This window comes from Nicotiana tabacum, chromosome 16 (genome assembly GCF_000715075.1).
Source record: "Nicotiana tabacum cultivar K326 chromosome 16, ASM71507v2, whole genome shotgun sequence".
Classification (NCBI taxonomy): domain Eukaryota; kingdom Viridiplantae; phylum Streptophyta; class Magnoliopsida; order Solanales; family Solanaceae; genus Nicotiana; species Nicotiana tabacum.
The window spans coordinates 56388716-56460804 of NC_134095.1; the positions used below are offsets into that span (position 1 = coordinate 56388716).

Below are 72089 nucleotides of genomic sequence, written 5' to 3' on the forward strand. Positions count from 1 at the left end.
TTCAAGGGTTTTCGCGTTCACCCCTTCCGGTGTATTTGTTGAAGGCTGAGGAACAATCTTAACCTCCGGGGACATTGGGGCTTTGCCCGAATCTTTCTTTGGGCTTCCCTCGCTGCGGGATGAGTTCTCTAGTTCGGAGGGCTTGGAGTCCTTGATTGGTTTCCTGGTTCGAGGCACCAACGCTGACTCTTCACCATCATTTTCTTCGTGATCCCAAGAATCGTGGGCCGAATCTGCGTCTACATGAGCAAATCTCTTCCGTAGCCTTTGAGCAGGGGTTTTCTTGTCTTGAGGGTATTCAGGCTTCGAAACCCTCTTTCTTTTGTTGTCCTTCCCTGATTTTGGAATCGAAGACTTGGTACCTTTCCCCAGGTGGGGCTGGCCTCATTTTGGAGACATCTCTGATGCTTGCACAAGTAAATGTGAATAAGTTAACACCACCAACAAATGAAAAATATCTGAAACTTGGGAAGTGAATTTATCATGATGTTTGGACTCCCACTTGCCCCTTGATAATTCACGCCATTTGCGCTCGTCATAGGATGAGGTAGCAGCTAACTTTCGAACCCAGCCCTCGAGGTCGGGGACCGCGTGAGATGCCCAAGCAGTAGCTGCAGAAAGAGTAAAGGCATTATGAGGCATGAAAACTAAGAATGAATAGATACTGGGAAGAAGAACTCCACTTATGATTAAAGTTCCATCTCTCCGGAACGACACTTTATCCCTGGGGATGACGTCCGAACTTTTCACTCTGATGAATCGGCTCATCCAGCCTCAATATTTGGCTTCGTTGTTACTAGAAAAGAAGGCTTTCTTTGTTCGACGTGGAAACTTGATAAGCCCTCGAAACAGCTGAGGCCGATAGAATCGAATCAAATGGTTGAAGGTGAATTCCAACCCCTCGGCCTTTTCAGAAAAGTAGCGCAGCATGATCACGATGTGCCAAAATAAGGGGTGAATCTGGCCGAGGGTGACTTCGTATGTTTTGCAAAAGTTGATCACCACCGGATCGAGGGGACCCAGTATAAAGGGGTAAGTGTAAACACTTAAAAAACCCTCAACGTAGGTAGTAATGCTTTCTTCGAGGTTCGGGATCTGAACCACGACCTCATCTCCCCAGTCGCAGTCCTTCTTCATATCTTTGAGGTGTTTCTCCGATATCAAACTAAGATATCGAGATACATGCTCGCACTGGCCAGGGACATCGGGGGATTTTCAATTTTAAAGTCCTTCTTAATCACACAAGGACCGGGGGTGATTTCTTCAAGAGTCGGCGGCGCCACTGGTTTAGCCGGCTGGGAGGTAGAAGAAGACGATGCTTTATCTTTTTTGGGGACCGTTTTGAAAGTTTTAGCCATGATTTTAAGCTAAAGAATACATACTGTATCGGAATGTGGTGTTTTTGCAAGAACTTGACGTTTTCCGGTGCTTAAAGAGACGGTGGAAATAAATGATTAGAGAAAGAGATGAAGGAGGGAAAGATGTAATTAAAGAGTAAAGTTCTTTATTCAAAGGAATAGCCTCATATTTATAGAAGGGAAACGACGGTTCGGCGACACTAGTGGCTGACCAGTACTGACGTGCATTTAATGTTTTGGGGAAGTGAACTGTCGGGACGATTCAGTCACTTCAAGCGGCTGCTTCACAGAGATGACATCATCGTTACGGACTCCGAAATCGAGGTTTCAATCGTTTCTTATCATCTTATTCTAAGAAATGTGGGGACTATCTCTATACGGTCAAAATCTTATGCCTCCGATTTATAGGCTCGAGGGTCCATCCTAGGCCCGAGTCCGGGCGAGGTCGAGTTCGAAGACCGGTGGACTAGGTTCGAGCCCAAAGACAGAGTGCAATGCCCGGAGATAGGGGTACGAGCAATACCGGGGCCAAGTATGCTCGACCCCGAAATAGTACCGTTACATATTTGTAACAGAACAAGCTAGATTCCTGCCACATCCCCAAGATCATGGAGCAAATCCCGGAATTAGATTGTACGATTCCTTACTAGGCGGTTAGATAGCTGTACCAAGAATATTCCTTACTGTATATGGAAATATAACTTATTTAGGGTTCCCCTATTATATAAAGGGGACCCCAATCATTTGTAACATCATCTAATCATTGAACAACAAATATATTCTCTACTTTTTCGCTTACTGTTCATCAGAATTATCCTTAGCTTTACTGTTCTTACTCTACTTTTCTTGCTTAATTGTTCTTATTGTTCTAAGCCCACCTCAAAGTCATTAAGCTCGAGGTCACCGCTGTTGGGTAACACTGGTTTGATTCACTTGTCTTGTTCATTTCTACTTCATATTTCTTGATTATTAATTGGTATTGAACTAAATCACATATCTTTAAAACTACAAATCAAATTTAATTGTTACTCGTATTTTCGAGGTAAACAAGTTATTAACCTAATATTTAGGAATTTGAAATCTACTAAACTTTTGATTATTAAATTCTTTCCTTATTTGAAGTCATAATTATTTTCAAGTCTTTGCCTTTTATTTTGTTAGAAATGATTTAATCATTATCAGACTTCAACTTAAATAAAATAAAACTCTAGCTTTGTCCAAATCCAAATAAAACGTAAATTTTACTTCTTTTTTAGTCTAATTCTACCCAACATATTGGCTATTCTGGTAAGCAAAAGCGAAAAGAAGTTTTAAACACGTTAGGAATCTTGGAAAAGTTTTTATTTTCAAGTTTTTCCTTTCTTTATTTTGTTATAAGCGATTTAATCATTATTTGACTCGAACTCAAGTAAACGTAAGCTTCGAACTCCTTTTAGTTCTTCCGAATTTTAAACAATTACTTTTTTTAAATTTTGGTTTCTAATCACATTGGACAAAATTTTCATTTTTATTTTTTAATATACTAGTTTTAGGTTACGCGCGTTGCGCGTGTACTCTATATCAATGAGTATAAAATTTTAAAAATCACATAAATATTATTAAACTATGTGATTGAATTATAAAATAAAATTTTAGAAAAAGTGCAAGCTCAATATTGTCATATTTAGCCAACTTAAAATGAAAAAAGCATGTCACATAAGAATATTTTAATGTCGTATCATAACTTTAATATATATGAGTTGTGCATTTGCTTTAGTAGTTGAATAATATGTCTGACTTGTATTCAAATATCATGCAATAATACTATATTCACCATGCTCTTAAAAATTAATTATGTTAGTTTTCATCTTATTTTATTGAAACTCAAATTAAAAAATACGGAAAACAAAGAGAGACTCTATATTATTAGGTTTAGTTATCGTACGAAAAATTCAATTGGATGGGTATTGTTCAAATCTATCTAAATTCATTTCTTGAAAGGAAACAATGATTGTCAAAAAAGATTAAGGTAGAGAATTAATGCTAATTACTATTTTTATCCAACATGAAGTATTTCGTAATGTAACATAATTCACAAAAGGTATAAAAATCTATGAATATTTCATGGAGATTTTGATGTTTCATATAAATCATTACAATGGTGTTTAAAATATTTATTTTTATCTACATACATATTTGAAGATATTTTACTGAGTTACGACATACAATTACATTTAACTAAATGAAGTTATTTGTTGATAATATTATAATGATACAGTACTTGAGTTTAATTGATTGAATCTTACTTAATTAAAAAGAAGATTGATTTTCTCTTTTATCACTTGAATTAGCTTTGTCACAATCATAATCGTGATACCGATATTTTGTCACGAATTTATAATTATAACTTAAATAAAATAATTTAGTATGTTAAACTTTTAATTGAGTTTGAAATTTAAATATTTTAATATCGTACATAGTTCAAGTAAGAAAATATATAATAAATAAAATTTTATTGATTTGGAAGTTATAGATATTAGGGGGAAAAAAAGGACCCCAATTATTCTGATGTTTTAGCACATTCGAATATTTGGTATCAAAATGCTAAACTTCTTCTTCTTAAATTATTTTCTTAATTTTAAATTAACAGATAAGTAAGAAAATAGTTAAATACGAATTTCAGCGTGCACGTCTTCAAATTGTGGTAATATCTTGATTGACTTTGTATAATCATTAACAAATTAAAAATAATATACCTTCTGTTTGCATTTAATAAATAAGAATGTTGCTTGATTATTATATTGAAAAAAATAAACGTAAACTTTCATACTATTATGGAGTAAAATGTGTTCCTTCCCGTTACAAAGTAATGTCTACCTTTCTTTTATTGGTTATTAAATCAATTCTTTAATTTAAATTATCTTTTAATTTATTTTAGTCCAAGAATTTCAAATGGAAACGGCCTTCAAGAAGAAAGAGTAATAGTTTTCTACTATTTGGTATGAGAATATTTAAGGCAAAGCGTGTTTGGAATTTTTAAATTTTAGAAGAATATAAGTTTGTAGATAGTTGGAATAAGTAAAGATTTAATAAAGAAAATTTTAGTTGATTTCGATTTCCTAAATATTAGGAATTGTTACATAATTTAAAGAAGGAAATAATTTAATAGCAAATATTTTAGTTGATTTAAAGTCCTAAATATTTGAAAGTAATTAAAAGACTATTTTGTCTAATGTACAACTCTATTTTAAAGGGTAAATAAGGCGAACGACATTTCGCTACGGGTTTTCATGCTTTTAATATAGCATAGATAGATATAGATATAGATATAGATTATCTAAACATCTCCAAATACCATACCATCTAAAAAGAAGCAAGATAAACCTAGGGGAGACTTACCTCTAATATTTTTCCCCAATTAAAAGAGAAACGCAAAAAGAAAAAAAGCCTTTGAAATCTAAATAACACTGCCATATTCAGAGTTGCCACATTGGTCTAAGGAAAATTTGTATATTTATTACACTAAATATCACAATTGTAGTCAAATAACAATTTTTAGTAGATTATTAGTGGAACTAAAAGTCCTAAGTATTGAGTAAAATCTGAATTATTACATTTTTATTCAACACGAAATTGCATATTTAATTAAATAAAACTCTATTATAAATTCCAGTATAAATTTTGAAAAAGTTTGTTATTAGTTAACTTTAGAGCTTTAAATATTATAATTTTACCCTACATGGAGTTATTTATACATATAAGAAAACACTTTAGCTTTCGAAGATTATAAAATTAGTTGGTTACAATTTTTGACTTGACATGAATAATAACTTGTTTTGCTTTACGATATTTTCGTTGATCATTTTATTATTTTAGTTATCAGATTAATTTTTGCTCTGTCAAAAGTAAAATTAAATAAACGAAAACCTAAAATAACACTAAAAAGTACGTGAAAGACCCAACGCATGACTAACCTAGTTTTGAATAAAAAGTCTATTTCATCTGAAAGTACTAAATTCTGTTAGAATTGGATTTATATTCTTTTGACAAAAGTAATTTACAAATATATTGTTAAGAATAATGTCAAACGAAATATTTTTGTCCATCAATTCGCTATGATGGAGAATATGAAATAGTGTCTTCTTTTATAAAAGTATTTGACTCCTCCTTTTGCTAAATGGATTCGAGTTAAATTAGTAATAAAATAATATATTGCGTTTCAAATTAAATTAGTAATAATTTTTTTAAGAAGTAGTATATCCTAAGAGATACGATCTCTGTCCCAAAAATAATTATAATAATAAAAAACCTAAGTGTTCCTAGAGGTATTAAGTTTAGGTAAAAGGTTTATATGCTAATGTGTAATATTATATATGTCCTAATGCTATTAGAATTCCGGTTATGTCCTTTCATTGTGAGTTATTATGCATAATATTATAAGGTTATTTTTGTAAACCAACATTGTATTTATTCTTTTATAATAATACTAATTATTATGTATGTGTGTTGCACGTTAATAATGACACGTGATGGTTTAGTCAATTCTTTATATGAAGGGACACCAAATTAAATGAATAAGATAAATATGAGTAATAAAACAACCCTTAAAATATATGTATATGAAAAGCCGCTATAATTTAAATGAGAAGAAATATTATTACATATATTAGCGTAATATGGGAACTCAAACTGATTGGATATCATAGCCCGAACCTGCAAAAATGATCAATTAAGTCATGTCAGTTATGACATAATACTATGCACAAATAGTTTATGAATATGCAATGTGATGATATCTTACCTGAGACTTTTTTGTAGACGATATTCTTTGTGTATGTACCATTTCGACACTTTGGTTGCTCCGTCATGATAAGAACTATCGTTGTGGACATCGATATTCCTCTTGAAAGTGCAACATATAGTTGCCCATGTGAGAAAACATGTTGCGGTAGATACAATCCAACATTCGAAATTATTTGTCCTTGTGCATTATTTATTGTCATTGCAAAACACAAGCATACTGGAAATTGTTTACGGACAAATTTAAAAGGATATCCTTCATTTTCCGGAGGTGAAAGCTGAATTCTGGGGATGAACACATGCTTGGAAGTGCATTGACCTATCATAATTTCTACATGTATGACGTTGTTGTCAAAACCTCTGCATACCATCCTTGTACCATTGCATAGGCCATTTGACGGATCTAAATTTCTCAATAACATAATGGGCGCATTTTTCTTCAAAATCAACGTGTATGCAAGAGAAAATCAATTTTCAATTATAAGATTATCATCAACTCTTCCGTTAAAGAAACAAAGAACTGGAGGAAAAAAATAATGTGCACGAAGTAAAAGAAAACTAAAGGGATTTAGCTGTCAAAATAAATTAAAATCTTCATAAAGCATGTTATTTTAATTATTATCTTTTAAAGAATTACGAACTATGACTGAGTGAAAGAGGAAGAAGGCATACAGTGATATTTATAAAAATAAAAATATGTAATGGTTCCTAATTCAATGGGAACTCTTTAAGCATTTAGAGAGTTAGAATCTAACCCATTTCAAATTTGATATAATAACGTTGTGAGAATTTTTGTGTCTGTTATATACAAACATGATAGTAATATATATATAAGGAATACTGAACTTGACAACGAACCTGTGCGGTGGAAGGCCGTTTGGTGTTAATGTATTTAAGTATTCTTCCTGATAGTAGTTGTTGGTATCATCTTCTGCTGAGTTGAAACTGTGAAATATTTTGCTCTCACCAGGGAACTTGTCAATCAACATCTCATTTAGTTGATCAACATATTCATTTTGTCATGTACTTTGCACAACTTCGATTTTCGTTTAATGATGGAAATATTTCTGTTATTAAGCGATCTTCACCACTAATATTACCGTTGGGTTTGACAACTAATTGCTCAAGGAGGAGAATCATATCATCTTTTATTGTATGCTCTTCCCCATTGCCGATGCGAAGCAAAAAATCACTTAATATTGGATCTGTTCTTGCTCTCATATTTCTTGTTAACTGATTTTTTTTCATTTTAGGCCATAAGTATAATTTTACCAAGCTAGCATTTACCGTCTCAGCTCTCGTCGCTTTTGGAACTACTGGTAGTACTTGACGAAAATCACCACCAAAAACCATTACTTTTCCACCAAATGGTTCATCGATATCCTTTATATATCTGAAGCTGCTGTCAACTGTTTCGATAGTCTGACACCTTGCCATAGGTGCTTCATCCCATATTATCAACTTTGCTTTTCTTATTAATTTTGCACCGCCACTTTGCTTAGACATATTCGTAATGGTAGTTTCATTTGTTTGCAGAGGTATGTCAAATCTAGAGTGAGTTGTATGACCCCTTGGTAAAATTGCTGTTGCTACACCACTTGTTGCTGTTGCTAATGCTATCATACCTTGTGATCTGACATTTGCAAGCAATGCACGATAAAGTAATGTTTTTCCGGTTCCTCCGGGCCCATCTACAAAGAACAATCTTGTTCTACCTGAATCTACTCTTTGCAATATAGTCTTGAAAGCTTGTTTTTGCTCAGGATTTAGCTTTGATTGTGTATTGAAGTTGTCACGACCCGGATTTTCCACCCTCGGGAGTCGTGATGGCACCTACTAATGAGATCTAGGCAAGCCAATCCTTAACTGCTTACTTCTTTAACAATTATCAGTAATATCATGAAAATAACGGAATTAAATAAATATGCGGAAAACTTAAATTAAAGAAACGGAACAGTAGTACAGAAATCAACATATGCCTCTACCCAAGAACTGGTGTCACATTACTCACGAACTTCTAAGAGTACTAAATACAACCGTCTGAAAGAAAATATAAATTGTTTGTCTCGAATACGTGAGATAACAGGCTGAAATAAAAGATAGAGGAGATGTCGGGCCTGCGGACGCCTGCAAGGCTACCTCGGTGTCTCGCTAGTTTGAGTGCTAACTCCCGCTCTACTGGTGTTGTCCGAAACCTGGATCTATGCAAAAGAGCACAGAGTGTAGTATCAGCACAACCGACCTCATGTGCTGGTAAGTGCCTAGCCTAACCTTGGCGAAGTAGTGACGAGGCTAGGACCAGACTACCAAATAACCTGTGCAGTTGAAATATATATACATGTACAGTGGAAAAGAAATACAGGAATTAACCAGTCAATGTGGGAAGGGGAAACATATTGTGGGGAGGCAACAGTTGCAATTAGAAATCCTCAATAAAAGAAGAAAACATCGAAGTCTGAATATCAACAAGTATCAAAAGTCAACAGTTTGCACGGCATCACCTTTCGTGCTTTTACTCTCGTTCTTACCAAATCAATCATATCATAATCATGTGCACGACATCACCCTTCGTGCTTTTACTCTCTTTCCTCACAATAAAATCAATGAATATCGGTACGAAATGGTACATCGTACAGCACGACATCACCTTTCGTGCTTTACTCTCTTTCCTCACAATAGCAAACAATGCACGGCATCACCCTTTGTGCTTTATCACTCTTCCTCACCCAAACAACAATCACAAATAAGGGGCAAGGAAGTAAACAGAATAATAATAGAGATCCCGACAAGGGAGATAATCAATAAAGCAATAATTACCCGGCCAGGGTACATTTTAATAATCCTTTCTCTTTCTTTCACTTTCAATTCATCACTTACTCCACCACTTGAGCCATTGCTCCAAAGGGTTCAATTATCTCGTATACTTTCTCAATTCGTATTATAACTTGAGCCAATGCTCCTCGAAATTTTAATATCGCAATTTCTTTCACATGCTCCTTACAACATATAGAAATCATCATTAAGCATGTAAGATACGACAAAATTAGAATATTCGCAATATAAAGACTCACGGTCATGCTAGATACCAACGTATAGATACTCGTCACCATGCCTATACGTCGTACTCGACAAATAGCAAGTAGAAAATAAGACTCAACTCCTATTCCATCAAGCTAAGGTTACACCAAACACTTACCTCGCTTTGCAATCAATTCAAAATTCCAACAAGCCTTTGCCTTGCGAATTCATCTGAAGCTTCAAATCTAGTCATAGTAATTCAATATACTCAATATAATTCGTACGAATTAATTCCATATGAATTGTCACATTTTCCAAATTAAAATATGAAATTTAGCTCAAAATTTCCCGTGGGACCCACATCTCGGAATCCGAAGAAACTCATAAAATACGACAACCCATTCCGATACGAGTTCAACCATACAAAAATTATCGAATTCCGATAACAAATGGACCTTCAAATCCTAAATTTTCATTTTTATGAAAATTTTACAAACAAACTTCAATTTCTTTCATCCAAATCCGAAATAAACGATGAATAAATAGATTTATGAAATGTAATCACTTCCGGATATAGAACACTTACCCAAGTCGAAATCGTGAAAACCCCCTTTGGAATCGCCCAAATCCGTGCTTGAATGACCAAAAATGGAAGAATTTTTGGACCCCCCCGGTTTATACATTGTCCAGGGTATTATAGCAAGCTTTACTAGCGCGGTCGCGCATCTGGCCACGCTACGGCCACACTCACAGGCAGAAACATTTCAAATATGCGCGGTCGCGCATCTGGCCGCGCACCTGAGCGCGCATATGACACATGTCCGGTAAAATGATCATAACTTTCTGTATACACCTCCAAATGACAAACGGTTTGATGTTCTGGAAACTAGACTCATAGAGATTTAATTTGATAGGTTGTGCCTCACACATATCCTTATATATATGTATATATTCTCGTCCAAATTGAGGTCTTGTGCGTACTCATTTGCAACTTTAGTCTATTATGAAATTTTCCAACTTGGCTTAGACTTAGGACTTTCCTTAGACCCCATATCTCTTCTAATATGCCTCGTACACCTATTATCATATCTAATTGGTATCCATCATATTAATAGTCCTCGAATGAGAAGTAGAGTCGACCCCCAAACACTTAGCATAACTTATCGCTTTTCTCACACATCTCTAACTCCCAAATTTTGACTAACTCCCAAGTTTTCCAAAATTTTTGCCAGAGTTTCCTTTGTAACTAGGCCTATCCACCTGTCAGAGAATCCCAAGAACCAATCCTAACAACACATACACAATCCAATCAACGTAACACCACATGAAAAATAATTCTGATAGTGACCTCATAAGCAATCTATTGCTAGAAAAGAAACGCCATATACATCAACTATTTAAGTGATACTCAACTCATAGCAGGTAAGTTCTCAACATTTTCACGAAACATATAAATAAATATTTAAATTAAAGATGACATTATTGGGTCATCACAGAAGTCTTCTTCATCCACTTGTATTGCCTTTTCTTCAGTAATCTCTCTGTATTCTGAAGTAACATTATCATCTCGACTCCGATTAAGTTTTGGCGAATCATATCTTTCAACACTCTCGCCCATGTTTTCTAGGAAATAATTAATGCTCTTCAATGTGCACTACAATTGAGTATCAGATGAACTCTCATGTATCCTTCTGAAGTCCTCTGACATATCCTCGTAATATGTGTCCCATAGTTTTCTAGTGTCTGTTGGATTACAATGTACCAATATAGTTGCAAACAAATTTCTTAGAGCTGATGGCATTTTGAAGAGAACTGCCTCACGTAAGCATTTAGAAATGCTGTTATCTGATTCTAGTAACCCTCTTTCTCTTGCAGATTCCTTGAATGTTTGGCAATCTCTTCCATTAACCTTGAGTAAGTCTTCAAATGAAAATGGTCCTCTAACATGATTCAACAATAATCTCAAATAGTATCTTTCACCTTCTTTAGGATTAGCTGCTTTATTCAAGGAAAGAAGATATATAGATGAAATTTAAAGAAAGGTATAAAAACTTCATTGAGTGAAATATTCAGTTCGTTACCTATAGCAATTCGGCCAGTTACAAATCTTTTTTTCCTTTTTGCCCATTTCTTTGATTGAGAGTTCCATACATAATACTCTGGAAAATCTTTGTATAGGTACATTCGTGTCTCATCGTCTGTTAAGCATGTCTTGAAATACTCAGTGAGCATGGTTTTATTGACATTGTCTGATGCTATAACAATTTGCAAATTTTGCCTTTTCCAGTAGTACACTAATATGTATAAATATTACGTTAGAAATTATATATTGGATAATTTAATACACATCTAAACACAATATCTTATCTAATCGATCAATGACAAAGAGAAATAGACTAAAGAATTGGTATTTAATAGTCAATGTAGCGTAAAAGTAATATCCTAAAATTAAATTCCAATATTTACCAGCGAGGGAACAGTTGATATGAATGCATCAAAAACAAAGAAGATATTTGCACTATTTATACAGATTTCTTTTTTTGACGATACAAGATAGAGAATTAATCTTTATAATCTAAAGTCGTAAACACTGGTTGGAGGTTTTCCAGTTGTATTGGCTGAGAGAGAACCGTAAATTTTCTAATACTTTGCCTGTTTTGACACCAAATCAGCTTCCCAAATGCTTATGATTTGCCTTACGAATCAAAGTTTGTATTGGATAATGCCAATAAAGCATTGTAACAATAAAAATCTATGTTTTCATATCTTATTAAGAATGAGAGTTAAAAATTCATGGCAGTAGTATGTGATTGAATATATATAAGTAATTAACAATGAATGTAAAATTAGATAACCTCCTTCCAGGTCACTATAAGGTTGATCAATAAGAGATTAAAGTTCATTGTTGGATATAAGAATTTACCTGCTTGTTTATCTCGGAGAATATAGCTGAAGGTTAATGACTGGAGGTTGCATCTCACTAAGATTGAATTCATAAATTCTCCAAAGTGCTTCCAGCGGAGATACCCAACGCGCATCTTGGAAGTTTTTAATTTCATCAATTATTTTTTCCCCATCATCCGACTCAATATAAACAGCGCACCTATCGTGACCTTTATATATATACTTGTACAAATACTTTATAGCCTTCACTCTGCAGCAAGCCTCAACATTGATATGACAGTTGTATCTAGTTAGTAAATAAGGATTATAAGGTACAACCCACTGATTATTCATCACCATGCCTCGAGCTTTTGCGCTCTTCCCATCATTTCTTCTCCTATAAATAGGATATCCATCCTTTCCTTGTATTGACTTATTACAAAATGGTCGAGGATAGCGATTTTTGCACTGACCATCCTTCATGCAGGGGTTTGATGGATGATAATTTCCACACGGACCATGCTGTTGAAGTTTGGCAAAATGCCAAAGTCCCACATTGGTTGGGAGTTAAGTTTGGGGGGGATTTTTCCCCTATAAAAGAAGGCCTAATGTTTAGGATTGATACACACCTCTCATTTGCCTTCTCATCTGTTTAAGGCATTTGTATCTTCTCTCTTTAGTATTATTTCACTTGTATTTTTGGAGTGGAATAAAATATTGGTTGTGTCCGAGGAGTAGGCAAAATTAGCCGAACCTCGTAAATTCTGGTGTTCCCTTTATTATTGCTTTATTGTCTTATTTATTATTTGGTGGCTGTCATAATTTTTGGTATAGTAGTTGTGACTTATTCACACTCTATACATTTGGCTTCCGCAACAATTGGTATCAGAGCCAAGGTACTGTCTAAGTATGCTCTGTGGTTGCAGCATAGTCTGATCTTCCACATCAGAAAAGATTTATCTTGGTAACTGAGTCAAGGTTCTGTCTGAGTATGCTCTGTGGTTGCAGCTTAGTCTGATCTTCCACACCAGAAAGGAAATAATCTTGATTTGTGTCGTCAGCTATTAAAAGGAGTAAAGGCTTGCAACTTGGAGTTTTGTGAGCATTGTGTCAAAGGGAAACAGACAAGGGTTAAATTTGGTACAGCGATCCATAATACTAAAGGCATTTTGGATTATGTACACTCTGATGTTTGGGGTCCTTCCAAAACACCTTCATTGGGTGGGAAGCACTATTTTGTAACCTTTGTTGATGATTTTTCTCGAAGAGTGTGGGTGTATACAATGAAAAATAAAGATGAAGTGCTGGGAATTTTTCTCAAATGGAAGACGATGGTGGAGAATCAAACAGGCAGGAGGATCAAGTGTATTCGCACAGACAATGGAGGTGAATACAAAAATGATCAATTCAATAAGGTCTGTGAAAATGATGGCATCGTCCGACACTTCACTGTTAGACATACACCACAACAGAATGGAGTGGCAGAACGTATGAACCGGACCTTGCTGGAGAAGGTACGGTGTATGTTGTCCAATGCTGGCTTGGACAAAGAATTTTGGGCTGAGGCAATTACATATGCATGTCACCTCATTAATCGTCTACCATCTGCTGCTATTGATGGCAAAACACCATTTGAAAAATGGTACGGAAAACCTGCTGTAGATTATAACTCTTTGCACGTGTTTGGCTCAACTGCATATTATCATGTGACGGAGTCAAAATTGGATCCAAGGGCAAAGAAGGCTATTTTTATGGGAATTACTTCTGGAGTCAAAGGATATCGCTTATGGTGCCCTATGACAAAGAAAGTAATATTCAGCAGAGATGTTACCTTTGATGAATTTGCTATGGTAAATAAGGTAACAGAAGATACCAAACAAAATGAAGGTGCTTCTAAGCAGGTGGAGTTTGAGGGAAAATTTATTTTTCCTACACAAGAAGCAGAGGAGGAAACAAATGAAGATTACCCTCTGGAAGGAGAGCCAGTAGAGGAGATTCCAACTCAGGAATCTCAACAACAACTTGAATCAATAGCAACCAGCAGGCCAAAAAGAACAATAACGAAACCTGTTCGTCTCATAGAGACGGTTGCTTGTGCAACCTCAATTGTAGCTGATGATGTTCCTACTACTTATAAAGACGCTGTCCAAAGTTCAGAAGAAGATAAGTGGAGGATTGCCATGAATGATGAAATACAGTCCCTTCATCAGAATCATACATGGAGATTGGCCAATCTCCCGAAGGGAAAGAAAGCAATTGGGTGCAAATGGGTATTTGCAAAGAAGGAAGGATTTCCTAACCAAGTAGATGTTCGCTACAAAGCAAGATTGGTGGCCAAAGGATATGCTCAAAAGGAGGGAATTGATTACAATGAAGTGTTTTCTCCAGTTGTAAAACATTCCTCCATTAGAATTATGTTGGCTTTGGTAGCACAATTGGATTTGGAACTAGTTCAGATGGATGTAAAAACTGCGTTTTTACATGGAAACTTGGAGGAGAAAATCTACATGACTCAGCCAGAAGGATTCAAAGTTGCTGGAAAAGAAAATATGGTGTGCAAACTTGAAAAATCGTTGTACGGATTGAAACAATCTTCTAGACAATGGTACAAGCGATTTGACGAGTTTATGTTGCGGCAAGGGTACAAGAGAAGCAAATACGATCATTGTGTGTATTTGCACAAGCTTAAAGATGGTTCCTTTGTATATCTTCTCCTATATGTTGATGATATGTTGATAGCTTCCAAGAATTCGGAAGAAATTGATAAGTTGAAGATTCAACTGAAGAAGGAGTTCGAGATGAAGGATTTGGGTGAGGCAAAGAAAATTCTTGGCATGGAGATAATTAGAGATAGACGTTCAAAGAAACTCTGTTTATCTCAAAAGGAATATTTGAAGAGAGTACTTCAACGTTTTGGCATAGATGACAAGACTAAGCCAGTTAGTACTCCACTTGCTTCCCATTTTAAGCTAAGTACTACTATGTCGCCAATGGATGAAGCTGAACGAGAGTATATGTCAAAGGTACCATACGCAAATGCTGTTGGTAGCTTGATGTATGCAATGGTTTGCACAAGGCCTGACATTTCACAAGCTGTTGGAGTTATTAGCAGATATATGCACAATCCAGGAAAGGAGCATTGGCAAGCTGTGAAGTGGATTCTACGGTATATTCATAATACTGTAGATGTCGGGTTAGTTTTTGAGCAGGAAGACAATCAGTTTGTAGTTGGATATTGTGACTCAGATTTTGCGGGTGATATGGACAAACGAAGATCAACTACTGGTTATGTGTTTACTTTTGCAAAGGCACCAGTTAGTTGGAAGTCTACTTTGCAGTCAACAGTTGCTTTGTCTACAACAGAGGCAGAGTACATGGCTATTACAGATGCTGTGAAAGAGGCAATTTGGCTTCAAGGATTGCTAAAGGAGCTTGGTGTTGAACAAAAAGGTATCACAATTTTTTGTGATAGTCAAAGTGCTATTCAATTAGCGAAGAACCAAGTTTATCATGCAAGGACGAAGCACATTGATGTTCGGTATCATTTCGTACGAGAAATCATAGAAGAAGGTGGAGTCACGGTGAAGAAAATTCATACTACAGAGAATCCTGCTGATATGCTGACAAAGGTGGTGACTGCGGTCAAGTTTCAACATTGTTTGGATTTGATCAACATTGTTGAACACTGAAGATTGAAGATGAAGACACAACCAAAATTTGTTATTGAGAGAGAATTGAAAATGTGGAATTTTGCCAAGGTGGAGATTTGTTGAAGTTTGGCAAAATGCCAAAGTCCCACATTGGTTGGGAGTTAAGTTTGGGGGGATTTTTCCCCTATAAAAGAAGGCCTAATGTTTAGGATTGATACACACCTCTCATTTGCCTTCTCATCTGTTTAAGGCATTTGTATCTTCTCTCTTTAGTATTATTTCACTTGTATTTTTGGAGTGGAATAAAATATTGGTTGTGTCCGAGGAGTAGGCAAAATTAGCCGAACCTCGTAAATTCTGGTGTTCCCTTTATTATTGCTTTATTGTCTTATTTATTATTTGGTGGCTGTCATAATTTTTGGTATAGTAGTTGTGACTTATTCACACTCTATACATTTGGCTTCCGCAACACATGCATCATATTCTTGACAACCAATTCATGTAATATTGGATATTCATCTTTGTCTGGTAGTTCTGCTGTAATATATTTGTCATACTGATCTGGTGATGTTATCTTGTGTCCTTCTTTAAGTATTAATAAAAGGTGTATGTGGGGTAGACCTCTTTTTGGAATTCAACCACAAATACATGTGCTGCTACTGCCCCAAATATTTGTTTCTTGAATATTTGATTCTTTAAGTCTTGTAATTTTGCTCTAAAAACTCTGGTCACCAAGTCGGGCCTATCTCGAGGAAGTTGGCCTTCACATAAATTTTCTTGAATCTCTACCCAATCAGCATTACATGTCATTGTGATGAATAGGTCTGGTTTACCAAAACGTTGAACCAGCGCCATAGCATCCATATACCGACGAGCATATCCCTAGGACCTCCGATAAATGATGCCGGGAGTATTACTCTCTGGCCAACTTTATCGCCTCTACATTCTCCAACCATGATACTGTCAACTATACCTTGCAATATTTTCCTTCTAAAATTTGATTGGTCAAATCGAAAATACTCAAGTCTAGTTGTTTCTAGTTTGATGTATATGTCAACCACAAATTGTTGCAATAATCGTCCACATAATAGCAACATGGATTTTTCTCCTCTTCGAACTTGTAGTTTATAGCAGTTGTACTCTCTACATGACACACATAATTTAGATTCACGTTGTACACCTACAAAAGAGTTATGTTTCAAGATTATTTCATGGGAAAAATATCAAATGTTCTATCGTCTTCATATTGAGAGCGATGAAACTATACAATAAAAAAAGTACTAAATCATTAAAGGATAGTTTTTTTTTTTTTGGAATACTTTACCTTGTTGCTCTCTGCTAATCACCTCTTCAGCAGAGGTAAAGGTTGAGGTGCTTTGATTGATGCTTGCAATATCACTTGTGCCCAAACCTATGTTTGATTTATTTATTTTTTGTATTTCTTGATGCCAACCGACTTCGCCATTTGGAAAAAGTATATGACACTGTAGTGGATCATAACAACCATAATAATGTTTCACTCTATGTTTGTTTCCAGAATGTTCGTGAATGATAATATCTCTCTCGAATGGTACATTTGGATTGTTTCCATCTATCCAAATTGCAGCAACTTAATCTACTGAGGGTTTATTATAGACTCGTTGATCTAGGGTCGCACTTGCAACAATTTGAATATGCAAATCTTTAAGTTCCGAATGATCCTTTATTTGGCGAAAGAATTGTGCATAAGGATTCCCATCCATTATCTGCATGATTCTTTTCACAATTTCCTCTGATAAATTTGTTTCTTGTAGTTTTGATATCCTATTGCTTAACTCATTCTCAGTGTCAAAAAAGCATAATTGAGAATAACATGGATTATCATCACGTGGTACCAATGATGGAAGATCGTGATATATTTGGCCCTGTGCTTTAAAAGTGTAAACTCCTTTCCTTGAAGATGCCAGTTGTTTGTCAAGTTTAACACCAAAGGATGTAAATGAGAAGATGCTATTGTATGCTCTAACATTTCTCCGAAACTCCTTGGCTTCGTCTGACTGTGTAACAAATAACTCATATAATTGAGCTGAAACTTCCGTATTTGCTAATTTGATAGACCCATTTGCGCAACAAAATGCCAAAGGCTCAAATTGAAACCTTTTAGCATGGCAATATTTGCATTCAGGTGCACTTTCCAACTTATAAGTATGTGATATTGATAGTTCGTAAGAAACTTCTCCTAAGAGAAACATATACAGAAATTAAGTAAGCATAAGATACAATCTTAAATTTCTTTATTCAACAGAAACATAGAGTACACAGCAAGACAAATTTACCTTCACTTTCCCACTCTTTTGATAAAGTCTTGAATATTCCCACTCATACATTTTTGAACCTTTCTCATTGAGGCACCTAATTGCCAATTTTCTACAATAAAAAAATAATCTAAAATTTGTATCGCAGATTTGGATTGATCACTGTTAAATGTGAAGATGTAGTAAGATTGATATGTCCGTGAAAATCATAAGGATCAGTATTTTGGTGTAATCATATTTACTCAAACGGTACTATTGTACTTGTTTTGGAACCAAATTTAAGTGCAATGAACTTTTTGACTTCTATCGTGTAACCTTCTATAGTTTCAACCATTATTTGAAGAGAATAAATTATCATATACCGCATTAATATCCTAAATAATCATGAGCATACCTCCCAAATTTAGTAAGGTATAGTTGAATTAACATACCATTCCTGATTTGCGTCGTTGAATGGTTGAGCTGTTTATCAATATTTTCAGTATGCACAACTGCTTTTCTCTTTCTTCCTACAAAATTTATTACAATTACAGTACCATATTTAATTTGTTATGTATACTGTAATGATAAGTAATGAGTATGTTATGGTTACCTGAAATTTTCTGCTCGCCTTCACAATGGTTTTGTATGTTTGGCTTTGCGGCAGTTGAACTAATATATTTATCCATCCTCCGAATGGCATAAGCTAATTTCCGTTGTTCTACCAACGAACAACAAAAAATTTATATAATCAATTAACTTATAAATTAATTTTTAGCATATGCTCAAGAATAGGAAATATCAATTATTGTTGTTGTTACCTTGTTCTGTCATCTGTCTAAATCGAACAAATATTTGTGTCATAACAGAAAACTGTTAATATCATAATTTTATATTTATTAGATAGTTGGAGTAATTCTCCAAAGATAACAGATACTTACTAAAATTAAAAGCTAGATTTTTATAGGTCCTTTCTAACTTGAAAGACCAAAGCAATAAAACTTGGTTGATAAGATCAATAAAGAAATATATTAATCAGAAGAAATAATACCTTCCGCAATGGTTGCAGAGAATCGCAAAGTTTGCAGAATTATGTTATGGAGTAATACTTCTCAATAAGTTTATGATGGAGAATATGGAACTGGCTTCTTTTATAGAAGTGTTTGACTCCCTTTTTCTAATGGATTCAGATAATATAATAAGTTCTCAAATCAAATTAGTAATAGGAATTGATTCGGACAATATAAGACTTTGCCAAATATAAGAATCTTTAAGAAGTATAACACAGTCCTAGAGGTATTAGTATTAGGTGTAGGATTTGGACAATATAATAAGAGATTGTCAAATATAGTAATATTTATAATGTATAACGTGTTTCTCAAAGGTATTGATATTAAGTTTGGGGAATAGTTTTACAGAGGGGTAATAGGCAATGAAGTTGCAAAATTTTGACCAGCACACCAATTTAAGTAAAAAAAATCGAATTTGTCAAATTACTAACATGTAGCTCAAAAATAAAGTTGAAATAGTAACATATTGGAGAATACTAGAAATCTACCTAAAAAAAAAGAATTTCACCAATAAGGTTATAAAAACGGGAACAATAAAGAGAACTAATCCTACATGGATTCGTGCAATTAAGTTGAATTCTATGAGAGAAGATTAAATAAGAAAAAATATTGTTGTCAAAAAGGAAAAGGCTACAGGAAAAACGTTGGCGGTGAGTAGACTGAATTTTATGGGATAAGATAAATAAAGAAAAATATTCTTGTAAAAAAAGGAAAAGGCTTAAAAAAAAAGTTGAGCTAAAGAAACCAATCGTAAACCAAATCGGCAAGGAAAAGGCTTAAAAAAAAGTTGAGCTAACCAAATCGTAAACCAAATCGGCCAAAAAGTAGGCGTGTAGAATTTGACCCAAAGTCAACTATGTGGCATTAATGTATACGTAATTTAAATGGAAAGAAAAATCAATCTTAGATAATTTATAATTATATCCTTAAATTATAAAAATAAATAAGGTTATAAAAGTCGATCAATGTTTCAAGGATATTTTAATCGTTCAATATTTAGCCTAAATTATTTGTGCTTTTATAATAATATAAATAGATAAGACTTTGAAATTAACTAAAATTTTGGTTAATAAACTGTTCCTTATTTGAATTATGTTGAAAGTTCTAATACTGTATTTAAAAATTCAAAAATCAGAGTATATTTCTATTAATAGATATGGTTATATATATTTCACATTCATATATGATTCAAAATGGCATATGCAAAATTTAGTCATGCAATTCAAACTGGTTTTTATATTCAACGTTTTGATAATGAACTAAGACCAAAAATGAGTAATATATCAATTTCCAATTTAAAACAAGTAGTTAACTCTTTAATTTCAAGAACATTTTTTTCAAAATTTAAGTTTTCCCCTAATATTTAGGAGATCTAAATCTACTAAATTTTATAACATTAAATTCTTCATTTTTTGAACTATATATGAAAAGTCCTATTATATTATATCTATTGTGCAAATCTTTTCCTTATTTTATGTAATGCAATAATTTTACAAAAGGCAAGTAATATAAAAAAAATAAAAAAAAATCCACCGTAAGAAGTAAAGAGTAGAACTTGGTGTAGGTTTGAATTATTTTTTCGTTATAAAAGTATAACCAGTTAAATCTATATTAGTAGTAAAATATAACTAATGTTGACACTTCTTCAATTTTTCTTATTCTTAAGTCTAGATTTTAATCGGTCATATAGTTAATAATCATAAATTTTATATAATTTAATTATCATAGTAAAAGTATAAAAGAAACTTATAGAAAGACTTTTTTTGTTAAAGGCATAAGCATGTGCATTACCCTTTAATTAAACATTTCTTCTATAAAATGTATGTACCAAAATTTAAGTACATACTTTAATAAATATTATAATTGGATATAAGATAACCCAACAGTTGTGATTATTATACTCTTTAGTTCAGAAAAAACAAGTTGATAAACATTTATATGATTTTCATAAAATTTGTGTTGATTGACATGTGTACACGCAAGCACGTATGATTTTTTATTTTTACCCTTTAAAAATTAATTTTACTAAATAAAATAATTATTTTTTTAATTTAGAACTTTAAAATTAACTAAAATTTTATTTATTAAATATTTTTCTTATTTGAATTACATACGAATTAGGTCTTACTATTTAGGACTTAAAAATCATTAAAATTTTATTATTCCAAATAAGACATGTCCGAATCAAATTTAAGACAAAAACCAACGGGCAACAGTTTCAAACTATATGCTATTGTACGTTTTTATTTTTTTTATTGTTCCTCTCCTCAATTTATATTTATTGCTTTGTGCATGTTAATTCTCCTCCTATTATCTTCTTCCGCATAAAAATATGAACAAATTAAAGCCAAAAGTTATTTATCGAAAAGAAAAGAGGGTTCTAGAAATCAAACCTTCCAAATAATAAACTTTTATACAACTAGAGAGATGTACTAAAAACTATTAAAAGTTTTTGTCTATATTAATACTTTTATGTTGAATATCTCTAGTGATGATGGAGAAATTATGTGACATATAAGATCAACAATTATTATTTACAAGAACTTAAACATTAATTTTTAATTTATAAATAACTCAAACATACATTTGAATATAATAGTTACTTAATATTTTATAATTTTGACAATCATGGAGATTGGATACACGCGCAACGCACGTAGCAAGAGACTAGTTAGAATATAAACGTACGTTGGCATATATATATTTATATATATATTAAGAGGTTAAGTTTCGTCATTTAACTCTGTTTTTTTTTTCATTTTCCTTATGTCGAAGATTCATACCATGCAAGTGTGCGCGTTTTTAGCCAACAAATCATACATGTTTTTTTGTCTCATTTTTCTTCTGAAAATGTTGAAGACAAACGTAAGTTAAAAACCAAAGCATAGGGGGAAAATACACGTACTCTTATATAAGGCACAAGCAAAATCTAAGCAAAAAAGAATATGATGGCATATAACAATGTAGTCTTGCAAATGAAGAGTATAGGGTAGTAAGATATTGATTTAAAGATATTGTTTTGTGAAGGACCTAGTTCGTGGGCTGTCAAAGATCAAGTTCAAAGATCACAAGATGTGTGATTCTTGTATAAAAGGGAAGCATGCCAGATGCTCTTTTAAACCAAAGAAAGGAGTGAGCACCTCAAGACCACTTGATCTTCTTCATATGGATATTTGTGGACCTATGAGGATTCAAGCCGAGGAGGAAAGAAGTATATCTTTGTGATTATTGATGATTACTTTCGATTCACTTGGACTTTATTTCTAAGAACCAAGGACGAAACATTTCATGTGATTGTTGTCTTTGTGAAACAGATTCAGGTGAAACTAGGAAGTCACATTGTGAGCATTAGATCTGATCATGGTACTGAGTTCGACAATGCCAAGTTAGATGAATTTTGTGCTAAAAATGGTATAAGTCACAATTTTTCTGCTCCTAGAACACCTCAGCAAAATGGTATTGTGGAGAGAAAAAATAAGACACTTGAAAACATGGCAAGAACAATATTGATCAATAGTGGCGTAAAGCTGTTAACAGTGCCTGCTACTTGATTAACATGTGTATGATTATATCCCTACTTAAGAAGACTCCCTACGAACTGGTCAATAGCACAAAACCCAAGCTGACTTATCTGAGAGCCTTTGGATGCAAATGCTTCGTTCTCAACAATGATAAGGATGCTTTGGGAAAATTTGATGCAAAAAATAATGAAGAAATTTTTCTCGTTGCTCCTCACAAAGCAAGATATACAAAGTCTACAACAAAAGAACTCAGTGTATAGAAGAAAGTGTGTATCTAATCTTTGATGAATCCAACGAATCAAGTGGTATAGGGGCACATAACAAAGAATATGAAGATGGAGAATTTTCAAAAGTTCCTGATGACGCCATAGGCTACTCAAATGGAAAGACTAAATTGATGAGTCAAGTCAAGCAGAGCGATGAAGATGATGCAACAGAATCTCCAGAAGGCATAGAGGAACCTGATCCCTCTATTATCCCAATTAAAGCTGAACATTAGGTTGTTGATGTTGTATCAAGTACTCTTGATGCTGGACAACAAAATGGCAGTCATACTTCTGTTGATGTCAATAATGGATCGAATATGGAACATGGTCCCTCGAATCCTGGAGGTCAAGTATCCAACTAGAAGCACAAGAGTACTCATCCTCTTCAAAATATGGTAACTCCCTTAGACTTTTGTATTCAAACTAGGTCTAGGGCAAGAAACGTGTTTGCCTTCTCAGCCTTCCTGTCTTAAATTGAACCTAAGAATATCAAGGAAGCATTGTAAGGTGCTGACTGGATAGTTGTTATGCAAGAAGAGCTTCATCAGTTTGAGAGAAACAAAGTGTGACACCTGGTCCTAGGCTTTCAGACAGAATAGTGATTGGAACCATGTGGGTGTTATGCAATAAGCTTGATGAATTGGGAAACACAACAAGAAACAAGGAAAAGATAATGGTTCAAGGATATAACCAAGAAGAAGGGATCGATTATGATGAGACGTTTGCCCCGGTTGCTTGAATAAAAGGAATCAGGATTCTTATTGCTTTTGCATCTCATATGAAATTCAAATTGTTCCAAATGGATGTTAAAAGTGCATTTCTAAATAAGTATCGGAAAGAGGAAGTCTTAGTCAAGCAACCTCATGGATTTAAAAATCATGAGTACCCTGAGCATGTCTTCAAGCTTGACAAGGTTTTATATAGTTTAAAGTAAGCCCGTCAGGCATGGTATGAGAGGTTGTCAAAATTCCTTCTTGAAAATGACTTTACTAGAGGGAAGATTGGAAATACTTTATTTTTGAAGAAAAAGGGAAGAAATTTGTTGATTGTATAAGTTTATGTTGATGATATCATTTTTTGTGAAACTAATGATTCCCGTTGTGAGGAGTTTGCAAAGCTCATAGGAAGTGAATTTGAAATGAGCATGATGAGTGAGCTAAATTTCTTTCTTGGGCTGCAAGTAAAACAAACTTCAAAAGGCACTATAATCAGTCACCAAAAGTACATCAAGAAGTTGTTGAAGAGGGTTGAGATGGAAAATGCTAAGACCATTGATACGCATATAGCCACTGTCACTCGATTAAACATGGATGAAGCTAATTCTCCTGTCAATGAAACTATGTATAGGGTATCATTGGGTCTCTTATGTACTTAAGTATAGTGGACCAGATATTGTCTTTAGTATTGGATTGTGTGCAAAGTTCAAATCAAGCACAAAGGAATCTCACTTGAAGGCTACAAATAAAAAAAATTGAGGTATCTCAAAGGGACTCTAGACCTGGTCCTCTTCTATCCTTCAGGAGATAATTTTAACTTGGTTGGATATGCTGATATTGATTATGCTGGATATCTAGTGGATAGGAAGAGCACATCTGGAATAACACATTTTCTGGGATCGTTCTTGATCTCATGGGGTACAAAAAACTATAATTTCGTGGCACTTTCTACTGCTAAAGGTGAGTATATGGCTGCTGCTTTTATTGTGCTTATCTGTTATGGATCAAACAATAACTTGAGGATTTTGGTATATTTATTGATTGCGTGCCCTTATTGTGTGATAATACGAGTGCTCTTAACATGGCAAATAATCCAGTTCAATACAAAAAGACCTATCACATTGATGTTAGACACTATTCCTAAGGGATAATGTTAAAAATGGTCTGATTTGTATGGAGTTCTGCAAGATGAAGGATCATGTAGCAGACATCTTCACCAAGGCGTTGAGCAGAGAACACTTTGAAAGAAATCATTTGGAGTTGGGCTTGATCAAGCTCAACTAGTTGCTTTTCCACAAGTTCCCTCAATGATTGGATATGTAAGAAGGAGATGTACAATGCTAAAAAGTATTTTTTTTTGTGGCATCTAACTCAATGTTATACTATTACAGGTATACTCGCATGGTAGTTTCAGGACAAAACATGTATAAATGACAATGCACTTCTTAGAGTTTTTGCCTAAATTTTAAAAAACAGTCAAGGAACCTGATTCCTTAGACTCATGTTAGTAGTCTCTTCAATACTTATAGGTTTTTAAACTGTTGTGAGTACCACGTTATTAATTCTCGCCCTCTATTCTAAAATTTGAAGTCCTAAATGATACACCCCTTATGAACCTACCCGTATACCAAAACTATTTCTTTTCTTTTACACCAAATCAAAATTATTTCTCTCTCTCTCTCTCTCTTCACCCACGCTTAAAAATCTCCTCTCTTTCTCAGAACATTCTTCATTCTTGTATCTTCTTGTCTAAAATCAACCATGTTTCACTCATAATCCACCTTTTAAAATCTCTTAGACGTGAATCTAATGTTGTCTCCATAAAAAAACCCAACTTTATCTGAATCGAAATCCAATGACTCACCCCAAAAGCCCCAATCTATACAAACCGTAACCTTACTGTCACACCCACAAAACCCACTATTTATAGTCCCCATAGGACTCTCAAGAGTCAAACCCCTAAGAAATTTATAACATCTCCCTCAACCTCTGGTCCTACTGAGAAACTCGACTTTGTCGAAAGTGAGCAAACAATGTCCGTGTTAAAATTTCTTCTAAACACATAAAAAATAGTGAGGAAGATGACAATGTAGAGGTTACCAGTCAAACCAAGGTGACTGAGGTTGTTGGTACATAGGAATTGGTTGTTGTTGCTACTACATCGACTTTTCTTGACTTGTAGGAGTCAAAGGGAGAGGACATTGAGGTTGTCAAGGAAAATGTTGCAGAAACCTCTGTGAAATCAAGTAATACTACTCCTCTTATAAAATATTCTTGAGAGTGATACATAAATTGTGGTTGGGTTGGTCGAAGCCTTGAGGGCTGGAGGAAGTACTGAAGGAACTCAAGGGGAACTGGTGGGTCAGAGGGAACTGGTGGAAGTGCTCGATAAAGGGGAGCTGAATGAGGGACCTCATCCCTCTAACCAAGGAGAGTCTGGATCTTCTGTACGCAAGACTACTCCTATTTAGGATGCACACAGGTTCCTCAAGGGTTAATCTGGACATCAATGTCAATCCCTAAGTAATCTTGACCATTGATGTACCTTTAGGATATCTCTTTTTCGAGAAGGGACCGGGTCTCTCCAGTCCTTCTTAGGATGATGATTATGAGGATGATCTTGATTAAACTCTATGCTTACATGAGCCTCTGTTCCAGTGGCAAAAATTAGTGTAAAGGGAAAGAAACATGTTGCCTACAAGCCGCATACTACTAGGCAAAAGAAAAGTGTCGAACTTGAGACTACTTTGAAGGCAAGTGAGGAGAAAAGTTCTTTGAAGAAAAGGAGGAGGTTAGTGAAGACTAGAACAATTGATGAGGAAGAGGTTCCACATGTTAAGGTGGTGGGTAGGGAGGATGAGGAAACCGAGGTGGAGGAATCTCCTACTGTGAGAAAAATTTCCAAAAAGAGCAAAGTGGAGAAAGGAAAGGCAACTGAATGAGAGGTTCCTGATGAGGAGGGTGAGCAGAGTGAGAAGGAGAAGGGGGAGACAAGACCTATCATAAAAAGGAAGGTTAGTGCAAGTAAAGAACCTGGTTATTTAAAGAAACCAAAGGTTGAGTTCTCTGAGTTGGAGGGAAGGAGACTCTCAGGTCTCAAAAAGTATTGCTAGGTGGAGTTTTTGACCCTGAGATTGCTGAGATACAGGGAATCAAGGAACTTCATGACATCGCTGAGTTACAAAAGTGGAATCATCTCTTTGCTCCTCTAAGTCCCAAAGTGTATGAAGATGGGGTAAAAAAATTCTACGCCAATATGTTTATTATTGGTGATGATACACTATGCTTGTGTGTGAATATGACAAGTTCATTCTTGATGAGGAGAATCTCGGAGAGATCCTTGGTGTTCCAACTGATAGGTTAGGAATTGTTGATGGAACTACTTCATCTAAGTTCATGAAGCTCATTGTCGAGAGGGAAGAAACTATGTCTGGGCTCAGACTGTATAGGAAGGAGCTTAAGCCTGAATAATGAATATCAACTACTGTTTGAAATGGTCAACAAAGTGCTGCTGCCTAGGTCTGAAAGAAAATCCATTGCATCTATCTCTGATCTGATCCTTATTAAGGCATTGACAACCTTCACTTCTATTAGCCTGCCAGATCTTATGATCGAGCACATCATAAAAGTTGCCAATAAAAATGATGGCAGGCATGTTCTTTCATATGGGTTCTTCATTACCAGGGTCTTTGAGTATTTCGATGTTAAGCTAGAAAAAGCAACCATAGGGACCAGGAAGCAAATGTTTACTTTGGGCACTTTGGTGGAGTGTGAGTGTGTGCCGAAAAAGGGAGGAGTTTGCAGTAATTCCATTATTTCCAGTTTGATTGATGCTCAAGAATAAGAAACCGCTGAGATTCACAGGATCCAGGCTGAAAATGTCATCTTAAAGTCTCAGCTCGCTTAGAAAGGCACAAAACCAAGTCTCTTGGCAGAAGAAAATGGTCAGTTGAAGGCTGAGAATGCAAGTTTAGGAAAACAGGTGGAGGACTTGAATTAGCAGATGGTCATTGATCAGAGGACTTCAAATGAGAGGATGGACAAGCTCCTCGAAGCCTTAGCCCCTTAAGTTTCTTCTTGCTCAGTGATCCATTTCTTTAAGTCCCTCCAATTCCTTCAAAATTCTTATCTTCTTTTGATCCATGCCGTTTTATGACATTGGTACTTTGGTTGTTAATTATCATGTTTTGTGTTGTTGAAAATACTGTGATTTTATTGTAATTAATCATTGTGGGCAATTACTCTACATTTGTGCAATAAAATTCACTTGTCGTTCATGTTATGTTGTCCAAGTGGCCAATGAGTTAATGTTACTGATTTTTTTTTTGCTTGTGCCTTTTTTTGTTACTCTTTTCAATGATGCCAAAATGGGAAAGTTCAAGGGGGAGGGAGGTCAAAGGGGTAGAATTGATATGTTGTGTTATGCGTGAAAGATGGGTCTAATTCGCGGGGGGAACATTGTTGCTAACATGTTGTTATAGGTTTAATTCGTAAGAGGAACAAATGAGAATCTGGTTCTTAGGGGGATATCAATTATAAATTTGTCTCATCTAAAAAGGAAAAATTGATAAGTTATGCTATTTCGTGTTTTGATAATTTGTCAAATGTTCTCGAGGAACCAGATATGATAAGTTTCATGGTCATTGTACAATCAATTATACAGTTGTAAAATCTGCCTCACTGTACCAACTGACATCAGTACAATGGCACATCTGTTGCTTGCTAGAGGCCAAACTAAAAGATGAAATGTCCCTATCTATTCTCATATGCTCTCTCATATATAAAAAATATGTTACAAGGTTTGACCTAATACTTAATAATCCAAAAATCACATTCTCTCAAGTGCTAGCCGTCGCTGCTCTCAAGGTTCTCTCAAGAACAAAGCCGCTACAAACTCAAGGACTAAATCCCAATATTGAAGATGTCTTTAAGTCCTTAGGTTTGTTGCGTCTTGTCATTTTGTTTTTTTATTTATAATCCTATACTAATTTCTAGAAGTGTTATTATAGGACATCTTTCAAACTTCTTTGTTTTGATTTTCTTGACTAGAGTTAGTCAAGGTTTGTTGTTTTGTAATAGAGTTATTGCAAAGGGTTTACAACAGAGTTATTGTAAGAGGTGAGTGATTAAGAGGTTAATTCCTAGATTGTAATGAAGTTGCTCGATTTAGTGAAGTTGGAAATCCTACACTGGTAGGTCGTGGTTTTTAATCCATTGAGTAAAGAATTTTTCACTTAAACATTTTGTGTTATTTACTTTATGTCTTTTTTGCTGTGGGAACAGATAGAGAACCTGATTCTCTACACTGTTTGGTGGACTCTTAGTTTCTATCAAATTGTCTTTGAATGTTTTTTTAAAAATATGAGACTACAACTATATTTGAGAATCAATTAGCAGCGTGCTTTAAAACTCAATCGATGATGTATGTATTGTTTTTACCCTTTTCCACTTAAACACTAGACGCCTCTATTATTGAGCACACAAACGTGTGAGTCCTGACATACATCAAGAGGCGGAGCTGGGATTTCAATCTTATGGGTTCTGAATTTTGGGATCACGACTTCAAGTGTTAATGACTGAGTTCTAGATTTAATATTTATACATATTTTATGGATTTAAAATACCAAATATACTGTTTGAGCAGAAGCTACTGAGTTCGGCCGAAATCATAAGTCGGCTTGTGTCTTCGCCCCTACATACACCTTTTCATAGGTGAATGCATTATATAAACAACATAATAAATCAAGGTGGTGATTTTTTTTAGTCAAATATTTTTAACTGAAAATATTTTCTGACATAAAAACATAAGTTTTGGTCTGTAAGTTTTTTCTTCAAATTGAGTAATTCATAACATTACTACCATTAATCAACGACCAACCTTTTCTTAACACACCAAGGTTCTCGAGGTCATTGTTCTATTACGAAAGTTAGAGCAATTAGTCCCTTTCCATGCTTTCCCTGCTAAAACAAGCTGACGAGAGCGAAGAGCATAGAGAGATTTTCAAGCTAATATGGCGGCCATTTGGATTTGACAAGAGTTACTCCTTCTGAAGCAGGGAAATAGAGCGATTGGCAACAAACTCAAATTCCGTAAAGATAAACTTTGGGTTAAATGGATTCACAATTATTACATCAAGGGAGGCCAGATTTGGGAAGTTGCACCAAAGCAAGCCTTTTGGGTAGTGCAAAAAATTTTGAAGAGTCAAAGTCACCTTCAGCAAGCTGGGATTATTGAAGAAGATTTGAAATGTATGACAATATTTTCCATCAACTGATGAGGGCTGATTTTCCTGAAGTGCAATGGAGAAAAATGGTCTGTAACAACTTTGGATCTCAAAAATGGATATTCATCTTAAGACTAACAGCTTTTGGTAGATTCCCTACTAAGGATAGATGGATGCACTGGGGAGCAGTTGATAATCAAATTCCTATGTGTGCTTCTCAAGCTGAACGTATATCTCACCTTTTTTTTCTGGTGTGATGTATCTGCACAGGTGTGGGACAAGCTCTTGCAATGACAAAGAATTGCCAGATGAATTGAGATGGGCTGAAGTCAATGCTAAGGGAAGAAGTTCAATTGTGGAGCTCTATAGGACGACCTTGGCTGCATGTGTTTATCACCTCTGGATTGAGGGAAATCAGAGGATTTTCCACGCTAAACAAGGTGATCCCAAAAGCATTATCAGAAGAATCATATAAGAAGTATTCTACAGAGGATTTCAGAGGAGCAGACTTACTAAGGAGCTTCAGAAGCTGAATTATTATTCAGATTAGTATAGTTTGTATTGATTAGTAGGTCGGAAGAGTGGATGTTAGTTGAGCTAGTTGTGTGCTATAGTTTCTCAGCTATAGGTTTTTATCTTTGACTGTACATAATGCTTTTGGTAATGAAATTTTTTATTTACAAAAAAAAAAAGTTAGAGCAATTTCTTTGACATAATTGACTTTTTATGATGTGTTAAAAAATATTTTTTTTCACTTACAACCTAAATTTTCACTTATTGTTTAATCATTATAGATATTATTTGGAGAAATATTGGACATATAGACTTATAGTCATGATAACATTCTATTTGCCAAACGTCTAGAATTTACATTTGATACAATCTCATTTACTATAAATATTTATATTTTCAAAGTTCATGTATGTTTAGAATCTATTAGAATGTTAGTTAATGCTTTTGTACTTTCATGTCTTAATTAAAAAGAGGACATCATCCTTAGAATTGAAATTAAAAAGAGGACATCAAAACAATCAAAAGAAGTCAAAGTATATTTTCTTTCTAAATAATTTTCCATTAATTTTGTGTAAATAACATGATGCTAATGGTAAAATCCAATTCATTTGCATGCCTTTTGTTGCTCTGTTTGCCATGAATATTCCTTGCTATTACTCTTTCTCCTCTAGGCTCTACCAGACATTTATATTTAACTATTTTATTTTTTATGTTTATTTTATAATGTTAATACGTTTTTTTTTTTTTAAAAACATCTTCAATATGACAAGAAGCATACATACAGCTAGGCTGTTCAAAATCTTAAACAAATCCAAGGACCAAAAATGACAGTAAGAAACTATTCAGAAAATCTTGTCACTGCTCAAAATAGTGACCTAAGAGAGAGAAAAGTTAAATACATTAAATTAAAACATTCCAATTTAAAAAAAAAAGTTGTAAAGTTTAAAAAGCGTTTAACCTTTTCTTTCCCAAAACATTCCAATTAAAAAAAACAAAACACTTTCAGAAACATAAAAAAGAGACTTTTTACGAAAAACTCCAAAATCGCCACCACCACCACCACCACCTTCTTCCGTCCTTATACCCCATACCCCCGTAACCCCATCCCACCCCAACCCCCAAATTCTGTTCTTTCCCATATTCCAAATTAAAATCCCAGAAAAACCCTTTAAGGAATTCAATTTTTTTGAGCATTTGGCTTACCATATAATGAACAATCTCAAGTTTCAAGTGTTTGACTCTGTTCCAGCTTAAGGTTTGAGGAGAGGCCGTAGCACGTGGGGGTTGAGGCGTGCCACATGGCAAAGCGCGTGTACCAAGTCTGGAAAGGAAGCAATGTGAGAATTTCTTTTTTACTTTTGTTTCTTTTGATTATTAGAAATTTTGCTTCTCTTTTTTTGTGGGTGTTTTTTTATGTGGTTGTGCTTTAATTTTTTTCCTGGGTTTTGGTTGAACTTTTAGTTGGGTATTGTTTGGTGTAGTGGGTTTTGGAGAATATTTTTGTTACTGTATAATGTATATAATTTTCTAGTGTGTGTAATGGTTACTTTGCCAATTTGTGCATAAAGATTGAATTTTTATTGCTTTATTCAGCTTTAAGTTATTCTAATGGCCTTATGAAATGTCTTAAGTTTTGATCTGAACTGTAAAGAATGTTACTCCTCAGCATTCTTTGCGTTTTGGAATTCTCGGGATGTTTTCCAGACAAGTGTCTGCTAGTTTCTTACATTCATAAAAATCTGAAATACAATGTTGAAACTCTAGTTTGAAGTTTAGATATAACTTACATATGCGCACTTTCGAGCTCTGGGTATAGAGTGCTAAGTACTCCTTCATCCTTAACCAGAGGTCTCGGGTTCGAGCCCTGGGTATGGACTCGCCTTTGTTAAACAACGCTTTACCCCCCAATATGGGACTTCCAGGCACAAATCCATATTTAGTCGGGCCCCAATGCAGCTACTGGACACCAGTTGTGAAACCCAAAAGAAGAAAAACTAAAGATTGTATTACTTCTACCTTGCCAAAAAAATAAAATAAATATTACACCTACACAATTTTGAATTTGCCCCTTCTATGGTGAATGTCTTAAGAACTGGCCAATTTTTCTGGAGGCTATGCAAGAAAAATATTGGCAGACTGGTTATCAACATGAAGTCAAATAGGTCCTACACCGAGATAACTGTGTAGCTGATACCTCATTGCAATGAGTCAGCTGTTACATCAATGAGGATACTGTTAGCATATTCTTTTGACCTTTCAGGTGTTATTATACATTAAAATAAACTGAGTTACGGGCTAGTGGGTGTATGATATTTGATCTAAGAAGTAACATTACTGTTTTTTGGATATAGTTCGAAGCATGTATTGGCTCCTTTTCCTACTAAATTCTCTATTCCGTAACTCTCTTATTTGGTGGTTTGGTTAATTAACATTTCCTTATAAGTTGGTTTGTGGCTGTTACAACTATTTTTTTTCAATTTAGACTCTCTCATAAGCAAATTTTAATTAGATGAGCAAACCAAAGTGCCCATATTCCTCTCATCTTGTAGGATGCTGAGCTGCCTTTGGTCCTAGATCAGAAAGCACAGTCTTTTTAAGAATTTGAACTCTTTCCTATGGTTCACGTGGTTATTGTCTTCTTGGGCGAATAATAATGTTATCATCTTGTTGAAGTTGTCACCTTTTCTGTTGAGAAGTTTTTGCTTTTTTTTTTTTTTTTTTTTTTTACCATCGTCCCATATGGATTTGATTTCAGAACCTTTTTTGAATCTGGAGCGGAAAGAGGGCTGTATATAATTTCTAAGCAATTGCTCAATGGTCATGTGATTCAAGTACCTAAAATTTTCAGGAATAGGCAGCAAATGATGAAATACTGAGTATAAAATTTTGAGACAGAGGAGTAGGGACAAACCTGTAAAGAAGATGGCGTAGATAAAAACCAGAAGCACGCTAGTTTAGTATATGAGGAAAATTTTATTTCTTAAAAAAAATATATTTTCCAAGTTCTAAGTAATAAATTCTAAATCTACAGCCCCTAGGGCTTTGGCCGGGTAGTAAAAGTGCAGCCCTTGATGTGTGGTTAGGCACATGTCACATAGGAGTAGGGTCGAACCTGTAAGGAAGATGGCGTAGATTAAAAAACCAGAAGCACGCTAGTTTATTATATGAGGCAAATTTTATTTCTTAAAAAAGTATATATTTTCCAAGTTGTAAGCAATAAATCCTTAATCTACAGCCCCTAGGGCTTTGGCCTGGTGGTAAAAGTGCAGCCCTTGATGTGTGGTTACACACATGTCACAGATTCGAACCTTGCCGCAGAGAAAAGCTTGGTATCTAAGTAGAGAAGGGTAGAGGTGCCAGCCCATTGTCCACCAAATTTCAAATCGTGTGGGTCCTCAGGAATTTCTCGATTATCAAGGAGTAAATTTTTTTTAGTTTATACACTGGCCACTCAAAGAGACAAAAACAGCAAACTTCGATGATTTGAGGGGCCCCAACTAGCTATAGTTACCTTTGTGCTAATAGCTGACGAATTTCATTAAGCACCATGAAGAAAGGGTGCTTTGACAACTTCTCCTTGGATTTTTCAGATTTTCTCGGTTTATTGAAAAAGAGATGAAGCACATTGTACTCAAATTTTATTCTCTTTGGAAATATGGATCAAAACATAGTATCATTTCAAAAGTATATGTGCTTTAGGTATCAGTGAGGACTCTTGGCTTTTATCGAATATGTAGGGATATAATAGTATTAGAAGACTAATTTTTCAAGGGAAGTTTATTCACTGAGTTTGAGTGCATAGCTACTTAATCATTTTTATGATGGAGATGTTGTTAATCAGTAATCTTAAGGATTGTAGTTCAAGCAGATATATGAAGGGCTAGATTTTTTTAAATGAAGCCTCTATAGAGGGACTAACAAATGTAGTGAATTTGAATTTGTGGCGCTGTTGATATTTTGCCCAAGTATTGAGTACTTCCACTCTGCCACATCCTTCCCCCACCCCTACAACAAAGTTGAAAAAGGAAAAAAAGGAGAGAAAAAAAAAGGAAGAATATCCTGGCAGTCTATATGCTGCTTTAAAGATGTAGGTAAAGATGCTGAGTCCTGGAGGGACTGTACGTTAGACAATTGTTCTTGCCCTTAAACATTTCCTTTAATTGGTTGTCATTTAGTGTTTGAAGGTTAATTTATTGTTAAGTTTTTCTGCTGTTAGTCGTAGTAGACTTCCGCACTTCTAATGGTGTTGGTTATAGTGGACAGTGTGCTCAATGTGTTGGAGACCTTTTGTTTGACAATTCTCTACATATTCAATTGTTTTCTATATATTTATTTTATTGTACAAATAAGTATTCCTGATAACAATCAAGGTATTGACCTAAGATAGTTTAAGAGATTTATCATCGAAGTATCAAATATTAAAGAATAGATAATACACTTTCACCCAAGAAACAAAAGGAAAAAGAAAAGGAAGGCATTGGTATAGCTTGAGATGATCTGGAAATGGGGAAGACAGGTTGATGATAACAAGATCACGAAATCTGTATCACAGTAGGGTGTTACGTCTTCATTGTATGCTTTAATGGTAATTTACTTATCCTCCCGGAAAAAGAGAAACCAAAAACAATAAATAGGAGAAAACAATCGGTGGAGATGTAGAGTTAGTAAAATGATTAGATATTACTAGCAATGATAGAGGGATTAGGAAGAGAGTTAGGTGTTACTCTGAGGGAATTGCTAATAAATTATTCATTAATCACCCTAGTGTGGATTTTTTCCTCTTCTTGATAAACTGTGTTCTGGTTGTGAGTGCCCTTACCTGGAGGAGTTTCATTGATTTAGAATTGAAAAGTAAAAGGTAGTTGTCTTCCTTCCTGGCACTCTTGAAAGACTTGATTGGGCATAGTAGCATTTGAAATTCGAATACTAAAGATTTTTTATTCGTAAAACTAACCTCAAGTGTACTTATCAAAAAAAAAAAAAAAAACTGAAAGAGAGTGTTTAATTTCACGATCGGCTCACCATTGGCCCATTAGTTTTTTTCTGGGCTTATTTTGATAATCAAGTATTGGTCGTGTTAAAATCCAAGCGCTCAGCTAGTATTGGACATTGCAAAAGTAGGGAGGATCCTTGTAAAAGCAGCGGAAGCCCCTCATAAAAAGGGGAAGCCTCTGTATAAAAATCACTGTTGTAAAGTATGGATGTACTCGATCAGGCTGTTTTCCTCGTATATAGCTTCTTTGTACAGGGGCCCTTGTACACTGGGCCATTGACTTCTGGGGCCTAAAGTCCCCTTGTATTGGCTTTTTTTTCCAGTAAAATCCTCTTGGGCCATTCAATTAGAGATCTCTGTCTTTAGATAATATATGTATAACTCTAACATCATTGAGTATGAAATCATGATCATAGCCACATCTAGATTGTTCTAAACAAAGAGGAGGGGTCTTGAAATAAGAAAAGTAAGTGGAGAAGATTGCCAACAGAACACTGACAGTACCAATAGAAATTTTTGCACTTGCACTGATGATTGCGATGAAGAGAAATTCTTCGTTTCTTCCCCTTGAAACTGTCTCTTGATCTCCCAACTATTCTTGTGAATTTAGATAAGTCCTTTCTCAATATTTTCATTTTGCAGCAACAACAGCGTAATTGTTCATCTGTTGCTATAACAAATCAGCAGTAGCATGCCATGCTATACTTTTTACTTCTGATTTATCTTCTTTGTTTTTTACTCATTTCCTTTCTTCTGCAGTATTTTTTTCTTGGTGGCAGGTTGATTTTTGGGCCAGATGCAAAGTCATTGCTTATAACCTTATTGCTTATCATAGTACCCGTCACTGTTTTCTGTGTTTTTGTCGCAAGGCATCTGCGCCATGAGTTTTCATCGTACAATGCAGGATATGCTATTTTGGCAGTAGCAATTATTTTCACTATCCATGTAAGTTCATTAACCCCTTGCTTGACTCTTGAGAATAATTGCATGTTACTTCTGTCACCAATATGGTTAAAATAGTGTGACAAGTTTGTTTTACTTTGAATTCTTGTGGTTTTTAGCTAGTGGCCAGTTGCTGCATTTCATTTTGTTCATGGATACGTTAGCATTCGTGTCTAGGATTTGTTTGTCCCTTTGTATGTGCAGTTGTTTTTTCATTCTCCTGATTATTTATTAGCTTTGATTTTTTCATTTGTACACATAAATGTAACAGTTACATAATTAGGCTTTGCTAATATCTTTTCAGGTTGAGTTTTTGGTGGGTGGGGATATTAACTGTAGTGCCAAGAGCAGTAAAATTGCTGGTTAAATTTCATGGTACTTGGTGTGGAATTTCTATTTTCCCTGATCACTTGGATACATATTTTCCAGTCTTTTTCTGTTTACTCATGTTCTTCAGACTTGATTACCGAAGAAGGAGGAGGCAATAACGAATGCTTTTAATATCTTATATTATAGATGACCAATAATTGGATAATCTTAATTTTCATCTTAGTTTGGACTGTTGGTAGTTGCACTATTTTACTAGTTAGACACTACTGAACATTCCAAAATCTCGTGCACGTATGGATATGTTTTGTCAGCTCTCAGCTTTTGTTAGTGAAACTTTTAGAATTTGATTGAAGTTACTTGTTTTATCTTTATTTTTTTGGAAAGATTTAGCTGAAGGTAGTACTTCTGAAAATAGTTGCCCGATAATTTGTTCTATTTGCTTCTATCTATGTCGAACTATGTACTGGTATCACCTCTCTATATGGGTATCACTTTTTGATCGTCCGAAATAGTGTAGAGGAGAAATGAATCAACTCACAAGCTGTGGCTTAGCGGATCCCTGAATTGGTTTTGGCAGGTATTGGTGCTGCTGCTTCTTACATCAGCTAGAGATCCAGGTATTGTTCCACGTAATTCTCATCCGCCAGAGGAAGAATTCCGTTATGACACTTCTGCATCAGTAGAGATTGGTGGAAGACAAACGCCTAGCCTTCAATTTCCCCGAACAAAAGAAGTAACTGTTAATGGGATGCCAGTGAGAGTGAAATACTGTGATACCTGTATGTTATATCGCCCTCCACGATGTTCGCACTGTTCCATCTGTAACAATTGCGTGGAGCGATTTGATCACCACTGCCCATGGGTGGGCCAGTGCATTGGATTGGTAGGGTATTGTACTATCTAAATTGGTTCTATGAAATTTCCTTGATTTTTGGATCTATTGGGTTACTCTTGACAGCTCTCATTTTATCGTGCAGCGCAACTACCGTTTTTTCTTCTGCTTTGTCTCTTCTGCTATGCTGCTGTGCATCTATGTGTTTGCAATATGTGCTCTGTACATCAAGGTGCTAATGAATAATGATCAAGGCACAGTCTGGAAGGCAATGAAAGAGTCGCCAGCATCTGTCATTCTAATGGCTTATTGTTTTATTTCCCTGTGGTTTGTTGGTGGGCTCACCGGCTTTCACTTGTATCTAATAAGTACCAATCAGGTCAGTTGCTTTATCTTGTAGTCATGATAGGACATTTGATTCTAAGTTCAATCTTGTTATAGAGGTTAAGAGAAATTTGATGCTAATTGTGCTTCAAGATAGGGCATGAACACATCATATGTGGTGCATTCCATAGGCCATGCTTCTTGTGATTTTGCCTTCTTCTGCTTTTAAACCTTTGTTGGGCCCATGAATATGCTGCTTTGTTTTTTTGAGCAGAATATGATTGGAAGCTTTTGATTCCTTTTTGCTGACCTTGTCAAGCAAGTAAAAGATGAGGAGCCTAATGTACTTACTTTCTCTGTTCCCATAATTGCTTTTGCTTTTTAATGTACTGTTGCGGGAGGGTAGGGTCAGGTTGGTGTTTTATGTCTTCCTTTTCATTTCAAGTTGTTCCTTTGCATTTATGTTTAATAGTTGCAGTTAGTTCTTATGAAGGTTTTGGGATGGTCGGATTTAGGATAGAAAGGAAAGAATGGTGAGAAACAGTAAGCAATATAGTTATCTTATAAAATGCACTTGCTTTTCTTTCCTTCTATTCATTCAAAACAGCAAACCCATATTGGTTGGATATTCGTGCATTAGTCAAGCATTGTCTATGTAGTTAGTTAAAGTAAATAGCTTTTCGACAAGGTGTCTTTCTGGGAGATCCGCTTTACTATCATGTCGACAAGAAATTTTCTTCTTGCGCTGTTCTAGATATGCAGCAGTCTTTGCATTCTCACTAGTGTTTAACCTTGTCCTCTCTCAGACGACCTATGAGAATTTCCGGTATAGAGCAGAAAACAGGATCAATGTCTATGACCTTGGTTGTTTGAACAACTTCATGGAAGTATTTTGCACAAAAGTAAAACCGTCACGGAACAACTTCCGAGCTTATGTACAAGAGGAAGAACCACGACCGCCTTTGCCTACTACCAGGGAAGCTGAAGTTGAAATGGGTGAGGATCATCGAGTGAAGGTAGAAGATGATCTCGATATTGGTGGAGACCTTCTAAAGATCTCACAGCGTCATAATATTGAAGATATTGAAGCAGATATACGTAGCCGAGGGAGTGATGTGCCCTATCATAATTCGTCTGAGGCTGATTCAGTTCATGGGTCAGATAGGCGAGCTCCCAACGTGCAATCAGACACACGTCACTCAAGCTGGGGAAGGAGAAGCGGGAGCTGGGAAATTGCATCAGAGGTCCTTGGCACGAAAACCAACGTCCCCGAGAGCAGGAGCCACACTGCTTCGCGGGAGCCTTATCAATGATTTAATGATGTTGTACAGTTGACGCCAATGGATATATCATTGGGCTGCAGTTGTAACTTACTCCTGTAGGTTAAATCTGTAATACATTATGTCCTTTTCACATTCTCATTCACCACTGGATACTAGACTGATATAAATATTCTTTTGGGAAAATTAGTGAACAGGCGTGTGTAATTTTTTGAATGACAAGGAAATGCCCTGTTTTGGCTTGCTGCTGCTGCTTATTCTGTTCAATTGGGGGACTGTGAACTGGTTTGTTTTGTGTAGACCTGATGCCTCTGTTAATTTAAATAGAGATGGTTCTTACTCATTTTACTTCTCCTTGTTTTCACCATTTTTGGGGTATCAGTTGGCTTCTTCTCTTAAATCTTCTGCCATCTTTTCAACTTCATATCACTGTTCACTAACGACACAATTGTGGAAATAAAATGAAATTGATTGGACATTTGAAGTCTGGATAAAACAATGTGCAGTTATATTACCTCTTAATTTTGAAACCCATTTATATCTATCTATACTATATTAAAAGCACGAAGGTCCTTAGCGAAATGTCGTTCGCCTTTTTTATTCTTTAAAAACAAATTTTACATTAGATAAAATTGTCATTTAATTATTCACTTAATATTTAAGATTTTGAAATAAATCAAAATTTTAGCTATTAAACTTTTCCTTATTTGAATTAAGTTAAAATCCTAATATCTAGGAATTTAAAACTCATCAACATATTACGCTTAATAAAGTTTCCTTTCATCTTCAATTTACTTCTACTAAAATATAGGATTGAACCAAACGATTCCATAAATAAGAAATTGGAGAAATAATTATATTAATCAAATAATGACAATGTACTATATATTTTATTCAGAGCGCAACATTACCATGCCGATAACATGAGCAAAATAATTAATAAAAGTTTACCAAACTTTTTTTCCGTATTCTTTTCCTTGATATAATTATAAATTATAATATATATATATATATATATATATATATATATATATATATATATATATATATAATTGTAATTATATTTAAATATAGCTATGTATTTAAAAAATACGCTTAACAATTAGAATAAATAAATATGAAATATCTTTATTAATACAAAAAAAGAAAGAGAGAGAAAAAAATGATTGGCAAAAGTCAATAACACTAATGCTTCAGTAAATACAAAGTGCAAAAATGTGATTCTTTGATCATTTTAAAATAAAATAATCTTATTAAAAACATTTAATTACACAAAAATATTTAAAATTCAATAAGCTAATATTAAGAATTTGAATCAACAAAAATAAATTATTTCTTAATATTAAGAATAAATATTTAAGTATTAAAGTTATTTAATTAGCAAAAGAATCCAATCTATTCTTTCCAAATTATAAACCTAAAATTATTTTTCACGCTGGCTCAAATTTTAAGGACCATAAATTTGTTTCCTCGAAAAGATTACCGGTGATGAAAGAAATTAGAGAAATAGAGCAAAATCAGTTGTAGTATAGTATTAAGAGTTAACTTGGTTAATATGCAAATTTGAACAAATGATAATGAAATAATAGAAAATAAAATTTATTCAAATTGAGTCATCATTAATCATTATTCTTTTTTATTTTAGTAACTAAAACCTCACTGCAAGGCAAGGGTAATATTGTGACCTTTTACGAAAAATAAATTAAAAAGACACAAGATTCTGTTCTTCCGTTTTTGTTATTACAAAAAAAAAATTAAAATCATAATATAAGTATAGCTAATTCTATTTTTGTCTTCTTGGAAAAATTTGATAAAAATATTTTCAGAAAAGCTCTTACATCTTTAAGAGTGATGTGTTCTTCCTGAAAATAACAAGGAAGTATAATAACTTGTGAAATTAAGCTAATATAATTATAAAACTGGAACAAAATTTAAGTACCGGATATAATTGGATGATGATTGATGACTCTATGAGACATAGTTTCTTTTTTTTTTATTGAATTTGCAATATAGGATGAATATTTTGCAATTTCTAGAGTTTAACCTTTATGTATAACTAAAATATATTTTTTAAATAACATTTATATAATTGTTTTTAAAAAATTATTTATTGAGTTAGGGTACTAAGGCTAGTCTATATAAAAGAGGGCCAAAAAGTGTTGACATCTCTTTGACCGGCTTTTATATTTATCTTTTTCTTGGTTTTTTTGCTTTTATCCTTCATTATTTTTATTCTTCCCTGTAAATAATGATTAATTAATGTGTCTATTAAGTAAATCTAAAACGCCGTTTGAGAGACTCAGGCCTCTTCAATTATCCGTTTGCCTAAACACTCCCTCTCTCCTTGAAATTATCCATTTGCTTTCCCTAAAGCCAAAAGAACCTTGCTTTCTCTTCTTCCCATAAATCTTCTTAATTATTTGATCTTCTTTCTTATTGTTCTTCTGTACTTGTAAATAATGATTCTGGAAATTAGAACGTTAGCTTATAAACGTAAATATAAATAAAAAACAGAAATTAATTCGAGTCCACTGAATTCACAGTGTTTCCTTAAGGAATTTAATCCCCTCCTAGTACCCAAGGTTATAGATTATTTCCTCCCAGGATAGAACGAATTACACACTGGTGTAGCGGTACTTCAAACCCCAGTGTTTCAACGAACACAAAGTTCGGCAACAAATCACACTTATGGATGCTTTGTTTGTAGTTAAAAACAATGCAGAATAAGGAGGACAACTCAGAAGTCGAATGGAAATTCTGAGAGGAAGGAATGCAAAGTATAGCCAATGTTGAATTCTTACTGAAGAGAATATCAAATTGCAATTCGTTTTTCCAGTGTATACGCAGTGTATACAGAGTGTATATCCAGTATATGAAGAGTGTATATCCAGTGTATACAGAGTGTATATTAAGTGTATACAGAGTGTTTCAAGTGGTTTTTTTTCGATGTGTTCTTCTTTCTCTCCAACTTATGCTCTATTTATAGCAGTTATTTGAGAGAAATCCGCCCCTTCCATGGTGCAACAAGCACTAGATCATGGAGAAAGCACTTACATGGTGGTATATACACTTGCTTGGTGGGAGGAACACTTGCACCATTGTGGGAGGTGCACTAGGCTGCATTGTTGCTTAGTGTTGCAACACAATACACGGATTGGAAAACATCCGTTACAAACACGGATTATATCACGTTAATATTCACTATTAACAAATAAATTTGGTCCAAAAAATTAATCAATCGATCGATCATTTGACCAAATCCGAATCCAAATCCCATTTCCCATTCACTCTAATTTTAAGACTATTTCATCTTAAACAAAAACTCAACATTTCTTACACACAATTTCACACACACTCAACATTTACAGAAACAGTACCTTACAATACATATACAACGATGCACAACATCAATGAAAGAAGGATCCAAGGAGCAGAGCAAGAATTAGTAAAGGCTGTTTGTTGAATTAAGTAGTAATGGAGTTTTTTTTTTTTTTTAGGATACAATTCATGACAGGATTTGCTCAACAAAAGAAGGAATTCGAGTCATGATGATTCACAATGCAAGACTGGCAAGAACATGATTTTTTGTAACTGGTATTCCGACTAACCTTTTCAATTTTCTTCACATTAAAGAACACATTTTATTGCGTATAGATATATTTTTGATACAGTAAATTGACGTAAAAGAAATAAAGTCAACTCCTCTAAAAGTATTCCCAGATTTTTTAGTTATCCCTCAAAGATACACTTTACTATAATTGAGCAAAATAAATGTCATTATATATTGGAGTTGTCATGGTTTATGATTTACAATTTTACATGTTAACATCATAAGTTTGAAGTGTTTTGTCAGATATTTACTCCATATTAACTATGTGAAAGGATAATTTTTTTCTGATATGCTGGTAGAAAAAAAGAACAAGAACTAAGATCGAGTTCGGTGAGGCATGCATTTCTTGACCCAGAAGAAGCAATTCTTTTGAGAGAATTAGGAGAAAAGGAAAATTCAGAGGCAAAATATTTGTGCTTTTAGTGTAACCGTAGAAAAGATGAAGGAGAGACAAAGGAAAGAAAACTAAAGTACTAGAAAGTATCGGTAGAAAAAGGATGAAAAGAACAAGTTAGGAGGATAGAGCTTATTTAGATTTTAGGGGATGAGTAATGGAGAGGACTATTAAAGAATATGAATGGAAAGAAAAAATTGGAAAAGGAAAATGAATAGAAAAAGAAACATATAAAGAAAATGCATTTCAAATTCGCTTATTCATTTCACCTTCTCTTTGATTTGAATTTCAAGAGCATTTTAGGAAAACCGAATTTTTTTTGCCATCTGTTTAATGAAATCGAATAAATCTATACATGTGCATGAAAATATTTATTTTTTGTTTCGACTGAACTTATGAAAAAATAATGTTCAATTTATAGTGCACCGTGTGCAAAGCGGACATATCTGAAGAAAACAATGGACGGGGACAACGAGGAATTTGTCTTGTTATTTGAGAGAATATGTTGTTCCGATGTTACTGAAGGGAAGAAGAACATCGATCTATCGGCCGAAAGAAAAACAAGGAAAAAATATTAAAGAAGAAAAAAGGACTACTTCACAAGGAAGTAAAGCAAGATAAGGAAAATCGAACCTTCATCGTTTTCCCTTCCCCTTAAATAAAAAAAAAGAAGAAGAAAGAAGTAAAATTGATAAAGAGAAGCAACAGAGTAGCAAATCTGAAAACAAAGCAAATCTGAAAATTGGTGTAATCATTATTTTTTTCTACTTTGTTTTTCTAATTCCTTATTTTATTATTTTTTAAAAATATTTTTCTGTTTTATTATTTCATATTCATTTTTTTTTCATATGCTTCTATTTTTGGTATTCTGTGTGTTTCTTAGAGGTTTTAGATCACTAAGCATTTTCATAAAATAGATGTTTGAAGTAACATACATTTATTTATTTTGATAGAGGGCATATATTCTCTTACAATAGAGTATTTTAAATACATTTCCTCTGTAAATTTTGTCACCCTCTCTATTATCTCTCATTTAAACTACTAAACCATTTTTATAATAAGACAAAAAAAGATCAAGTAAACACATTTATAGAAAGAAGAAAATACAAATTCTTGAAAAGTATTTTATATTATTTTCATTTTTAGATTTTCACCTATGCATATTATAATAAAATATTTAATAGAATTATATTGTTTATTTACTATTTCATTGTGTTTATTAATGGATTGGAAACATATAGTATGTTTTATTATAGTGATTGAAGGTTAGAAATGACTATGTAGTGTAGTGCTTTAAACGCTTTTTTAAAGTCCGCTAAAATTTAGTGAATTTATTTTTGTCAACAGAGCAATTCAACATATATTAACTGTAGCGGAACAATTCACTGTTAATATTTGTGAGTGTGTACAAATATCAGAAAAAATTAAAATTCCAGCAACTATATAAAACTAAAGGCTCATTTTCATAGTGCTAAAAGTTAAGTTGAGTTTTTGTAGTACTAAAAGTTATGTTGGATACTTTGAAACAAATCCTTCAAAAAAATACTGCTAAAATTGCCTTATTTTAAGAAGGAAAAAGTCTATATCTCTTTAATATACGGATTAGAAGGCGCTAGGCATGCACATTTTTTTAGTATTTCCATCATTTTACGAGAATTATTTTGTAAAATATACATATATGAAATTTTTATCTCTTATATATCAACTATATTTATAGAAAATTATTTTGCCAATTCATTAATGTCTTTACACAACGCGTAAAGCGCGAGAAATTCACTAGTTATTACATAATTCATTAGCAGGAATGTAAATGATCCAAATCCATTAATCCATCCAAATACAGTGTTCTTTATATGGTTGAATCCATACAAATAAATTCTTTACCTTCTTTGCAATTAGGCACACTTAAATTGTGAACTATCTATTAATTATATTAATAAATGAGCATACCAAACAATTATTTAATCAAGCCATCATCCCAAAATATCAAACACAATTCATAACTTTGTGTTGAAACTTCATACCCTTCCACTCCCTCGTTGAAAATTTGTTATTTTTTTCTCCTCTCTAAATTTTTACCTTCACAACAAGAATGTCTTCATCAATCAATGTTTCAATTCTTGCAATATTTATTTTGGCATTCTTTTGTGCTACATCAAAGCCAGATTCTCCAAAATTGCTCGACAAGGCTTGTGCTTGGGGTTCAACAGATTGGAATTCTTCCTTCTGTTTAGACGTTTTGAAATCAAGTCCTTTGATCATATCAGCAGAGGATTTGCTGCGACTAACGCTATCAATCATCGAAACAGGACTAATAAACGCAACAAGAACACAAATATACATTGGAGAGAAGCTTAAAGGAAATATTACAGGAGTCGAATCAAAGTCAGCTCTTGGTCAATGTCTCAACTTGTATGGTCAAATAATAGGTTTATACAAGAGTGCTTTGGTTAATGTTGAAAAACATAAGTTATATGATGTAGCAAGTTTTGAATTTTCAATAGCTGCCAATAATGCTGATTATTGTCAAGGTTGGCTACTTTTTTCTGGAATTTCTGATGCTGACATTTCAAGTGGTAACAAATTTGTTAAGTATCTTAGTTTAGCAGGATATACTGTTGTAAATGATCTTATAATCTCAGATTGGCTTATCAAGAACTAGGTAATTCTTCTTGGTCCCACTTAATATTTATCATCCTTGAAAATAAATTATTAGTCGAATATTTTATTAGTTTCTTCCCAGCTTCCTCTCTATCATACTAGCAATTTTTTTAAAAAAAATTATTTGTTTTTTTTTCTTTCTTAACTTCTTTTTTTCGCAACTTTTATTCATAACAACTTAAACCATTAGAAAAACTTAATTCATATACATTGTATGCAATAGATCTAATTTTCCATAAAGGAAGAAAGTAAATTAATTACTGAATAATTGGTGCAATAAAATGTAATATTCACTTGCATCTTGCCCAATCTTCCACGATCCGTAAGTATGTGTGCATATACAGTGCACATGTGGGATAAAAGTCAAGACCGTATATAGAAAATTACTACACAATATCATACCAAGTTTGTACTAAGATTGAGATATTCTTGATCTTTAATTCCACCGTAGGAAGTAGGGTGTACAAAGGAAATCGACAAACCGCACAAAATTGATAATTCGAATCAAATCGAGAAAAAAAACTCGACTATGGTTCGGTTTGATTTGGTTTGGTGTTAGGAAAAAAATTCGACCATAATTGATTTGTTTGGTTTTAACTAAAAAAAGTAAAACCGAAATCAAACTAACCCAAAATTACATGTATAGAAGTTTTTAATATATTTAATACATAAAAATATTTATTATAGCGTAATTTATAAATATTTCTTAAATTTTTTCATAGTTTTATCTTTTAACGTATTATTTCAAGCTTGGACTTATAATTTTTGAATGCTCCAATAAGTTTTATAGTTCACAAATATTAGTAACTCAAAGAAATTCCAAACCAAAATCAAATTATATTAATGCTAACAAAAGACATTCAATTTAAATGTACTAGAATGGAATAGTCTTGGATATCTATTTTTTATTTTTTATTTTCATGGTTTAGATAAAATGTATAACTTATTCTTTTTAGTGTTTAGTTATGTAATAATAGTACTTATTAGTCATACTTATTTTACAACTTAGTAGTTTTAGATTATGTTTATTTTCATTATGACTTATTAATTATATTTATTATGCGATTTTATTATCTTTATTGTTGAATATTTTCGTACAATGCCATAGCTTATCTCATATTTTATGTTATTATCTTGAAAAATACCTTATATAGTTTTGTCTTACTAAAATTTAAAAAAATATTTGGAGCACAAATTGTATGTTTTATGCTATGAAGACTTTATGAAAAAAAGAGCTCGAAAAATTCGAGAAAAAACGAGATTAAAAAAATCAGACTTTTATTGGTTTGTTTTGGTCTTTACTTTTAATAACCCGACATAATTAATTTGGTTATTCGAATCAACCCGCCCTATATACCCCATAATAGGAAATGTATTGTTTTTTGGCAAAAAAAAGTGAGGCTTCTATTTATTTAAACGCGTCAGTGTCCTGTCCTTTTGGAAATTAATAACTACGCAGAGCCCAAGCATTACTTGTTTTCGTAGTTGGTCTCGGACTCAAAAGTAAATGAGAATTACCATTTTGGTAAGTATGAAACGTAGGTCCCATGTTTCCCTAGTTCTTCTCGGAGTCAAAATCATAGTGACTATGGTCTTGCAACATAGAGCCTTTTTGGTATGTAAGCAATGTAGGGCACACACTTTCATAATTTTCCTACTTCTTCTCGGACTCAAAATCCTAATTATTATGATTATACTATAAAAGTGCATACAAATACATTAATCAACCACTATACATCTTCAACTTCAAACCAATCCCGCTCCAGAATACAATTCAAGAAACAACAAATTCCTTTCCAAAACCAGTACTCACTCAAAGAAATATGTCGGTTGCGATTGCAGGAACAACACCACTAAGGCAATGGTCTAATTTTGCAAAAAATTCTTATGTGTGCGTGACAGCTTCAAAATCCACTACTTACATGCTTAGACAACAAAAGAAGTGTACGCTTCACCTCAACAAAACCTCTCTTGACAAGATTGGTTTGCCTCTTAAAGTTTCGCTTACGTCCTTCGTCATCACTTTCTACTAGTCCTGGTAAAAATCATATACTTGACCACAAAACCGAGCTCATATTTTGGATTCCATACGATGAAATCTTCTCGGACGATGCTCCTGATATTATGTCGAAAATTATCTACCTGATGAATGTCCCCTTTTCCTTGGAGGATAAGCTAAATTGGAGAGACACAAAACAATATGGTAAAGTTGAGATAACTGCCATTTTGGAAAACAAGGACATGTTGATTCTCCAGCTTCGCCTAATGACAAAGTTCATAGCTTTATGAATTTGGAAATTTTGAAGGTCACTCATCTACCCCAAATAGAATTCTTGAATAAGCTTAAGAATATTGAACCAGACCACATTATTCAGGCACGGAAAAGGCCTCAAGGAGTTATCGGTTCACGACTCGAAAAGATTGATGCTTTGCAGAAGGATTTAGGATTGCAAAAGATGAAATTTGTAAGTGAGGGTTCAAATATTTTGGAGATGTGCTTGATTTGCAGGGAAGACTTCTCAGTTGGCTCTACGGTTTTATGCTTATAGTCATGTTCCCATATATATCATGAAACATGTTTTCTTGAATGAGTCCGGAACCAAAATGTGGTTTTTTTTACTCAAATTATACAATTAGGTGGTAAAAAAAAAGTTACATTTTTACAGTATAGCGCCACAATACCTGACGCTATACATTAACGGTTCCGTTACTGTTAATGTATAGCGCCAGGTATTGTGGCGCTATATATAAAAAAGTTGACATTTACAGGTATAACGCCACAATACCTGGCGCTATACATTAACGGTTCCGTTACTGTTAATGTATAGCGCCAGGTATTGTGGCGCTATAATAGATTTTCCTGGCCCCACCAATAATTTCGGACTTCAATAATTCAAAAGCGTATAGTGCCAACGTTTTTGGCGCTATACATATAAAGAAAAAATCCGGCTAGCCATTTCCTATATAAAGAGGTTAGGATTATATAGAAATTCATCCAAAAAAATTTGTTAACTCTTGTTGAAACGTTTATTGTTCTTAAATTCTCCAACAGTTTTTCATTATGTCTGAAGAGCGTAGAATAAGAGTTTCATTATATTGGGGGGGTGAGGTTGTGATGGAGAATAATTCTGTGGGCTACAGTTTACCTGCTCAATATCATGTTAAATTACCACTTACAATAAAGTACGATAAATTGATATCGTTATTATGCAAAAAACTGAGTATGAGAAAACGTTCAGTTATAGTTAAAGTAACCGAAAGATATCCGTATTCCGTCACTCCGCAGGGGGTTGTTTTTTACTCGGAATTTAACATCGACGATGATGAAACTTTGAGTGATTTTTTGAGGACTCCGGACGAATGTCGGGAATTTCTTGTAATCACAATGTTGGAGATGTACGTGAAGGTCGAAGACGTTCCCAAAAACGAGGTTGTGCGTAGCAGAGATAACCCTCAGTCATCGGGTGGTTATTATGGAGCAGTTTTTGCCGGACAGGCTCCAGATGAAAGAGTTTTCATTGATTTAAACTTATCACCGGCGGCGAATGAGCAACGAGAAAATAATTTATACCCTGCTTTCCATAATTCACTAGACGAGTGGTAAGCTTTAATTTTCATTTGTGTTAATTATGTATATTTTTGGCGTACTTGAATTTGTATTAACGCTCATATATTTAATAGGGGGTACTGGCCGGATATGAATTTTACAAGTGGCCCATCCGGTAGTCATCACCTAATTGAAAACGTCCATCATGGAATTTCATCACATTACGACTTGTAAGTGAAGTGATATAAAACCATATGGACATCATTTATTAATTCAGTAGCTAATATTTTTGTTGGTTGTGCAGTGAAAACGAGCAAGTTGAACCACCTGTACTCACTCAATTGACAGAAAATGACGTATTACACCGGGATCTGGCAGATGCACAGAGTGAGGAACAGAACAGTGATTACGATAACAATGCCGATGAATCCGGAGACGAGACACCATTTTTTCTTGAGGATGGTGATGAACAGGATGAGGAGGAAGGACCTGATTTGAAGAGAGACCCACCTAGACGAAGAGTGTACGAGTCCGAAGTGCCGTTTCATTCAAGGGAGATTCCTTACATTGATAACTTGCCAACCGTGCCGGATGTGGAAGCTCTCACAAGGGATTTTGATGAAATCCGGACAGCAATGTGGGATGAGTCTAGACCAACGATGCTTGCAAAGGGGATGCTTTTTCCTGATAAAGCACGCCTAAGCAGGACTTGTAAAATGCACAACGTAAAAGAGTGTCGTGAGATGCAGGTATGGGAGTCAAATCCGATGGTATACAAGGTTGTTTGCCGCAGGTGGTTTTGGCCATGTAATTGGATGTTGCGTGTGACCAAGAAGAAGACAGATATGTGGAAAGTGGGTAAATATATTCCCACCCACACATGCGAAATGGACACATTCAACGGTAATCACTTAAACTTGGATATTGACTTGATATCTCTTGTACTTATTCCTCACCTCGAAGCATCCATAAGGTATACAATCAAAGAGTGCATTACATCAGTCCACCAGGAATAATGCCATACCATTACGAAAAGAAAGGCATTTCTCGGGCGCAAACGAGCATTTGAAATTGTCTACGGTAATTGGGATAAGTCATTTGCATCTCTGCCAAAGTACATGGCCGCACTGCAGCACTTTAACCCCGAGACAGTTGTTGAATGGAAGCTTGAGCAGAGTCCGGGAACACCAGAATACATATTCAATTACGTGTTCTGGGCGTTTAATCCAGTAATTGATGGTTTTGCCCGTAATATCCATAGACGGAACTCATGTTTATGAAAAGTACGATATCAAGCTATTGATAGCCGTGGCAGTGGATGCTAATGGACAGATATTTCCTCTAGCTTTTGCTGTTTGTGCCAATGAAAGCACAGAGTCGTGGACGATGTTTTTGAACCACCTGAAAGAGCACGTTGTCAAATAGCGTTCAGGTATTTGTCTAATATCTGATCGGCACGGTGGTATATTAAGTTCTGTGGAGAACTTGCCTGCATGGCAAAAACCTTATGCATACCACCGTTACTGTGTGAGGCACTTTAAGGCCAATTTCCAGAAGGCACATCCCAACAAGGATCTACATGATTTGATGTGGATGGCAGCAACAGACCACCAACAGCATAAATTCCGAAGGCATATGGATTCTATCAGGCAAGAAGACGAGACAGCCTATCGTTGGTTAATGCGACATGACCCTGAAAAGTGGACGTTGCATGTGGATGGTGGCAGGCGATGGGAAATTCTTACTACAAACGTGTCAGAGTCCTTCAACGGGCTATTAAAGTCAGCAAGAGGATTGCCCGTCACAACCATGGTGCGGATGTCGTTCAAGCAGATGGCGGAGAGGTTAGTTGAACGGTCTGCAGCTGCAACAGAATTGGTGGAGAGGGGTGTTGAATTTATACCAGTGCCTATGAAGAGATTTGAGAAATACAGATGACGAGCACATTGTCATCCATTTTTGCAGTACGATAACGAAAGAGGTGTTTTTGAAGTTCGCACCGCTATCCATAATAATCGAGGTAATAATGTACATACTGTAAATGAATCTGCAAGGTTATGCTCCTGTGGAAAATTGTCCATTTACCACATGCCTTGCTCACATGCCATCAAGTGTTTTCAACGTGTTGGTTATGCAGAGACCAACTATGTTGATCAATAATATAGTGTTTCCAAGTACCTAAACACATATACTGGTCAGTTGCAGCCAGTGGGTGCTGAGCATTATTGGCCTCCGGAACCATTTAAAATGGTGTGTAACAAGTCCTATTTGCGTAAAAGACAGGTGCAGAAGAGAACACGTATACGGAACCAAATGGATGTTAGTGACATTGTTTATGCGCGGAAATATGGTATATGCTCGCAAACAGGACACGACCGTCGTAAATGTCCTTCAACTGGTTTGGGTGGCAAAACTAATCAAGCTCGTGGTGGGTGTTCTTCAAGTGTACCTAACTACCCATGAGTTTATGTTGTAATAATTAGTTGTTATGTCTATGTTGCAAGATTTATGAAATAAAATTATGTTTGTTAACTATGATTTGTACTTTTCCATTTTACCTATTTAAATATTAATTTAATAAAACTATCCGTATATTTGTTATGTATTTGTTGTCTTGTCGAACTGAAAAGGCTGACCAACTGACATAAAGTTGTCTTGTCAACATCATGATATTTAACACGCAAAATATAGTGCCATTACATAGTACGTTATGTGTGTGTTGTCTTGTCGAACTGAAAAAGCTGACCAGCTGACATAAAGTTGTCTTGTCAACATCATGTTATTTAACACGCAAAATATAGCGCCATTACATAGTACGTTATGTGTGTGTTGTCTGAAAAAGCTGACCAGCTGACATAAAGTTGTCTTGTCAACATCATGATATTTAACACGCAAAATATAACGCCATTACATAGTACGTTATGTGTGTCTTCTCTCGCCTATAAATAACGGGCTCATTGTAATTATTTTGTGTGCTCAAAATTTAGTAAAAGCAAATATTTCAATACAAGTAAGGTTTTGTTTTACATTACAGACAAATTTATTTCACAAATGGCTCAACCTCTTCGTCCACCAAAGTGCAACTGTGGAGTAGCATGCTTGATGCAAAATTGTTGGGACGGTGGTGAAGTTGGACGCCGCTACTAGCACTGTATGAACCAGTTTTACAAGGTTCCCGGCGAACCTATTTGTGATTTTCAGGAATGGGTCGATGAACCATGTTATCAGGAATGTTACAGAGAACAATTGCAGTTTCTTTATAATACGTGTTTAAGACAACGAGAAAAAGAAAAAGAAAGCAATACAATCATTGCAGACTTGAGGGCGAAACTGAAGGAGGTGGGAGAAGAAAAATGGAAAACGCAATGGAATTGTGAAGCACAAAAGGAACGTAAAAAAAATATAAATTGGAACTTGCGGAGGTGAAGGCGAAACTGAAAGATGTAGAAGAAGAAAAAGAACAACCGCAAGAACGATTTAAGTGGTTGGAGCGGAAAATAAATGGCAACATGGGCTAAACAGGCCATGTATGTGTTAAGTGTATTTTTCATATTTCATGTATTTTGATTGTGTTGGCCTACTATGTTTGTGTTTGAGCTGTAGTAATGTGTTCCTTGTTTGTGTGAGCACGTAATTTTTGCCCTACATGAATTATTCCCAAAAATTCAAACAAAATAATTTCTTTCAATATTTTGCAATTTTGTGAATTTTGTGTTAGTTGTTTGCATTTGTCTGTGCATATTTAATTAATGAAAAATACAAAATATAAGTGTATTGCATTTAGGAGTTAATTTTGCATTTTATTAAGTTATTTTATAAAAAAAATTACAAAAAATATCTCATTTTGCATATTTTAATCTTGGTTGTTGATTTTGGTAGTTCTCCTTTAAATTTGGTTCTTAATTATTTTTGTTGATTATTATCTAGAATTAATTAGTATTTGTGATAGGATAATTTGACTTAGGGATTACTTTAGGTGTTATTTTTAGTTGTTGGAAAATAAAGAAGGGATCTTCTTAACAAAAAGACCCCATTTGGGCCATTTTAATTTAAAACCCCCAGGCCCAAATGCCCTTAAACCTACCCCAATCAGCTCAACTGGACACGCCCCAACCATGTCCAGACCCCTAATACCCAGTCCACTTTGTGCTAGCCAAAACGACGTAGTTTTAGTTCTAAACTACGTCGTTTCACCCATTCCCAGCATTAAATGACCCAATTCCCTCCTTGTCTCTCATTTTACCCCATTCCAAATTGAAGCAGAACCCTAAATCTCGAGACCTCAAAGGTGGCGCCCATCTCCAACCGGGTCTGCCTCGCTGAGCTCGCCAAACTCGCCCGAGTATTCAGACGAGTTCATCTAACTCGTCACATGGTCTCTCCTCCTCTCTCTCCAACATGGCATAACTGTCTCTGACAGAATATTTTCAGCGTTTTGCCATCTTCACGCGCTCTTGATTTCGAGGGATAAATCTCAGGTAAATGGGAGCGGTTGGATGTGAGAAATCACATCCACGCCTTCCATTTTGTCCGAGTTTTGTTCCTTGCGGAGATTTTGGTGGTTTTTTTTGAATTGGGGATAAGATTCGGGGAATTTCTTGGAGGTAAAGCCCGAAGGTTCGAGAAGCTTAAAGTATTTTTGAGACCTGAGGTTATTTCAAAAGACAAAAAGAAAGATACTCTGTTTTCAGGATCATTCCGGATTCTGGTTCTGATGTGGAATTCGATTGAGCGGAGGCTGTTTTGAGTTCATCGTCATTGTTGTTCGTCGTAGATTCCAGTCGAGGTATCCTGGTCTTCATTGATTCATTTGGTTTTGGTTCTGAAATCCTTTGTTGTGGATTCATTTGGTTTTGGTTCGAGTGATTCGCTGTAATCGCCAAACTTTGTTAATTGAAGAGCTGATTTCAGGTACTAGTTTCATTTTCGAAATTAAGTGATGTCGAATAACCCTGTGCAATGAATTGAATGAAGTCTGCATATGTCCCTGAATACTTCCTTGTTACTATGATGAAATCTTAGCTCTCTTTTCTTCCTCTCTGTTCTTTCCATTTGTTATGATCGACTGGATTTTATATCTATTTTTCTGTTTCTTTTAACATCAGTTGGAATGTTTAAGAATTTATCTGAAGTATTTGATTTAGTCATTGCTTAAACATGCTGTTTGGAATAGCAGTGCCAAAATAAGTATGAAAATCGATCGTGTGTTTTTTAGGAATACGAGTTGTATATCGTTTGTTTCCTTTCGTTGCAAAACATCTGCTCCCATGAGATTGTCTGGAAGAACATGAGTTGCTGCTTGATTGCCTGCTGTTAGCATTCTCTTAGTTTACTTGTAGTAGTATATTGTTGGAATCTAGATTAGACAACATCTTCGATTCTTTTCAGCAGTGGCATCGATAGTGAAATTCGTATGATTTATGTCCCGAAGCTGTGTTGATTTAGTTGTAACTGCTGGTCTATTTCAGTCCGTGTAATTGCCTCGGTTTGATTAATCAGAAAACTCTAACTTCAGGCATATCTCATTCTTCTTTTTAATATCACTGATTCTCCATGTGTGGTGAGAGCTGTTCGAATTTGGTAGTTCTCTTGTTGAAGTTTAGTAGTTCTCTTGATCTTTGATTGAAATAAATCATTGTTGGAACTAAGATTTCCTTGGTACATAATTCTATTAAATCAGTCAGCGCTCTGCTTGATACCACATGCTTTGTTGAACCAAAATGGAGGATTCTGTAGTTTGTTTGTTTTCAACTGATTTCGTTTCTGGGTAAGTATAAATTTGAGTGATACCGAGCGTGTTAGGAAATCGATCGTGTGTTACTCCTGATGTTGAACTGTGATTTTGGCCTGATTTTCATACTGATTTCGGGGCTTTTCACTGCTGTTTTACGGTGCGAAATCGGCTGGTTTTTTACTTAAAAAATGGTAGTCTTTTGAGAGGAAGAAGAAGGTATTCTGGGGGGCTGATTTTCAGCAGTAATACAACTGTTTTGGGGTTTCTTTTTGGGTCGTTTGTTTGGTTTCAGGGGCTGCTTTGTTATTCTTTTGCGCTGGAATTTCTAGCTACAATTTTCTTGAGTCTTGGCGAGTTTCGGGGTTGTCTAAATGGGAGAAATATGATGCATTTCAAGGGAGGGTAAAGTTTAGTATTCTTTGATCAAGATTCAGTGTGAGTTTTGTCTAATTTACAGTCATGGTATGAAGGAGTTGAGATGCATTTGAATGAATACTAGCAGTTTTTTTTATGAATTTGTGGCACGCATGTTCTGCAAGTTTTCTACTTACTACCTTCTTTTGGAAATTTTATAGATGCACAACTTATGTGAATGCATATGCTATTTTCCAGTTGATTATGAGGAATCGGGTCAGTTGCATTATTAGTTTTGGTTGGAGCATGCAAACTAAGCTTATTCAGAAGCTTATATGTTAAGTATTTCTTCTTCCTGCTGTGAAACTTGTGCTCTTTCTTGGACTTAGTTTGGTTTGACATCGAAGCCCCAAGGATCTTATGATAGTGGAAAGTTGGGCCTCACGCTAGGCCTGGTTTTGATTTCAGCCATTAGCTTTTATTACATTCCGTTAGTTTGAACTTTAGTATGGTCTGGACCTTTAGCACCTAGATAATTGAATTCCCTTCAATTGGAGGTGAGCCATAGTAGACAACAAATAGTCTATGGTCCTCCGAGTTCTTCTTGTAAGTTTAAACATCGTTTAAAATGGACTTGAGGTGCGCCGCACCAAATAAAATGACAAATGTGTGGCCCTCGTATAATTATGCCTTTAATATAGTTAGAATTTGGGACGGGCCGCTTAGCGAATTTCACAGCCCTCCCCAAAGATAATAACGCGTTAGTCTCTTTAGGCGCGTATTTTAATAATTTACCTTCCTAAACTCGGGTGCGCATTTATGTGACCCAAATCCAAACTTCAACGAAGTCGAAATGTGTCAACAAGCACGAGTGCATTGATGTGACGTGGTTCGAGACGCGTTTTCACGACGTTGTAATTCTCATTAAAAATAATAATAAAAGCGGTTTAAAATTAAAAAGCACATAAGCTAAGACATGTTTTGAAATCAGATAAAACCAAATACGACCGTTAAGTGACCGTGCTAGAACCACGGAACCCGGGAATGCCTAACACCTTCTCCCGGGTTAACAGTATTCCTTACTCGGATTTTTGGTTCGCGGACTATTAACAGAGTCATATTTTTCCTCGGTTCGGGATTAAAACCGGTGACTTGGGACACCATTAATCTCCCAAGTGGCGACTCTGATTCTTAATAACTAAATCCTGTTCCGATTGTCCTTTAATTGGAAAAACTCCTTTACTACCCCTTCCGGGGGTGTAGGTGAAAAAGGGAGGTGTGACAGTTTGTTGTACTAAATTTTATTTTAATTGAAGTAGAAGTTAAGTTTAACTGCTTGTGTTGTTTTACATTTTATTTTATGAAACTATCAAACAAATGGAGAACTAAAAAAAGTAATGAGCATATTCGATTAAATATTGTTGTTAATTTATACAAAAATATTGTCTGGGCAATGTCAATGTGTCCCGCATCCGGTGTGTCTCAATGCAGCCGTTGGCCTGAAGCGCATCCCCTCCCGCCCGGGTACGCTATCAGGATCATCATCATCAAGTCGTCTCCTTATAGCTGGATGCGGCGCATGATGACATGTATCCGTGGTGCTGTCAGCTCCAGTAGAAGGCTACATAATAATATGAAACTTAGTATAGGAAAATACATAACAATTCACAATAATTTATATTGTCTTACCATCATCATGTCTGGATCCTGAATATAGTCATCTGTCGCAGCATCGCATGAACCCTTAAAAAGGAAATTAATAAAGTTAAAGAAAATAAATAAGTTACAGTTAAAACAAATTCAAATTCAATACTAATAAATTCATACTTGTGCATGTGATGTGGAGCCATAACTCAGTCGGCGCCCACTATAAAAATCTCGGGTTGGTCGATCCTCAACAGTGGTGGACGGGCCTGGGAAGTATCTACCCCAATCCACTCCTTGAACATCCACCTCCGCTGACTCGTCGGTGATAGTATGGTGGATCTGCACCAGGTGGTCTCTAATGGGGACCAACTGTATACGACTGGACCCAGACGCTACCTCCTCGTCCTCCGGCATGAAACCCGTGAGCATGTGCAGCATATCCCAATATGCCTGCCGCGAATAATATCTCATGGTCGCAGGCAGTTGTAAGCACGTGATTTTTGCCCTATATGAGAATTACTCCCAAAAAATTCAAAATAAAATGATTTTCTTTGGTGTGCAATTTTGAGAATTTTTGTGACATTTTTTTTGATAATTATTTGTATTTGTCTGTGCATGTTTATTTGTTAAATTATTAAAAATACAAAAATATGTCGCATTTTGCATGTAGGATTTAATTATACAATTGTTAGTAATTAAATTTGTTTTACAAAAAAATAAAAATTACAAAAAATAGGCATCGTTTGCATTCTTAGCATTTAATGTCCAAATATACAATTTTATGCTTAATTATTACTTAATTATGCGTTAATTGTTATTGAAAGTTAATTTGCGCTTTTATAACTTAATTTAGTCTTAATAATAAGTTAAGTATTTTTTATAATTTAGTTTTAGAAAAAATAAAAGAAGAAAAGAGAGCAAAAAATATAAAGAAAGTCGGAATTGGGCCTCTTCTTCGATTTCAAGCCACAGGCCCAAAAAAATGGCCCAACCTTCCCTATGACCCAATCCATTTCAAACTGGGTCGACCCGGTCCATAACCCAACACCCCTATTATCTTATAAGCAACACACAAAAAAAAGAGAAAACCCTAAAAAATACCTAAACCATCCGTCCCCCCCCCCCCCCCCCTTATTCTCCTTCTTCTTCCTCAAGCTCCCCTCCCTAGCATCAATGGCTGCCCCTCCATCCTCAACACCCAAACCACCACCTTACGACCAGCAGTCCACCATCGTCATCCTCCTGCTCCAACGACCACCCACTTCACCTTCTTGTAAAGATGCTAACTTTGTGTTGAGATCTTCCAAGAACCCATCGTCTTCTTCATCCTCGTCGTCGTGCATAACGCAGCGTTGTAGCTGCTGCTTCACCTTCTTCTTCGTCTTCGTCACCTCCCCACCTCCAAGCTCCTCATCAACACACACATACACAGCCGCGTCAACACACTCACACGAGCACACTCTCCCCCGCCATGCTGCTGCTGCTCGTAACCCATGGCTGCCTAGTCGTGGCAGCTGTTTCTGTTTCCTCCATCGTGCTGCTGCTACCGCTGCTGGTTCGCCGGAGCTGGGTCGCCGTTGCTGCTGCCGGCGCTGCTGCTTCACGTTCCTGCTTCGGCTCTTGCTTCGTCTTCTTCGTTATGTCAAAGTTTCGTTGGTTTCATTTAGAGTTCGTTCGATGTTCGTTGTTGGTCATTTACGGTTAGTTGTTCTAAGTTTTATTTTTGTCCATATTTTTGTTTGATATTTTTCGGATCCAAAATCGTTAAATGATTCGATTCTTGTTTTGTTTGTTCGTCGTTGAAATAATTTTCTAGTTTGTTCATGTGCTTTGTTAATTTAATTTTCAGATTTAATGAGAAATTAATTAGTTATTTTTCATGTTTATTTCATGTTAATTTTATTCATTTTGTAAAAAAGGAATTGTTAGTTTAATGTTTGTTAGATTCAAATTGAAGTTTAAATTAATTGTTTCTTCAATTTGTTTCATGTGTTTTATGTATTTTCAGAAATTGTTAACATTGTTTAAATCATGTGAATCCGTCATGTTTTGTTGTTTAAAAATAGATTTAATTCATGTTCATCTTTGTTTGATGTTCGTTTTTAATTTAATAATTTAATGTGAAGTTAATGTTTTGCTTCTTAATTTTGGATCATATATCTTTGTTATAATTTTGGTTGGATTTAATTGACTATTTGAAGATTAGTAATTTGAGTATGTTTATTTGTTTTGTTTAAGTTTAATTCGAAGTTTGAACAAAGTTTGTTTGTTATTGTTATTGAATATTTTCATTCATGTTCATACTTTGTTTGGTTGATCTTGAATCCGAAATTTGTATAGTTTGATTTTTTGTTTATCATTTATGATTATTTCTTGAATTTGTCTCATAATCTTGTTTAAGTTTAATATAGGAATTGTTTGTTATAATGTTGTAAGAGTTGATTTTAAGTTCAATATTATTGAATTTAGAAATCTGAATATACTTGTTTGTTTTGTTGTTGTTAAATTTTAAAAAAAAATAGGTTTGTTTGTGCTAAAATATTGTTCAATCAAATTTTTAGTTATTCTTTGTTGTTCAATTTGTGTTCATGTGATTTGTTGTTTGAAATGTTGAAGAAATCATGTTCATGTGATTTATTGTTGAAATATTGAAGAAATCATGTTCATGTGATTTGTTGTTTGAACATTGTTAGAAATTGATCATATTGTCTATATTTTGGTTAAGTTTGATTAATTGATTGATATAGCTGATGGTTTAGTTTGGTAATTTGTAGTACGTTCAGGGGTAAAATGGTAATTGCAATAAGGTCGGAGGGGTAGTTTGGTAATTGAACATTTTGTAATTCTTTACGTTAAGCATGAGGGACAAAATAAAATGGGGTGGGTTGTGATATAGTTATTTAATATAAAGAGGGGCCAAGATAAATTTTAGTGTGGAATCTTGTATTTGTTTATGTTAGGCATGGGGGACAAAATATAATGGGGCGGTGTGATATATTTATTTAATGTAATGGGGATGAGTGGGAAGATAATGAGTTTGGTAGAGAAAATGGGTTGATTTTAATTGATTAAAAGATTTATGGGTTGGGGATATATAGAGAAGTCTTGAATCAGATTAGAGGAGGAAAATTTAAGAGAGGAAATTCTGGAAAAAAAAAATACTAATACTTTAGAAAAACAAAAAGAAAAACATTCTGGAAATTCAAAAGAAGAAGAATATACACCTGATATACAATCCAAATATTCTGAGATACGGATTGAGAAATTAAGGGTTAAACACTAATTAGTCTTTCAAAATCTGAAAAGTTTCCCTTTGTTTCTGTCCGTTGGTTGTTGTTGTTTCTGGATTTTGTCTTGATTTTAAAATCTGTCACTAAGTTTCTCGTCGCTGGTTGTTACTAGTTTGCTGGGATTGCTGTTGTTGTATGCTACTGAATTTCTGCTGATCTCTCACTTTTCTTTTGCTTCCAATATCAGGTACACAACTGACACGCTGATTATTGTAAACTGAAACAGGAAGCATGAATACGAAAAATGAAGAATTGAAGTTCTAAATTTATTTTGAATTATATTTTTAATTTTATTTGTATATATAAATTATTTAGCTCGCAAAAATCGGAATCATGTAGTTATTTAATGTATATATAGTGGAACATCCGACGATAGCTTAACGGATGAACTATCTATATATTGCTTAAAAATAAATAAATGGTGTAGTAACTCCGTCTAAGTTAAAAATCAAACGAATAGACCATTTCAGAACTTGTAAGAAAATTGTTTAGTTAAATAATATTGGTTAATTCCAGCATGTAATTGTTTTAGGATTAAAATTAGATTGCCAAGTTTTTTTTTTAATTTGACAAACTGAGAACATGCCTAGTATAATGTAATTAGGTAGTAATACGTGAAGCCCAGGTTTAGTTTAATGCCATATACGTTGGGCCTGGGCCCGTATTGGCAACGGACTGCCTTGCTTGTATCATTTTTTCAGAATTTACGAATCATATTCGAAACTCAACTATAACAACTCAAGCATGTAAATAAATTAAGACCTTTTCTCTTTCATTTTTGTAGAGACAATTTTAATAGAAAATGTAGGCACTTTAGGATTATCCTGATAAAAATAAATGAGATGAGCCTCGCCAAATAAAACGCACAAATTGCGGGGCCCTCGATAAATGTTTAATTAAAATTACTTAGACTTCGGGATGAGCCGTTTAGCAAAATTCCACGGCCTTACCCAGAAATAATAATACGATAATTGCTTCAGGCGTGCATTTTAATAATCTTACCTTCTTAAATTTGGGTGCGCATTTATGTGACCCAAATCCAAATCTCAACGGAGTCGGAATGTATTAACAACCATGAGCGCATTAATTGTGACGTGGTTCAAAATGCATTTTTTACGACGTTGCAATTCCATAAAAAATAAATAATAATAAAAGCGGTTTAAACTTAATGAAAGTACATAAGTAATAACATGTATTAAATCAGATATCTAGCCATTATAACAATTTAAGCGACCGTGCTAGAACCACGGGATTCGAGGGTGCCTAACACCTTCCCTCGGGTCAACAGAATTCCTTACTTAGAATTTCTGGTTCGCAGACTTCATTTGGAAAGTCGAATATTTTCCTCGATTTGGGATTCAAGATAAACCGGTGACTTGGGACACCAAAAGCCAAACCTTTCCCAAGTGGCGACTCTAAATTAAATAAATAATCCCATTTCGAATATTGTCACTTAAATTGGAAAAACTCCCTCGCGCATTTTATCCTTCGGGGCGGGCGCGCAAAAAGGAGGTGTGACAGCTCTGGCGACTCTGCTGGGGAACCGAACCCAGAACCACTGGTTCAGGGTTCAAGAATTCGAGCTTAGAATAATTATTATATTTGGCTTTATTATCTGATCTTTATTACATATTTTGGCATAACGTGCTAAATGTTATTTTTTACCGCTTTGATATTATCTGAACTGTATATAAAATGTGCCGAAATCCTTCTCTTCTTACCTCCGGGGAGAAGCTCGCTGGTCGAGACTCCCCTTTCTGTTAGTGTCAATACCTGAAATAAGAAAGAGGTTGGACAAGTTACAAAACCGGACGATCTCGCGGGTCCCCGGTACGTAGCCCCCTCCTCGACTCGAGTTGTCCGCTCGGGTACACAGTCTAGAACATATACCCAGGTTATAAACCTAGTATAACGAAACCTCATGCCGGATCCCTAGTAGGAACGCTTATTTGCATCATATTGCATTTGACGTAGGGGACTCAAGGGTTGGGTCCGTCTAGGACAGGCAACCTGAAATAAAAAGACCATCCTGCTGCATCCCGTTTGTTGGCGCATTTATTTGCTTCAGATCTGCGTGCTGACCGGTTTCTAAAAAAAAATTCAAAGAAAAAATAATAGCAGCGTAGGGAGATAATTACTTATTTTGGAAAAGATAAAACCAATGTCCAAGTAGTGTCAAAACCTCACCAGAATTTTCTTAAAAAGAAAAAAGAAGAAAACAAAACGAAAACAAAATTTGTCTTTTAGTTTGATTTATATATAAAAAAAAACATAAAAAAATCCCATAATTACTTTCAAAATCCGAAAACGGGTATTTATTTAAAAGTAAAAAAAGGGGGAAAATTCAAAACTCATAAAAAATATTTTTTGTTCCATTTTAAAAGATTTTCGAAATTTCAAAAAAAAAAAAGGTGAAAAGAAGTTTAAAATTCATAAATATTTCCTTAAAAAAAAATATCCAGAAAAATACTTTTTCTTCTTTCCTTTAAAGATTGTAGTCAGAAGGGATTTAGTTTATTTTTACTCTACGCCTGATCGGACCGAACTACGCCGGTTTGATTCTCACAGGGTGTGAGATACGTAGACAACCCTCATCGGGTCCAACCTCCCCTTTTTCAGAAATAGCCAAAATGTCAGATTTTTTTTTAGCTTCATCATAAATGAGTAGGGTGATGCTGTTTTGTCAAGAATAGCCGAATATTCTCGAAAGGGACGCCGGAAGGCTGACTTTGCACAAACAACCATTTTTTGTCATTTTTGAACTTTGACCAATTTGCCTGACAGCCTTGGAATCCTCGTTCCCGAGGCTCTGTGAGGCCATGTTCCCAATGTCGTGTCACCATTCTAAAAAAAAATCAAGTGATGTTTTTGTTGTCAAAAACAGCCGAATGTTCCCGAAAGGGACGGCGGAAGGCTAACATTGCATAAACGGTCATCTTTGGTCATCGTTTTTATTTTTGACCGGTTGATCCTCGCAGCCTTAAAATCTTCATTCCCGAAGTGCTAAAGGGCCGCATTTGAAAACCGAGTCCATTATTTTGACTACAAAATCTTTTCTTTCTTTGTTTTTTAAAAAAAATAAAAAATAGATAGTTTTATTTTTTTTGAGTCTAATAAAAGTTTTTCGTTGGCATAATCACCTTATTAAATGTGCAGGATGAGCACAATGCAAAATGAGCACTTTTCGATAATGACTAAAATCCCTGTCAAGTTACGGCTATGGTGGAATGATCTAGGTCTTGAAGGACAAGATGAGGTCAAGAAATATCTGAAAGGTCTCACGGGTTTACTGGAAATCCAGCCTCGGGGAGATATCATAAGAGCTTTGGTCACTTACTGGGACCCAGCGCACAATGTTTTCCACTTCTCCGATTTTGAACTCACCCCAACTCTGGAGGAAATGGCTGGGTACATCGGAAATACTGAACGTCCATTAAGGCAAAGATACCTGGTCGCCCCAAGAGCTGTCACGGTGCATCGATTTCTAGACTCACTAAAAATACCCAGGATGGTCCATAACCCAGATTTGGCCGCCGGTTTCTGTAATCCATGCTTCATATACGACAGGTATGGTCATGTAGGAGGATTCAACAATCCGATTAACAAGCTATGCAGCAAAGGAAGTCGTCAGAAGTGGGATAAGCACAGACAAGTGGCTTTCATGATAACATTTTTGGGCCTTCTGGTATTTCCGAGGAAAGATGGGAATATTGATCTGAAAATATTCGGGGTCGTCAGTACTTTGCTCACTCAAAATGACAGTACTCTCGCGCCTATGGTGGTATCCGATATCTTTCGAGCTCTCACAGCCTGCAAAGCCGGAGGGAATTTCTTCGAAGGTTGTAACTTGCTGCTACAAATATGGATGACTGAACATCTCTGCCATCGTTCCGAATTTTTGAGCCATGTTTCTTCAGAGAAGACTTGCATAGAAGAGTTTTACACGAGAACCAAAGAGATCAGTCTACCCAAAGGAGTTATGGCATGAACTTCATTCTTTCAAGCTCTTACTGCCCGCCAAATACAGTGGACACTGGGATGGTTGCCTGTTGATGAGATCATGTATATGCCAGCAACTAGAACTCATTTCCTACTGATGGGACTTAACAGCTTTCAACCTTACGCGCCCTGCCGAGTCTTGAGACAACTCGGAAGATATCAGATAGTGCCACACGAGGAAGATATTAGTGCTCAAACAATTGAGATAAGCCATGACGGACAATTTCCTGAAGCAAAAATCCGCCAGATCTGGAATGAATGTCAATATTTGAAAGCAGATACTTGTGTGCATGATCGGGCCAAAAGTGAAATGGCACCAGGTTACCTTGCATGGTACAGAAGAGAACTCGAACACGAAAGGCCGGCTAAAAGACCCCACATCTTGAATTTCGCCGAGTCATCGCAAAAGCAGTGGGATTGGTTGGCAAAAGAAAGAGGTTATCGTACCGAAATCAGCAAGTTGAAGCAACAAGTGGAAGGTCTAAAATATGAGCACAACGTGCAAGTTGCTACCGATCTGGGAGAAAAGAACAGGTTGGCTCAGGAAAACGAGATGCTCAAGGCCCGAATCAAACAAATGAGGTTAGATGCTGATAACCAACAAAGGAGCCGGTCAGATGAACGATTGATAAAAGCTCTAAGGACGGAAATTGGGGAGCGCCGGACTGAGTCAGAAAATACCATAGCGGGGCTCGAGGCACACTGGGCAAGAAGGACAGAAAAACGTAACCGGCACCTACAGCAGTTGGAAAGGGATCACGAGCGAACCATTGCCAATCTGAAGGAAAAGGTGGACAGAGCGTTTGAGCAAACCCGAACCCTAGGAGTTGAAAATAGACATTGCCGCAAACTTTTAGCCCAGATGGAAGTAGAAATTCGGCAGTGGCAAAATCAATGCCTCCAGGATTCTCGAGTTATGACAGCCCGTAATGATCAAATAGAGCACTTACTCAAAGAGAAGAGGCAAACCAGGGATAAGATTAGGACCATTGCCCATGCCATCATCAGAAGATGTTTACGGTGTGAAAACATGACCACCATTACCATTCTCTCGGCAGTGATGGTTTATGTCAAGCAAACCATGCATGAGCTGGAACAACTTGAAAGGGATCTCACACCTAAGACCGCGGCGAGGCCGAACGATGCCCCGCAGGCGCCAATTCTCGTAACCTTGATGTATTTATAGGTCGAGTCTGCATCTTAGCATCTTCTGTTCGTCTTTTCGCATCAGGGTGCATTAGTTTGTTTGAGTCTGCACTTATTTTCAAGGTTTGTTTATTTCCCCCTTTTTCAAATGTTGGTTGTAATAGATTGCTTCAGTAATAAAATATGTGCTTCTTTTACACTCCTCTATCCCGAACTACGCAAGATCTGATTCACGCGGCATCGTGATACGTAGGCAATCCTCATCGGATCCGGTCACATTTTTAACTGCAAATAATAAAATAAAAAAAAACAAAGAAAGAAAAATGGTAATAAATAAAAGAAAAGCCTAAGGAGAAGCCGGAATGACACATGTCTTTGTTACAAGCATGTAGAAACTCCCCTGACTGTATAGGTGCATCACACCCCAATGTGAGATTACCTGTCTGTTATTTGTTTTAAACTAACCGTCATGTTTGCTGATAAGTTCAGGTTCCTAGAAAAGTGGTTTGGTTTTGTGGTAATCTGGCCTCTCATACATACTTCACGAGATCAAAAGGAAACGTTCAGCCACCCGTCACTAAATCAAGAGGAATTGCTCATACATATTTCACAAGGTCGAAGGGAAGTGTCGAAATGTCTTCAGAAATTCCTCTGCCAACGATTCCTATTTTGGAGGAAAGTTCAATCTCAGCCATCCCAACTTCTGAGTCAGCAACTGTCGAGGAAAATAGGATTCTGCGTCTCCGCATGATGGAAATGTGGGACGCCTGGGCCAATGGAAAAGAGCCACCAAGTGCGATCCCTGGATTCCCTGAGCTTTTTCCTAGGGCAAGTGGGACCTCCAACATCCCCACAAGTTATCCAAATACCCCACTGGGATTTCCTACCATCTCAACCTACTTTACTGGAACACCTTCTGAGTCTCGCCCCCAGGTGTTAGCTGCCGGAGCGGTTTCAAACATATTCACTGCTCCACCTTGTTCATCCACGGCACAACCTGTCTTACCCAGGCCTAACTTCGATTCATCATCCTTCACATTTCAAGCACCACCTCTTCCATTGGAACCTAGTCAGTTCACTACCAATGCTTACCCTCAGCCGTCTCGGTACGAGTTTATCGCAGGACAGGAGAAAGCCGAGAAAATGCCTGAACAAGAGGAAATGACCAGAAAAATGAGAAGCATGGAGTAAACTCTCAAAAATATACAGGGTCTGAGCGGGCAAAAAAGCGTATCTTACGCTGACCTGTGCATGTTCCCACACGTACATCTGCCCTTGGGTTTCAAAACCCTAAAGTTTGAGAAATATGACGGGCATGGGGACCCCATAGCCCACCTCAAAAGGTACTGCAACCAGTTGCGGGGAGCGGGCAGAAAAGAAGGAACTTCTTATGGCTTACTTTGGAGAAACTTTGACTGGCATTGCTTCTGAATGGTATATGGATCAGGAAGTATCTCGTTGGCACATTTGGGACGACTTGGCTAGGGATTTTGTCAGGTAGTTTCAATATAACATCGACATTGCCCCTGACAGGAATTCATTGTCAAATCTAAAGAAGAAGCCTTCGGAGAGCTTCCGAGAATATGCTGTCAAATGGCGCGAACAAGCAGCCAGAGTCAAACCTCCCATGGATAAAACAGAAATGGTCAGCGTTTTCCTTCAAGCTCAAGAGGCTGATTATTATCAAAACATGATGTCTGCATTGGGAAAGTCGTTTGCTGAAGCCTTCAAAATCGGTGGAATGGTGGAAAATGGTTTAAAAACAAGGCGAATCTTGAGTCAGTCTGCTATAAGGGCCACCTCCCAAGCAATCCAAGGCGGGTCTGGAGGAGGAGCAAACCGAAAGAAGAAGGAAGAAGCAACAATGGCAACTTCGAGTGTAAGAAAACCCCATCCGTCCAGATTTCATTTCTCTGAAAGAGCCCCGCAACACTACTACCCCCATCAAGATGCGGCCTATGCTATGAACTTTCAGCCCTACACAGTAATGAATGCACAACCATATATTAGGCCACAACAACAATTTCACCAAAAACGAGCTCAATTTCCAAGAAATCAACCTCCTCACCCAGCTCAGTATAATCCCCGACCTCCACAAAATAATCTCCCCTACAACGCCCGCACTCGAGAGCCGCCCAGGAAAATGGACTTCACACCTATTGGTGAATTATATTCCAACCTTTTCCCCAAATTGGTCCAAATGGGTTTGTTACAACCCGTACCCCCAAATAGGCAAAACCCAGAGTCACCCTCTTACCAACCTGGTGCCCGATGTGCTATCATTCTGGAGTGGAAGGACATGACACTGAGAGCTGTTGGACTTTGAAAAGGGTTGTTGAAAACCTCATAGAACAAAAGCGAATAGTGTTAAAGGACGAAGACATTCCTAATGTGACCAACAATCCGTTACCGGCTCACAACAATGGACCGATTATTGGGATGATCTGCGAAGATAAAGAGTTTGATCCTGTCTTGAAAGCCATCATTGCAATCGCCGACATTGAGAAAGATCCCAAGACATATGCAAAGCAAGAAAAGGTGGATAAGAAGAGTAAAACCCCCCCTCAAAACACAGAAAAGGTAGTGGAAACAAAAATTGAGGTAGTACCCTCGAAAGATGCTGTCCTTTATGTCCCCCGAGGTTCGAAGAAAGGACAAGTGACATTGAGCCCTCCAAGAAGGTTTGAGCTGAACAAAGGATCTAAAATGTATGTGCCCAAAGGGACCTATGCGGAACTGGGGCCAATAATTTCACCAAGGCTAAATGAGCCCGTGATTATTGGACGCGCGCCGCAGAGGCCCATGACGGATCCTACTACCGTCCCATGGAATTATAACAAGGCGGTAGTAACATAAAAAGGAAAATAAATCCTGGGAGAAGTGAATGAAACTAACCCAACTGAGAAATACCTCAACCTGGAGGAGTTGAATGATTCTACAAAGAAGCATTTCCCACTCATGAAACCGGTTAGCGCCGAGGAAGCGGAAGAGTTTTTCAGGAAAATGAAAACTGCGGATTACGAGATAATTGATCAACTCCGAAACTCTCCCGCTCAGGTCTCGTTGTGGTCTCTATTGATGAATTCAACTGAGCATCAAAAAGTGTTGATCAAGACCCTCAACGAAGCTTACGTCCCAATTGAAACTACCGTGGAACAGCTAGAGAGGATGGCAGAAAGATTCTTCATGATCAATCAAATTTCCTTTAGCAAAAATGATCTGCCCCCGGAAGGGGCCGCTCACAACAAGGCCCTCCACATAACAGTTAAATGTGAAGGGTACTATGTGAAGAGGGTTATGCTGGATGGCGGGTCCGGAGTAGATATCTGTCCCCTTTCGACTCTGCAAAGAATGGAGATCGAGACAGGGAGAATCAGGCCCAACAACGTATGTGTTCGTGCCTTTGACGGCATCAAAAGGGACACCCTAGGCGAGATCGATTTGATTTTGACTATTGGACCTGTGGATTTTGAGGTGACCTTTCAGGTCCTAGATATGGATACTTCTTACAATTTCCTTCTAGGAAGGCCCTGGATTCATGCGACGGAAGCCATACCTTCTACTCTCCACCAGATGGTAAAATTTGTACATGAAAATCAAGAGATTATAGTCCACGGAGAGGATGGGCATTCAATTTATTGAGACCCGTCGGTTCCATGCCTCGAAGCTAAGGAGGGTAGTGAACACATAGTCTATCAAGTTTTCGAGGTTGTGGTCGCAGACCAATGCGAAGAAAGAAGCCCCTACCCTCAACCTTTTCTCTCAAAAGCGTCAGTTATGGTTGCCAAGGAAATGATTAGGCATGGTTATAAACTAGTTAAGGGACTCGGGGCATCATTGCAAGGTATCACCGAACCTATCACATTACCTGCCGCCGAAAAGTTCTTAGGTGTTGGTTTTTACGCCGAAGAAGCTGACGTAATGTGGGCAAACCAACGGAAGAGCAATGGTTGGGTATTATCTCAGCCAATTCCCCACCTTTACAGAACATTCGTCAAACCCAAGTACAATGAAGAAAGAGAGGATGAGACCTTCACGACCGAGGAAATTGAAGAAATATGTGAGGTTATGAGGCAAATGTTGTACGAAACCCATATGGTTCATCCAGGAGAATGCTCGAGCACCGCTGAGGTGCTTTACATGGGGCCCGATGCCAAATTGCAAAACTGGAAGGCTACTCCGTTTCCGATCAAGCGGGAATCCTGGTAGACCAGTCTTGCCACCTTTTCTGCATCACGAGTTATTTTGGGGTGTAACTCGAATGATTTGCTTTTAGTTTCCTGTCCTTAAATTCTGATGTAACCCCTATTATCTTCAAAATTCAATGAAATGAAATAAATATTTCATCTTTTATCTTATTTATTCTCTCTGATTTTTTTATTTTTTTATTTTTTCTGTTTTATTTCTTTCAGTTCTAATAATGCGGCTTCAAATAACATGACATGCTTGCGGACTTCATGCCCGGATCCAAACATGCGGTCTAGCTGCGAAATAATGAACCAAGAAATGGAATACGACGAAGAAGAGGCTTTTAAGGAAATAAATCGAGAATTGGAACACTTTGAGAACAAACCTAAGACGAATCTGAATGACACCGAACCAGTTAATTTGGGAACTCCTGAGGAAATCCGAGAGACCAAAATAAGCATTCACACGGACGAGAGAACGCGAGACGCGATAGTTCAACTCCTTTTTGAATTTAAAGATGTGTTTTCTTGGTCATACGATGACATGCCAGGATTAAGCGTTGATCTAGTGGTGCATAAATTGCCAATTCACCCTGATTGTCCTCCAGTTCAACAAAAACAAAGAAAGTTCAAAACTGATGTCAGTGACAAGATTAAAGAAGAAATCACCAAGTAGCTGAAAACGGGAGTAATTCGGGTAATCCAGTACACCATGTGGTTAGCGAATGTAGTTCCAGTGCCGAAAAAAGATGGGAAGACTCGGGTCTGTGTGGATTATCGAGATTTGAATAGAGCGAGTCCCAAAGACAATTTCCCATTGCCCAACATCCACATCCTTGTTGATAATTGCGCCAAACATGAGATCCAGTCTTTCGTAGATTGTTACGCTGGATATCATCAGGTGTTGATGGATGAAGAAGACGCTGAGAAGACTGCATTCACTACACCATGGGGCACTTACTGTTACCGGGTTATGCCATTCGGTCTGAAGAATGCTGGGGCAACTTACATGAGAGCCATGACTGCCATTTTTCATGACATGATGCATCAAGAAATAGAGGTGTATGTGGATGACGTGATAATCAAGTCCAGGACTCGAGACAATCATATCCAAGACTTGAGAAAATTCTTCGAGAGACTGAGAAAGTACGACTTGAAGCTGAACCCGGCCAAATGCGCCTTCGGAGTCCCATCAGGCAAGCTTTTGGGTTTCATAGTAAGCAGGAGAGGTATAGAGTTAGATCCAACAAAGATAAAATCTATCAGAGATCTACCTCCCCCAAGAACGAAGAAAGACGTGATGAGTCTGTTGGGCAGGTTAAACTATATCAGTCGATTCATTGCCCAGCTAACTAGCACGTGTGAGCCCATATTTAAACTATTAAGGAAGGATGCAGTGATCAAATGGATGGCTGAATGTCAAGAAGCCTTTAACAAGATCAAAGAATATCTTTTAAATCCCCAGTTTTGGTCCCGCCAGAGCCAGAGAGACCCCTGTTCTTGTATCTGACAGTCTTGGAAAATTCTTTCGGTTGCGTCCTCGGGCAACATGACATAATCGGAAAGAAGGAGCAGGCGATCTACTACTTGAGCAAGAAATTTACCGGCTACGAGGCCAAGTACACTCTGCTGGAAAGAACGTGTTGTGCTTTAACGTGGGTTACCCAAAAATTGAGACATTATCTTCAAACTCACACTACTTACCTCATAAGCAGGCTGGATCCTTTGAAGTATATATTTCAGAAACCAATGCCTACTGGAAGACTGGCCAAGTGGCAAATCTTGCTTACTGAATTTGACATAGTCTATGTCACCCGTACGGCAATGAAAGCCCAGGCATTAGCAGATCATTTGGCCGAAAATCCGGTTGATGAGGAATACCAGCCATTGAGTACTTATTTTCCAGATGAAGAAATAAATACCATAGAAGTGGTCTCGGAAAATGCTCACGTTTGGAAGATGTTCTTTGATGGGGCCGTAAATGCCAAAGGTGTAGGAATAGGGGCAATCTTGATCTCACCTGCTGGTCAACATTATCCGGCTACAGCTAGGCTTCGTTTCTTTTGCACGAACAATACAGCTGAATGTGAAGCCTGCATCATGGGCATGAATATAGCGATTGATCAAGATGTTGGGGATTTGTTGATTATGGGGGATTCTGATTTGATTATCCGGCAAGCCCAGGGTGAATGGGAAACTCGAGATGTCAAGCTTATTCCTTACCGGCAGCACGTAGAGGATCTCAGCAAGCGGTTCAGATCAGTAGAGTTCAGGTATATCCCGCGATGTCACAATGAATTAGCCGATGCACTTGCCACTTTAGCTTCAATGTTACCTTATCCAGGCAACGCCCACATCGATCCCTTGGAAATCCAAATCAGGGAAAGGCATGGTTACTGCAACGCAATCGAGGCAGGACCAAGTATCCAGCCATGGTACCAGGATATTAAGAGGTTCTTGAAAACACAAGAATACCCCGAACATGCTACTGGAGATCAGAAGAGAACTATTAGGCGGCAGGCAAGTGGATTCTTTTTGAGCGGTGAGA

General features: G+C 35.9%; 3 protein-coding genes across 3 annotated transcripts; 2 read left to right on the forward strand and 1 right to left on the reverse strand.

Annotated features, from left to right (window-relative positions):
- Positions 1-7148: 7148 nt before the first annotated feature.
- Positions 7149-10773, reverse strand: LOC107801445 (uncharacterized). Its single transcript, XM_075232109.1, has 3 exons — positions 10678-10773; positions 9015-9133; positions 7149-7770 (listed from the first exon to the last, which is right to left on the reverse strand). The coding sequence occupies exons 1-3, from the start codon at positions 10771-10773 to the stop codon at positions 7149-7151; spliced, it is 837 nt and encodes a 278-aa protein (XP_075088210.1).
- A 20449-nt stretch (positions 10774-31222) lies between these two features.
- Positions 31223-39315, forward strand: LOC107801446 (protein S-acyltransferase 8). Its single transcript, XM_016624774.2, has 5 exons — positions 31223-31608; positions 36024-36209; positions 37114-37419; positions 37514-37747; positions 38499-39315. The coding sequence occupies exons 1-5, from the start codon at positions 31570-31572 to the stop codon at positions 39003-39005; spliced, it is 1272 nt and encodes a 423-aa protein (XP_016480260.1). The 5' UTR covers positions 31223-31569; the 3' UTR covers positions 39006-39315.
- A 5753-nt stretch (positions 39316-45068) lies between these two features.
- On the forward strand, positions 45069-45638 carry LOC142170249 (uncharacterized). The gene has a single exon (XM_075232110.1). It carries the CDS (start codon positions 45069-45071, stop codon positions 45636-45638), a length of 570 nt encoding a protein of 189 aa, XP_075088211.1.
- The last annotated feature ends 26451 nt before the right edge of the window (positions 45639-72089 follow it).

What these genes read in the sequence shown, in the direction of transcription:
- LOC107801445 (XM_075232109.1), bottom strand. Translation starts at nt 10,773, where the DNA reads ATGGGCGAGAGTGTTGAAAGATATGATTCGCCAAAACTTAATCGGAGT. An exon ending in GAGAGATTACTGAAGAAAAG is followed by an intron (nt 9,134 to 10,677) that starts GCAATACAAGTG and finishes ATATGTTGTAAG; the next exon opens with GAGCATGTGAAAGAAATTGC. An exon ending in GCAATGGCTCAAGTGGTGGA is followed by an intron (nt 7,771 to 9,014) that starts GTAAGTGATGAA and finishes TGCAAATGTCAG; the next exon opens with ATCACAAGGTATGATAGCAT.
- LOC107801446 (XM_016624774.2), top strand. Translation starts at nt 31,570, where the DNA reads ATGGCAAAGCGCGTGTACCAAGTCTGGAAAGGAAGCAAT. An exon ending in CAATTATTTTCACTATCCAT is followed by an intron (nt 36,210 to 37,113) that starts GTAAGTTCATTA and finishes TGGTTTTGGCAG; the next exon opens with GTATTGGTGCTGCTGCTTCT. An exon ending in ATCTAATAAGTACCAATCAG is followed by an intron (nt 37,748 to 38,498) that starts GTCAGTTGCTTT and finishes GTCCTCTCTCAG; the next exon opens with ACGACCTATGAGAATTTCCG.
- LOC142170249 (XM_075232110.1), top strand. Translation starts at nt 45,069, where the DNA reads ATGTCTTCATCAATCAATGTTTCAATTCTTGCAATATTTATTTTGGCA.